This window comes from Gouania willdenowi, chromosome 16 (genome assembly GCF_900634775.1).
Source record: "Gouania willdenowi chromosome 16, fGouWil2.1, whole genome shotgun sequence".
NCBI lineage: Eukaryota > Metazoa > Chordata > Actinopteri > Blenniiformes > Gobiesocidae > Gouania > Gouania willdenowi.
This window is the reverse complement of record NC_041059.1, coordinates 7365291-7426238: the sequence shown is the minus strand read 5'-3', so window position 1 is coordinate 7426238 and position 60948 is coordinate 7365291. Positions and strand designations below refer to the sequence as shown.

Below are 60948 nucleotides of genomic sequence, written 5' to 3'. Positions count from 1 at the left end.
TTAAAGCCAGGAAAATCTTTCTGTGAAACATAAGAGCTCACCACAACACACATTCATATCAGGTCAGACATTCCACAGATCGGTCCTTGATAAATATTTGCAGAAAGTGGAATACCAAGAGAAACCCTACACCAATGTGAGAGTTTCAACCCATCGTCTCTTTCACAAAGAAACCTCAGAGCTTTCATCTGAAATGTATTAACACATTACCAAAAAGTTAAAGATTCATCAGAACTCTTAAACATTAAATTTAGGGTGGAAACAAACACCTTCCCATTGTCATTTCCTCTTCATCAGACCTTTAAACCCTATTTAACACCATCGATGGGCGATTTTTCACCCAAGCAACGTATTTACATTATTCTCATGAAGTTGTGTTTGTCAGAGTGTGTCTTGGTTATAAGGTGTGGATGTTCCTCTACTCCAAAGTCCTCTTTTTCCTAAAGGCACACGTTTGGGTGTTTTTCACCCGGAAAAAGTGATAGTGTCCCTTTATTACTACACTTTATGTACATCTAAAAAAAAATAAAGCAAGTAAAAGTGGTTCTGAAATGTCCATGTTATCTTTGTATAGTATAGTTGCAGTAGTTGTAAATAAATATAAAGCGGTGATTCTATGGTGATAAACATATTTTAGTCAGGTGAATCATTTTTACCCAATATGGAAAATGCCAATTATTCCCCTCTCTCCTGAAATGCCCCAGAAATGGGTGGAACAAAGACCAAGTTTCCAGGTTTCATTTTGTTTTCAATACATTTTTGTTCTTACATTCACAATTTTTCTGTAATTTTGTAAATTTTTAAAGAGTCCACCCGTGGTAGTTTATTTTTTTCCATTTTGCTAGACATGGCATAGTTGAAAATAAAATAAACTATACTTTGTGTTGTCATATTTAATATATTTTGATTAGAATTACACTTTATTGGGTATAATACATCTGGTATAAAAAAAAAAAAATCACCCAGCGATAGTAACAGCAGTGTTTTGGGATTAAGTCATTTGTGACCAATTTTAGCCACAAAGGCTCTCAATGTCTACAATACAGCGGAGTGCAATATGTTTAGCTTCTTTGTGTTGTTTTGATGATGTAGCTCTAAAAAAGTAATTTAATCTTTTGTCCTCAAATCACAATAACATTGGGGGGACTTGGATTATTCTATCAGAAGCTAAAGACCAAAAATTGGACTTTTTGTGTTTTTAACAGTGGTTAATTGTTAAAGAATGATATAAATTATATTACAACGAAGTAATAAAAAAAACAGTGTTAATATTTGGTTTTGTTTTTTAAAAAACACAAACATTTATGAATTAAATACAGTCAAGTGAAAACCTTACAAAAAGAGGCTGATTTGTTTTCACTTGAAAACTATGAAACATGAATTGGAATAGAACATAAATTAAATATAAACACTTTCAGAAACAACTTTAAAAACATGTATACATTCATTCAGAAACAGGGCGTCATCTTATACAACTGTAAGCGACTCTGACGGTGGGGGCAGGGGGGAGAATGAAGGCAAATCCATGGATCTCTCTGATGGGGCCTGAAAGCAAAAAGCACCGCAGGTTGGTTTATTATCAACAACTTAAACAAACTGGTTACCATGGTTACCATCAGTTCATGAACATCACCTGGTGTAATTTGTTGTAATCTGGTAAAAGACTTCACACCCCTGTTAGCAAATGATGGGGAGTTTTTTCAGGCTGGGTCGTTTTTTGCCTGTCGGATATAGATTATAGAAAAACAAGTTAAAGATATGACTTAAAACTAATATCACACCCAAGTCTGCATTCAGTATATATATATATTTTTGAAGTGTCTGATTATCCTTAATATTATAAATCATACAGATTGCATCAAACCTCATTAACTCTTGAGACTGGATATCTTGTCTGATGACCTACAAAAGAAATAATTATTTTCTTTATCCGATATCGTAGAAGAAAAAGGCAACAATGGCCACGTTTACATGAGAGCTTTAATTCCCCTTTAATTCAGAACAAAAGTTTAATCCCGAATGAAAACAACCATTCTGAATTAAACCTAAATCCAAAGTAAGTGGCTGGTTTATTCTGATTTTAATTCTGATTAGAATAATTCCACCATCTTGTAAACGTTTAATTATTAATTCCTAATTCCAGTAAATTCATTTTGTCTTCTCAAGTTCTTTCAGGATATTTTTTTCTCCTGACATGTATCAACTGTAAGTCTTCCTCAGTTTAAACTTGTCAGGAGATTAAATTAGCTGAAAAACCATGTTTGAATAAACAAAACCTTAACATATATTAAATTAATTACGATTGAAAGTGAACAAGCAAAGTACATTATTGTCCAGTTGCTGCTTCAAAACTAATCAAAATAAAAATTAAAATTGTTATTTTTATGTGGTCTTCTATGTTGTAGCAGAAATGAAAGGGTTTTTTCCTGGTAGACATGAATACATCACGTTCTTTCTCGTCCAATCAGAACCCTTCCCAACCCCAAGACCTAAAGCGGAATTGAAGAAAGCCGATTAACTGTGTTTTCCACGTAAACCTCATCTCAGAATTACTATGGTAACACTTTACTTGAAGTTTTGTACATAAGGCTGACATTACGCTCTAATTATCGGTCATTAGCATGAATAAGGTGTCATGAATGCTGTCATTAGGTGTTGTTTGCTAAATAATGACCTTTGGAGCTATGTTGGCATTTTTTGGGTTAGGATGAGGGATCTCGTGGGGTTAGTAGGGTTAAGGGTTAACAAACGACACTTAATGACAGCCTTCATGACACCTTATTCATGCTAATGACAGGTGTTATGTCATAATAATGATGGTGTAATGTCAGCCTTTACGTATAAGACTGTAAGTAAAGCGCTACCATTACTATGTAAACTAAACACGAAGGAGAACAGTTGAATACCGAATAATTTAATTCGGAATAATTCATTCTGAATTAAAAACTATCATGTAACCATGGCCAGTGTATTCATTAAATTGCTTTTGAGTATTGTTTGATGAGTTCACCTACTTCTTTTCTTGTTGAGGTGGATGCAGAGGAAGATGAGACCACCCAGCAGGAGTAGGAACAGGAGGCTACAGGGGATCCCAGCAGCGATCCCAGCGATGGCTGGACCACTCAGACCCTCCCCTGAAAACCAACACAAAACACTGTCATTCCTGGTTTTACAACAGCTGCCTCATTGACAAGGGTTGCAGTGCTTCCTCGCTAACCTGGGCCAATCCGGTGGACCTTAGATGGCTGTCCTGCTGTCAGACGAGCTTTGGGGACAATCCGAAACCTGTAGGTGGATTTTGGATCGAGGACGTAAACGTCCGCGCTGCGAGAAGTTCCAGGTTTCTGCTGAATTGTTCGGTAGGGGTTTGCCCTCGCGGTGTAGTCCTTTTCACTCAGCTCTGGTCCTTTCATTTGAATGTCAAACCCTTTGTAAAAAAAAAAAAAAAAAAAAAAAGCCCACATGACTCAGCATAATGACATGACATACAGATGCATGAGATTTTACAGTTTTCAGAGGTGAAAGCAATGGATTCCAGTTACTCACGTTACAGTAATTGAGTTTCTTTTATGGGTACTTTTACTGTTTTGAGTATATTTCTTAGTCAGTAATTGGTCATTTCAACCTTTTTCAACAATTTTCAACCTTTTTCACCCTTATTGCTAATGTTAAGCTATTTCTAGGTTAATGCTTAGCTAATGCTAGGTTTATGCTATTGCTTGGCTAATGCTAGGTTAGTACTAATGCAAGGTTAATGCTGTTGCTAGTTAATGTTAATGATAGGCAAATAGGCTAATTCTAGGTGAATGCTAATACTAGGTAAATGCTAATACTAGACTGATGTTAGGTTAATGCTACGCTAATGTTAATGCTAGCTAATGCTAAGCTAATGCAGTGCAATGCAGGCCAGCAGAAAATGCAAATATTCTGCTTTTACATGCTATTTTTTTTATCTCCATTTGTTCTAAAAAACCCCCAAAACATATTATTTGAGGTTTATTTTCCCAAACTCACCTGTTTTCCAGAGTTTTAGCCTCTGAAAAGTCACTTTCTGAGCCTTTGTGTCTATAGAAGGGACACTGACTTCCTCCTCCCCACACGGTGACGTAGGGCCAGAGGACGGCCAGCCCTCCTCCCACCCACTCCATAGCCGAGCTCATGCTCAATGCAAACATTTGTGGGCGTGTCTGTTTACATGTCAATCACAGCAGAGAGCTTCTGGAGGCGCGGCTTCTCCAGCTCAGTGCCGTGTCAAATTCGTCATCAAAGTGGGAACGCGTCATCAAATTGTAGCGAGGTGTTTGGGTTCACCTGCAGTAAGAAAGGAGCAAATCACCCTCTAACAATTGAGGGAATCATGAAAAAAAACACTTTGGGCATGTGTATGAAGCCCAAATAGCACTTTATGATGTTTAAAGCACAGAAAAGTTCACTTAGCGTAACATGGTCCTTTAAGTACATTTTAAAAGAAGTAAAGTAATTTGTTACATTTCTACAACCAACCGTTAGAGTAAATTATTATTTTTTGTTTTAAAATTATCAATAGACATTGTGAAACTACAAAAAATGAAACAACAATCCAATAATTCATATATTTTTAGCTGCACCATTGCTGATCAACTCCTAGCAACTTTCTTTGGTTCAGGTTGTGATTTCTATCTATAATGTTGTTAACTACATGGCAATGTTTTAGAGTTCATAAATGTAGCTCTACCCTGACAATTAGTTTTATTTTAAATAGAAATCATTGGTGTTATTTTTTTTATATAAAAAAGTAGCAGTACTTCTACTTGAGTAGGATATATCAGCACTCTTCACACCTCTGACACTTTTAGCTTGGTAATGTTTCCCATAAACAAAGCCTTACTCAGCGAGAGCATTCTCTAACACAATATTTACACCCCCATCAACTGTGCTGAGCCTTTGTTTCCAAAACGAAGATATTGTGCTTGGATAAATTCAAAACGTGAAAGTTTAGTTGGAGTGAGAACTCCATCAGAGACGTTGTATCGCTGCTTTCTGTGTGTGTGTTATTTAATCCTGTACCTGTAACAACAGACATGTCTGGGACCTCCCAAGTTAAAGTAATGATGGTTCCATCTGGGTTTGGAAACAAACTGGAATCAGAGATAGACGGTCCTGGGAAGAAATAGACAGTGAGCAAAGAGAGCTGAGGTTAGAGTGGAGCAGCAAGGCTGATCAAGTACCAGGACTGGAAGGAAGGCTTTTGTTTAAAGGGAAGTATCACTCTCAGGTATTACGTACTTGGCTCTCGTTCTGAGGGCCTTTTGTGTCCTTGATTCATTTTATACCGCAAGTTAAAAAAATTAAAAGCTGCAAACTACCAGACTTTAAATGTAATGGTAGCGCCAACATCATTACTGTCTCATGACAGTGTTTTTAACCACTCTGAGCTGGAATACAAGATAAAGTATAACAGCTACTACTTAGTACTTTGCATTAGTGCATTGAATAAATCCTCCACATTGTCTGTACGTGGCCCACTAAGGCTTCAGTGAAGTACTTTGAAAGTTGATTTGTGTGTTGTGGGACAATAATATTGATAAGTTGATCATTTTACTTCAGAGCAAAGGTTTTCAAAGTTTGGGAAAGTGAGCCTTCCCTTAGAGCAGGGGTTCTCAACCTTTGAGGTCACAAGACACTGGGAGGGGGTTGCCAGTTGCCATTAAAATAACAATTTGAGCCAATTTTTGCTCAATTTTTTTACCCTTTTCTGCAACTTCACCAAACTTGCCATATCTTAACCTATTTTCCTCACTTTTCCTTGCCATGTTTTTGCTCCTTTTAATGCATTTTTGCTACATTACTCTCATTTCTGCCACTTTTCCATCAAATTTCAATACCCTTTCTGCACATTTTTTCCACTTTCAAGACATTTTTTGCACTTATAAACCTTGCCAACTGCCAGTCCTCCTCAGAGGCGTTTGTTTGTTCCTTTGATTTGTCCAATTCTGTAACATGTCAGGAGATCAATATAAACAAAATTGTCTGAATAAATGAAACCTTAATATATTATTGTAGTGAATTCTAAAATACACCACAAATAGGCGTGGCTTGAAAGGCTTCCTCTGGAGTTGGTTTTGACCTTTCCTTTTTTATTAAAACTACTTTGAATCAGTTTTTACAACCAAAAAAAACCCCAACTACGTGCTAATTAGGATGACAATGGATGAATTACTGAAATAAAAGTTAAAAATCAAAGCTACCTTGTAGCTGAATGTCTCTTCTCCGACTACCCAATGGGTTGCGTGCGATACAGCTGTAGTCATGGAGGATAATCCTGCTGATGTTGTAATGTTGAACTGTGAGCTGCGTCGTGTCTGTGCTGATCTGGTACATCAGGTCCTCAGCGACAGCCTTGCCGTCTATGTACCATGAACCACAGCCTCTGTACAGCCTCACTAAAACAGCCAATGGTGACCATGATTTTCCCTTCAGAGTTGACAGTAGTTCTTAAAGAAGGAAGGAATCTCTGTGGATTACCTGGAAAAACGTACAGTCCACAGTATACAATCAATAAACACATATTTCTGACGAAGTCTATACTAAGGCTGGGCAATAAGGACCAAAACTCGAATCTCAATATTTTGTCAAAATGGCGATATATACGATATAAATCGCAATACTTTTTAACTCAAAGTCTGACCAGAAATAACATTCTTGTTAAATTTGCTGATAAAAAATGCCACACAGTCACATTTATTTACAAACAGCTGCACAATATGTGACACTTTTGACTTTTTCTTCTATACGAGACAGTACGTGTGAGTAACAAAAGCAGCAACTGCTAAAACTAATGTTTTAATGCAAAATAAGCTATAATATATATTTATCAGAAATATGGAAAAACTGTAAAGGACACTGTTTGACTGTACTCTGAATAATATTAAATACTTGTCTGATGCGATTTGTATTGTAATTGTTTAAATCAAAACAAGTTAAAAAAAAAAAAAAAAAGGCAATATTGTCATTTTCTATATCACCAAAATAGAAAACTTGATATATTTTGAATCTCGATTTATTGCCCAACCCTAGTCTGAACTAAAAAAAAACAAACAACTTACTCGCAGTAACGTTGCATGTATTCTGGATTAGGGGGGTGTTTAGCGATGCATGTGATGGTTTCTCCGTTCAGCGTATCAGATGAATTGAGTGAGATATTGAACATTTCCGCTTCGATGCGTTGGCTCAGAGCAGGAAATGAGAGCTGGGCCTGTGGCGTTCCTCCCGTCCACTCACAATGATACTGCAGCTCACCATCATGAGGAGACTTCACCCAACACAGTGGGCTGCCCAAAGGCTTCTCTGTCCCAAGATATAAGCTACGTGAAAATACTGATAATGGTCTGGTAAAGCACGGCAATTTAGTCTGGTTTCTATGGGGTGTCGAATGTAAAAACTCGGTCACTGTTTCATAGCCGACATATTTTGAACATTTAGCAAATTTTTCTTTATTTGAGACAGAAATTCATGTACAACACCATGTTCAATATGATAGTTTAAATGTGTACACATAGAAAATACATCAAAGCATAAATGCTAAACCTAATAGTAAATGCTAAATCTGAATCAAACTGTTAAATGTAAATTGAAATGGTAAATCTAAATGTTAAATCTAAATGTAAATGATAAATCTAAAAGTAAAAGGTAAATGTAAATATAAATGTAAAATCTGAATCTACCTGAATTATAAATATATAAATATATAGTTATTTTTTAAAGAAAACTGAACATACCATACACTTTTAGAGTCATGTTCTTTTGCCGTTTATGGCGAGTCTGTTCATTGAGGACGGTGCAGATGTAAACGCCTCCTTGACTGGTCGACAGGTTTGTTAGGCTTAAGATGCCTTCAGGAGCACCAGGAAGAACTTGTTCACCAAAGCTCCACTGAACATTAGGCAGTGGGAATCCTTCAGCACTGCAGGAAAGGTTCACAGAGTTGCCAGATACGTATTCAACCTGAGCTGGATGTGCTTCAAGTACTGGCTCATCTGGTCCATCTAAAACAGGCCCAAATAAGCAGAGATTTAAGTCATAGGACATTAGTTTAAAAAAAAAAAAAAAAACAGAAGAAAAGCACTTACAAAGAACAGCAACATGTGCATGAGTTGTCACACTACTGAAGGGGTTTCTAAGGGACACGGAGTACATTCCTGTGTGGCTGCGGTTTGGACTCAGGATGGTGAGTTTTTGTTCCATCACCAGGTGGTACGAGCTGTTTCTAATCTCCTCATTGTTGAAGAACCACATCTGTTGCTCCACCACACCTTGCAGTATAGTATACTGCAACGTGACCTGATCCGTTCCCTCAACGGCAAACTCCGACATTAGAGACAAAGTCACATTCTGAAAGGTTTCTGTGAAAGAACAGCATAAGATTAATATGTTTTTTTCTTCTTCTCTTGAACAAAAATGTGGGTTTTTTCATGGACGTAACCATTCCAGATCTACATTACAGAGTAAAAGCAACCGGGGTCATTCCATGTCATTTCAACAAATGGTCCACGCAAAACAATTGTTCCGTGATTATTCAATAGGCACAATGTACATTTTTAGTTTGATATGATTAATACTATTTGAGATATGGCCAATTTATTGAGCGTGGGTATGTTACTAGTGAAAAACTAACAAACAATAAAACAAAAACTATACAAAAATCAGAAAAAACATTTATTTTGAAAGTATAATATTAATCATGAACACATTTCTCATGTTCTACAATTTATTTATTTTTTACGTTACTAGTGAAAAACAAATACATATTAAATGATTATGAGACACAGAGGCAAGCTACAATGGCCTCATGTAAAGGATTTTCAATGAGTGGTGAAATAAAACCCCAAGTTGGGTTCCATATTAAAAATAAAGAAGTTGCATTAATAAAAATTGTTTATTTTGGCAAGAAAGACAAACCTTCATACTACAAATTAAAACAGAGATCAGATTTTTTCTTATATACCCACAGTTAGGGGCCAATTAAAATAATTTAAAAAAAGTATTTGTACAGATTTCAAGAGGCTGTCACCAAATAAACCAATGCGCTAATCATTAGTGATGTAAACAGTCTATGTACATACAGTAGCTCTTTGCTGATCAAATTACAGGGAGCTGAGACAAATGCAAAGCTGTTTACTGAAGGTCCAAACATTTTCCAGACCCAAACAAACTTATTTCTAATTTTGAGGGACTGGAATGAGTATTTGGAGTTTTATTTGCATACCAAATAACAGTTTCCTATGTGGTGTAATTTTTTTAGATATTGGAAGCTAAAAATGGAAGAAAATAAGGACGCACAAAAAATCGTCACATACCCCTCTTACTAAATTGTTCCAGAACCCAAAACTAATTCATCCGATCAAACTAAAAATGTACATTGTGCCTATTTAATCAAAGCATAATTTTTTATGACATGTTTTGGTTTGTTATCTTTGGTGCAACCTTTATACCAATGTTCAGATACCAGGAAAAAGCACATTATTCATTTTTATTAGGCTGGGCTACATCCTCAAAATGCCACTCTCACTTTTGTTATTGTTGTTGTTGTTATGTACGCTAGTTAAAAATCACTATTCCTCTGTTATTCGTGGACGGATTGGGCTGAAATTTGGTAGCTATAATCTATGAATGTGTACGCATCGATGCTCGGGAGCTTGATTTCAGATTTGGGCTCAGGGGGGGGCCCAAAGAGAAAAGAAAAAAAAAACACAAATTGATTCTTCTCAATTTATTTGCGAGTCATATTAAGAGGTTGGTGGAACCAATCATTGGCACATACCAATATATAAATGGGGCCATTAATCGTACGTGTCCACGGATTTTCAAATGACCACTCCTACGTTAGTTCTCGTTCGATCGGAATGCAATTAGGTATGAATACTTATGAATGAATATGATGAGATGGTGGAGCCCTTTTTAAATGGGGCCCGGGTCCCATCCCCTTTTTCCAGTAATTTCAAAATTTATGGGAACATAGTCATGTGATATATCGTTTCAAAGGTAATTCAACGTAGATTACGATTATGCCTCAGACAATTCGATTAGGGGCCCGAAAGAACTAACCTGCTTTTTTTTTTTTTTTTTTTTTTGCCAATTTCCATTAAAGTGGAACCAAGTCATTTAACTGAATTCTCGGGAACGAGGTACGTGCTATTCGGCGCAGAGACGTTCCGCGGGCCTGGCCGTAGTTCATCCGAATTTGCTAATAATTTAATTCCTTTACTTTTAGGCACAGAAAGGAACATTCTAACTAAATAACCATTTTCCCCCCTGAAATGACTTAATTTGAATAAAATTGAGTAACTTAAAATCAAACTTTCCCAACTTTTCAATTTTGACATGTTCACTACATATTCCAGTTTTTCCAAATATAATAATAATATACTCACCGAATATTCTTAGAGTAAAAGTGGTGAAGGCTTTTTCCAGTCCAGATTTTGTGAGTTCAATAGTATAGTTACTGTCATATGAGAGTGGCACGCTTAAAAATAACAGAGATCCGTTTTTATTAATTCTTAGCACATTCCTGCTGTTTTCGTCAATGTCTGGATTCTCACTGGAGTTAATGGTCCATGTGCCAACAGGTAGATTTCCCTTAAACCATGTGACCACAGGGTCAGGGGCTCCACTGAAGGACACAGGCAGAGTCACATTGGTGCCAGATAATGAATCCCTATACTGGGACCAACAGGGGAAAACCATCAGCTGACACTGGGCACCTGTGAAAAATGGAACAGGAGAAAATGCTAATCCTATGGCCATTTTGACAAGTTGTAAAGATCATATTTAATAACTAAAGAAGCTCATTGTCATTATGTGAATGATGATTTCCTCTTACCTCGAAAAGTGGAGCAGAGTAAAAGAGCCCAAAGTGTTGGTGCGAGAGATGCAAACTTCTCAGTCCAAGACATTTTGAAAACGAGTTTCAATAAAGTAACTTATATTTTGTTTTTGTAGTTTTTTTTTCCACAGACGTCCCCGTGCGTCCTTGGCGCCTCGAGCTTCACCTGTGAGGAGAGCGCGAGGACAGGACTGCCTGCTGACCTCACCTGTGACGAGTCAAAGCGCTGATTGTGCTGAGGCCACGCCTCCCTAACGAATAAGATCCAATCAGCAGGGATTCATCTCTGGTTCATTCATGACTCTTGTCTACATCAATATTTGATTATATATATATTTAAGAATCAAAATATATTGAACCTTCAGGAGGCGAGAATGATTCTTCACAAAATGACAAAATATCAACTATTAGTTGGGGAAAATACACTTTATACTGAAAGCTTCATATAGTTTTACTTAATTGCATTTTTACATCACTTTGGATTAAATTAAACAAAATCAGTGACAAATGTAGGTGATTTTTTTTTTTAGAAGTTATGATACAAATACGTTTTTAATCATCTTCAAAATTTCTCTCCCTTTTTGACATCACTTCATGAAATGAATGGATGGAAATAATATGAATCTATTGACATGCTGGTTTTAGGAACAAAGAGGTCCTAGGAGAACATTTCTCTTAAATTCAACAAATAAGTGTTTTCTCTATTTGAATGAAAATAAACGTTCGATCTTAATATTTTGTAGTACATTACATGGCATGTGCTGTAATTTTCCTTTTGATCTTATAACCCGCTCTTCTGAGTAGCATCACTAACAGCCACATCACAAAGATACCCTCAACAATGTTGTTGATAACTTTCCTCTCTTATACCACTTTTATTACATACAGGTTTGCAGGGACCAGATGATGCTCAACCAAGCACAAAACCTGAAATTTAGGCTGTAATATAATGTATATATTAAATCCATCAGTTATTCATATGTAGTGAATTTTATTATTTATGTATAGTGGTAATATACAAGACTACAAAAATATTTATTAGTAATTCTATTATTGTACTGAATCTGATGATGTATTTGGTGTAATTACACAGTATACTGTTTATTGGTGTAGTTGATCAGTTATGTAATAATGCATATTGTATATTAACACCATCACTATATATAGGAATTAACAACAATATTGCAAAGAATTTTAGGTTGACATGTGGGTGGGGCTTAATTCATACCTCTTCCAAATCTTTGTACATTTCACCCCTTTATATATATATATATATATATATCTTTTTAATTTTGTTCAAAACAAAAAAATAAAATTACTCCACACAAATAGTTTCGAGGTGTCCCATCTCACCTGTCGATCAAATCCAGATCTGAAGTCTTCAGCATGACTCAGCATTTTTAATCCTAATATCCTTTTAAAAAAAACTTGATTTTAAGAGAACATCTTAGAGGAAAAACAAGACATGTAAACTGTATTTTGTTTTTCAATCCTCCTACTTGAACTACTAGAGTTTGTGGATGATGGAGTCTGTCAAAAATCAATGACAAAACAAAGAGACGGTTTTAGATATGAAAAGACTGGCTTTTATTTAATGTTAATATTCTGTACAATCAGCAGATTGAGGCGCTTGCGGTATAATGCAGATTTAGGATCTTTTTGATCTCATGTTATTACTGAGAAACACTGCCTTGTTAGTCCCAAAATGCAGTTTCAAGTGTCACTATTATACACACAAATTACCATAAATCATGACAACTCTTAAAAATTTGACGAGTTTCAACATGGTGAGGCCCATATTTACATGTGTGACAGCAGATGTACCATTCAACCAGTGATAAAATAAAAATAAAATAAAGTTAAACAATGACCAGATGAAACACAGGCAAGGATAAAAACAACAATATGATGGTGACTGTACGACAGTGTTTCTCAGTTCTCCTCGCCTCCCATTGGTTCCTCTCAGCCAATCATCCAGCGCCGTGGTCTCATACAGAGGGATTAGATTAGACCAATCACATAATCCTGTCCTCTGGGTGTGTTTAAGTAACACACTGCTGTCATTCATAAGGGACACTGTGGAAAGAGAAGAATGCAGAAACATGAGCCACAGTATGTGCAGAAATCACCATTTTTAATTAGTTTGGCTTTTATTATAAAAAGAGGAGCATCAAGAGTCCTCTTTGTAACGGCCAATGATTGGATGAATTGTACAACTACAGCAGTGGTTCACTTCCCAACCTTTTTTTGATCGTGACCCCATTTTGATAACAAAAATTTCCTGAGGACCCTAAAAACAGAATTGTTTTTTGATCATGTCTGTTATATTGTAATAAAAAATACTGAGTAGCCAGAATTAGTGACGAGTTGAACACCACATTTTATTATTATTATGATTATTATTAATTCGATTTCTATTTGACAAAGTATTTTACAACTTATTCCACATTTTGTAAAAAGTCAGCTCCAAATGGGTAGGTTGGATTTTTCTCACGTTGTGACATCACATTATGGAAACTCCTCCTCCTGACAATCCTAGCTCCTCCTACCCTATAAGAATGTGAGCTCGTCCCTCTCAAACTACCTCACAGCAGTTTAATATAGAATATACTTTATACTTGATTGTCATAGATGTAAAGCTACAAACACGAAATGTGTTGTCAGCATTTAACCCCTCCCTCAGGAGCAAAAGGCAGCCACAGTGTAGCACCCAGGGCAGTTCCACGTTTAGTAGCCGTTATACCACCTCATATCATCGTGGACATGATCTGATGCGTTTGTGACCCAATGCGACGCAGCGGTTGGACAAAACAAATGATTATCATATTTAATGCACTATTCTGTAGTTAGGAGAGCTGAGGACAACAAAGTGACTTAGCACCTTAACACTCTGGTGAGTGTTTGAGACAGCTGAATGACTCCGCTGCTGCGCTAAACATAGACCCTGATGCACTGAGATGGACTCACAATCACAAAAGCCGCTTAAATAGCCATGCGTTTCACTGTAATGTGCAGTTTTTTGGCTGAAAACAATAACAAGAATGTGTGGATAGTAAAAAAAAAAATCCGCTATGGTAAAAAAAACTGTGGTGTGGAGTCTGCTTCTACAGACACGCCCACTCATGGATGTGCATGAAGGCCCCAAAACGGCCTGTTTTTAGAAGCATCATGAAATTGACTTTTCAGAGGGCTAAAACTCTGGAAACCAGACGAGTTTCAAAAATAAACCTCAAATACTATATTGTTGGGTTTCTTAGAACAAATGGAGATGTGTGAAGAATAGCATAATACTGGACCTTTAGGCGACCCCACATGGGGTCCCGACCCCAAGGTTGAAAAACACTGAACTACAGGATGTATTATGACTTATAAAGTGGTACCTGTGCATCTAAGCATTTAGGTCAAAGTTTTTTATTTGGATTGATTTTGAAAATGTAGGGAAAAGTTAACTTTTGTTCCTTTCAAACATTAAACGTTACTATCGTGGGTAGTTAGAGATTAACAGGATTTAACACATTTTAACCATCACGTTTACATGACCTCTAAAACATCAATGTATGAATGAAATGAAGTAATCAAAACTATGTAGAAAAAAATAAAAATAAAAATCACCACAGTGGAAATGTAAAAAAAAAAAAAAAACAGATAACTTAAGATATGTTATTGTGTGTTAAGGTAAGATAATAATATATTATGATGATTTGGAGGTGATAGGCATAACAATGAATAAGCAAATGAAGGTACGTAGTGTACCAAATAATATTTTAAGTTAATTTAAATGAAAGTGCACAAAAATCTGGCCCTTGAGCCTCCAATTTGGCCCGCAGGAGAAAGTAAAAATGACAGAGAAAACATGAATTATTCTGTATGTAAATTACCAAATAATTGTAAATATCTCAAATTTACCAACTCCACAATACTTTTAGGGACTTGCATTTTTCCTTTGTTTATATCACATGAATGCAGCCATTTTTAATGGCAAATTGTGGAAAGGACACTGATTTCTCCCACAAATCATCAAAATTCCTGTAAATTACAAAAAAAGAAATTGGTAACAAAATCTAAAATTTTTGAAGTAAATTGAACCGATATTGAAAACTAGGCCACCACTATGTTAAAATTGTTCTTTTTCCCCCCAACCTAAAATCTACAGCCCACATGAGGTCAACCTGGTCCATACTTGACCCCTGAACTAAAATGAGTTCGACACCTCTGCTGTAGAAACTCCATTTTTAACTACTTTACGACCCACTAGGGGGCGCTTATGTGCCACAATTTGAAAAGGGCTGTTGGACTACTTGACATAATCTTCAGATTTTAGGATTAAGTAAACAATAAAATATATAATAAGGCAGTATTCACAGTACAAAGGTCACTCACTGTGAGATCTTTTATACCAGTCCTGAATCCTTTAGTTTTCCAACCAGGTCCTGCACCGTCTCCACCTTCACTCCTGCCTCTCTCTGTGGGGGCTCGTCTACCCTCAGCACCTCCACTCGGGATGTGATGTCCACCCCCAGGTCTTCAGGCTTCATGATAGCGATCTTTTTCTTCTTTGCTTTCTGGGAAATGTAAAAAAAAAATCTTACTTTAAAGTGTGTTTCAATTAGAGACAAAAAGTGAAACATTAATGGTGTTGTCTTTGCACATCTGTGTGCTAACGACCATGATATTGGGTAAGGTGGCGTATCTGGGGGTGTTGAGTCGAAGGTCAGCCGTCACAACTGCTGGTGTGTTGATGGTAATCGTTTCAAGACCACCATCGATTTCCCTCACCACTTTCAGTTTGTCGCCTTCAAAAGACACTTCAGAGGCAAAGGTGCCCTGTGACAAAAAACAAACAAACAAAAACATATTGAAATATTAGCAAAGGTAGCTTTGTGCGGACCTCAAAGCAAACACAAAAAATGTCTCCAAAAACACAAGAAACAATACACAAAAAATAAGCCAAACAATGAAAATACACAAAACAAAAATCACATTTATATATTAGCAAAGGTAGCTGTTGATAATTTTGGACCCTGAGGAGACAAAAAGGAAACACACAAAATGACTCCAAAAACACAAAAAAGACAATAAGAATACACAAGATGACTACAACAATACACCAATAATAAAATAAAAATAATTTTATGCAGCCCCCAAAGCAAACACACAAAATGACACCAAAAACAACAACAGAACAATAATCCAAACAATGAAACTACACAAAAAAAAAAACTACATGACTCACAATACATTACAAAAATACACAGATTGATAAAACAACAAAAAAACACAGATTGATAAAACAACAAAATAGACACAAAAACAATACAAAAAATACTCCAAAAATAGACAAAACTAAATTTAAATATTAGCAAAGGTAGTTGTAGATCATTTTCAGTCCCGCAAAACACAAAAACTGTTGCCCCAAAGTAAATAAACAAAATGACACCAAAAAAAAAAAACAATAAACAAGACTACAAAAATACACCAAAATTACAGAAAAATAATCCAAACAAAAACAGTGAAAAAAAACAAAAACTACAAAAAACTTCATAATACATAAAAACAACAAAAATAAACAGAATGACAAAATGCTGCTGTGATGAAAGCTGCCCATCTCTGCTTTGGGCATTTGGAGGACAAAGTGCCCCATCTACTGGGTATTTGTTGCTACTACAACTCAATGTCTGATGCCAGGATTCCAGAGGAACCCTAATCTGGTGTGTGAAGGGTTTAATAACTTCAAATACCAGTAGAATCCAGATTAAACCACTGGTTTTGAGGTCGTACTCACCTGTGGCCAGTCCAGCAGGGCAGCCGTCATCTGACCAGTCTGATTACAGTCGTCATCGATGGCCTAAACGAGCAAAAACATAGATATCATAGCAGTGAGTGAACACATTCTTTAAAGTGCGTGAGCACTGCAGAAACCATGATTCTGAACCATTTCCATCGTTCACCTGTTTGCCCAGAATAACCAGTTGAGCCTCTTCTTTTTTGGCCAGTGCAGCCATGATCTTTGAGACCTGCAGCGGGCCCAGGTTTTCATAGTCCTTCCCTGCGACTTGTACGTGAATGCCTCGGTCGGCCCCCATAGCCAGGGCCGTACGGATGGTCTCCTGAGCAAAGAAGGGAAAAAGATAATTTTTAGGATTCCATTCGAATGCATACGATTTCTTCTCATATTTGTTTCTATTAATGCCCGTCCTCCATTATTTTTAAATCAAGTACAAAAAACTAGTTACATTTGGCCACATTTCCCATCACCAGACACTGCACTACATTGTTGTTCACTTCTGACATCCAAAATTGCATTATTGGCAGATGCCGATTTTGAGCCGATTCCATATCAGCATGAATCATACATACTTTTATTACTTATTTTGTAGTGTGGAATGTTAGAAAAGTATTGATCAAGTGGCATTAATCAAACAGAACAATAGTAATAAGAAAACTGACCAATTTATTATTAACCAATGGGTTAGCCTTAAACATGAGAATATTCGACAATTGAAGAAAACCCTGAAAAACAACCTCAATAAATAAAAAAATTATATATATATTTATATATATAGGGTGTAACAAAAAAATCAATCTGGCAATATGCTGCAATATTTCACCACGTAATTATCGTATTGATTCCAATAAATTAATTAATTGAGAAAAACATTTAATTGCACCAACATGTGCATAACACGTAAACGCTCGGTCACTAGGTGTCAGTGAACCACATCAAACCTTGTTAAACTAAATCACTCCTCAATGCATTTTAGCTTGAAAGTTGATTGCAGTTTATTTTCATAAAAATACTGGGCACTTTAATAGATGTATGTGGTTAATTTTTATTTTTTTTAAGAATTTAAGAAGTTAACAGAATCAGTTGTAGAAGCAAAAGTTCATAAACTTTAATGAAAGAGGTAGATTTTAATGCCATAGAAATGTTGAAGGTCAAACTAAAAAGGAACCCAGTTTTGAAGCTACCAAAATAAAGCTCCCACTGGTGGACATCCGTTACTAGGACAGAGGTTGCATAAAGGTGGTGCTACGACCCACCTGTGCCTGCTGAGGCCCACAGCTGACAGCCACCACCTCCTTAATGAGCTTCTTCTCCTTCAGCTTCACTGCCTCCTCCACAGCGATCTCACAGAAGGGGTTCATGGAGTGCTTAACGCCATCCGTCACCACACCGCTCTTGTCTGGCTTAACACGGATCTGTGTGAGGAAGAACAAGATGACAGCGGTGGGACAAAGTCAGGACGGAGCTGCCACAGACAGAGTGTAGCGACTGTCACACACGGTGACACAAAGACCCAAAACACACTGGCTGTTTAAAGAGGAATTCTCTCGCTGGCAGTCTATTTCCTCTATTGTTCTGCTCTACTTTCCTCCTGTTACATTAGAAAAACACTTCTGAAAGACAGAATCATTTTTGCACCTATATTCTAATCCAGAGGTCAATTAGTTCCGGGTCGCAAAGAAAGAATACATAATTTTCACTATTTCCGTTGTATTTATTATCTGAGCCTGAACTATGTTTATTTTGGAAAATTACCGAATTCTCTCTGCTACATCTGTCTATCCCTCACTCTTAAAGCATATCAAGGTGTCTGCCTCGGTCACCGTCCGGTAGGGGCGAGTATTGGCAAGGATGTTGCAATACGATACAATATTATCACGATATTCTACACAGTTAATATCAAAATTAAACGTAGAGATGAAAAATTAAGTTGCTATATATGTTCATCAGAAGATACTGATCATTCAGAGGACAAATTGAGTCAAAACTATTTGCTTCAAAACATCCTATTTATTATTATTATTATTATTATTATTATTATTATTATTATTATACTGCATCTACGGCGCCCTCTAAAGGAGAGGAGGTGCGGAAGTGGAATTTAAAATAGGTCCCCAAAAAATTGCGATAGATCGTGACATTATTATTATTTTTTTCTTTTTTCACACCCCTACTGGCCGAGGCATCCCCTTTAAGCACATCTTAAAGGGGATAAACTACCGCTAAAGCGAAACCTCCAAGATATCAAAATGAACATTAAACAATCATCTTTGTGCAGGGTAAAAGAGCCAGTCAGGAGACAGACGAAGAGGCTACGACTTCAAATAAAAATAAAAAAAACCGTTTAACAGACACTAGAAGTCCTACTTGAAATATGGATTTATTGTGACAGGTAGTTCCCACACACCAAGCCCGCTCTGCATAATATAAGGTGAACAGCTCTCTAATGAGGCAATGAAGCCTTCAAAAATGTTTTGCCACTTGGAGATCAAGCATTCTGCAATATAAGTGCGAACAAAACGGACAGAAGCAATGGTGACTTGTATTTATTCATACACTTTATATTTGTTCTTATGTTGAAGGCAGGTTTAACCTTGACGAGGCTGATAAAGTTGTATACACAGTGGATTCACGTTTATTATTATATTTAGAAAATGACCGTTTTTTTTGGCCGCATCTTAAAGCCCAGTCCGAGAAAATATTGTCCGACATTAAGTTGGACCGTGGGGCAAAAAAGGTTCGGGACCACTGCTCTAATCCACTGACTGTGGCTCAGAAAGAAAACATTTCAGGGTTGGAGTCAATTACGTTACATTTTTCAGTTACAATTCAATACAGTGACCAGTATTTTTTCAAATACAGTTGTTTTTATCCTTAAAGTCAATTACAATCATTTTTTTTCATGTATTTAAGCTTCCTAATCAATGAAAATATGTGGAAAAGCATGATATGAAACATATTTTTATAATTGTTAACTACAAATGTGCAGAACGGTACATAGAACTGGTTCCCCAGTTTAATGTTAAATTATAATTGACAATCATTATTAGAATTTTCATGGCAGTCACGAAGTGAATTATCTGAACTCAATTACAGTTACGACAGCAACAGATTCTTAAAATTATAAATATGCAGTAATTGTAATTAATTAACAATTATGCAAATACAATTGTAATTGACCCCAACCCTGAAACATTTATTATAATCGAGTAGGCCTGGGCGATAAAACGATGTATATATCGCGATAGAGATGTGATCAATATCAAAAGAAAATATAAACGATAGAACTTTGTTTGAAAAACCCAAAAACAATACATGATGCAGAACTGCAAATGAAAAAGAATAAGATCTAAAAATTAGTTTCAAATGACAATAACAGGTAAATATTAGCTGGTTTTACAGATAACATTGAATTTGTTATATCTGTTCTAAACACTGGCAGTGTGTAAGAGTCAACCCAGTGTCTCCAAAGTAAACACACAAAATGACAGCAAAATACACAAAAACATACTCCATAATTCTATACAAAAATTACCAAAAAACATACAAAATTACCAAAAACAAAAAAACAAGAAATACTAACACATTTAACAAAATTACAAAAAAAAAAAAACTTTAAAAAATAATTAAATAAATGAGACGCTTACAAATATACACATAAATATAGGGATGTCCCGATACAACTTTCTCACTTCCGATACGATACTGAAATTGCTGCCTTGAGTATTGGCCGATACCGCTATAATCCGATACAATATCAGCACGAATCATACATACTTGTATTACATATTTTGTCGTGTGGAATGTTAAAAAAGGCTTGATTATGTGATGTTACTCAAACAGAGAATAGTCAGCAACAATAGGTATGAGAAAAACTGACCCATTTATTATTAATCAATTGGTTATATACATGTAACCTTCAACATAATATCTACAGTATTCTACATTTAAATAAATACAACACAATAAATATCAGAGATTTTAGATGCAATCCGATAAAATCCAATATTTGTTTTCTGGCTGATATCGGACCGATATCAATATTGAATCGGGACACCCCTAATAAATATTAAAAAATAAATGAAAATGAAGAAAATAAAAATCAAAATATACAAAATCAAAATGAGAGAAAAATATACAAAACAGTAACAAAAAAAATCAGGCTAATCCCTTTGTTATCACTGTATTATAATTCATTCCAAATGCTGACATGAATTTTGACAATGTTTTTCTAGGGTGACACAAACTAAACACAGCTGTGATAAAAGTGTCCTAACCCTGGTGTAGATCCAGCTGAGGCCGGACAGCTCCTGATAACACCTGAACATTCTGATAGTTCCAATAACGGGTTGTTCACCTTTGATGAAGAACCATGTGGTAATTATTAATTTATTAGACAACATACCAAAGTTGTGTCGCTAAATTAATAAATCATATTTCAAATCTGCATTCATTATTAATGCAAGACCAAACCTGACACCTTGTAGTACCTGCTGAATGTTATAATACTAAACATGTTACACAACATCTCATTACTGCAGCCCAGGTGACTGTTAGTAACTAGCATCGGTATTTATTTGCTTCCATGTGTTAAGTTGCACTTTTGCTCTCGGATACTGCCATTGGTTTTCTGTATATGGTGCTTAACTGTAGTAAAAGCACATTTTTCAACACTTTAGCAAGCTAACATAAGCTAGCAAGTACGAGTAAGTCAGGCGGTTGATGATAAAGAAAAATGAGTTTTAAAACATGAACCAGTTGGCTGAGAAAGACACTGAAAGGTACCTTAACTGCGTAGTCAATGACCCGCTTTACACCGACGAGGACCCGACCCGACATTGTAGTGGTTGAGAGAAAGAGGACCGACTATCACCGCTGTGAACCTTCACCCAAAGAGGAGAGGTCGGAATTATTTTACAGTGACTCCAGATGGACCGCCTCCCACTTCAGCCAATGAGAACACGAGATGAGAAAAGATTCTGCTCACCGATTGGCTAAAACCGTGGGGACGTGTTGCTAAACTCAACGAGTTTAAACCCATTCAGCGCCGTTAAATATAACTAAATTACTTTTCACTTTAACTTTAAATTTTTTTTTAATAGCACGTCTAAATTTTCCTGAATTTAAGTTGGTTTATTTTTTTTTTTACTTCGCGGTATAAAAGAAGATATTACATTAAAGTCACCTTTGAACGATCCTGTGCTCCTTAAAACGTGTCCTAAACCACACTAACAAAAGGGAAAGAATAGTTCCGCTTTGGGGAAAAAGCATGAGATATAAGTCCAAGGAAAACCAAATTCATTGTAGGCGTTGTGAGTATTTAATGCGATGTGATAATCTAATAATTAAATTAAAGCTTGGTATGTAGTATGTTAAATTTATTTACATTTAAAATATTTATAGCATATCTAAAAATGCGAGAAACATTCTTTTTTTTAATTATTATTTAATCAATTTGCTTTCTTTATACAATTTGTATTGTGAAATACAGCTGGAAAAGACAATGAATGAGACAAAATGGAAACATAAATTAAACGGAACTAAGTTACATAATAGCTTTTATTTATTTATTTTACAAGTTTTCCAAAATGAACACCAAATAAGAAGCTAATAATATTAATATATGAACATTGAGGGGCACAAATTGGCTATTATTGACTGTAGTCTATATTCTTATAATCTGTGATGAATATGATCAAAACATATTATATCTGGTATTTGTTTTTCAAACTTTTCCAAAATGAACACCAAATACTAGGAAGCCCGTTTCCGGCATCAAAATAAATACATAAAAAAAAACCCGGCAAGTCATAGATAGAAAGTCATAATTATGAGATACAAACTGAGCATTTGCTGCAGTCTACCGACACTGACTTTGAATAATAATTCATTCAAAACACATATTTTGGCTGTTTATTCGATTCTTATAATTCAACGCGGTCGAAAATTGTGGAAGTACATAGATAAGTTATGTTAAGATAAGTTAACGTTATGATTTAATGATGTCATAGATTTTTTTTAGTGGCGGAAACGAACGGGCTATCATAAAACAAGAAGTTATTTAATAAAAGAACATTGGCTGGTAAATATATTTTTCATTATTAAATATTGTTTGATTATCAATAACTTTTCTATGGAAGCCCATTTTCGCCAGTAAAAATAAATAAAATAAAATAATAATTTATTTTTTTAATCGCATAGTTATGATAAAAAAAATTATTAGTATTATTTCACTGTTTTTTTTTTGTTGTTGTTTTTTTTACTGGCGGAAATGGGATTCCATACATTTCAGATGATCAAAACATAAAATACTTGTGTCATGAGCTGAAGTAAACGGAGGTGACATTTTTTTTTTTTTTTTTTAAATGAATGCAGTACGTTTTGAAAATCTTGAGAAGAAAAGAGTTCACTGAGGAGTCACCTCGGATCACCCACCATTACCTCCACTAGCACCACTAGCTCTACCAGGAGCAGCTACAGCCTCGTCGGTGACGGCCTCCATTTTAACTCCGACACCGAGTCGTACCTCACGTGTCCTGGGCTGTCTGTCTCACATGACCCGAGTGTTTGTTCCCGTGATCAGCACTTCCATCTCCATCTGCCACTGCGAAGATCACTTCGATCGTAAACCTCAATGGATATGCTCGAACAGAGTCTGGACACCGCCAGGTAACCCCGGACCCTGTCAAAATGGCTCACTCTCAAGCTAGCCACAGGAGGCTAACCCGAAACGCTACTTTACCACAGTAGTCCAAGTCTGACTCGAAATATAGATACATTTTACCCGAAGACTTTAGTTAGCAAGTAAGTAACACAGCTTAGGTGATTTTATTTCTCCCTCAAAGCCTTTAAATGCGTTAAACTGTAAAACGTCAAAACAACCAACACCAGTTTGACCAAAGCCGCTAAAATAGCTCAATCCAACTAGCTAGAAACAATAAATGTCATATTTCATCTGTTGTGGATGATATAAGATCGGTTTGTAAAGCATGTATCAATCATGTGTATTTAATGTCTTTTTGCACATCTTTGCCATCTATTGAAGCGTTTTAAAGCGTCACTATTTGTGATTTTTGTCAAATTTTCGTAGCATAACTGGTGTTATCGATCCAGTCGTTTCCCTCGTAAGTAGTGGTCGGCTTGTTGTTCACGGTAGGACACTCAGACATTAAAAACAATGACAAATGTGTGTTTATGCTCTTTGATTATTCAGTTTAAATACAATAATAATAATAATATTTTTTATCATTAGTACTTTCCCAAAAGTTCTGTATGCGCAAATGCACATAATGTCATCCTTAATAATAGAGATGGACAACTTTTATCACAGCGGGGGCCACAAAAATGGGATGTCTGATCCCAGGGCCACTTTGTCAACATTAAAATCTAATAATCACCAATCTGAACAAGCATACAGCAAATAACAATCGATTTTTATGTGGTTTTGTTGTCGTTTTGTGTATTTTTGTATATTATTTTTAATTTTGTGTTTTTGATGCTGTTTTGTATGTTTTTGTTTTTTTGTATGTTGTATATTTCTGTTGTCATTTTGCATGATTTTTGTTATTTTGTGTATTTTTTGTTGTTTCATATATTTTTCTGTTATTTTTGTGGTCATGTGTTTTGGTTTTTGGAGTAAATTTGATTATTCTTGTCATTTTGTGTAATTTTCTGTAACTTTGTATGTTTTTACAGTAGAGTCCACTTTGTGTGTTTTTGGAGTAATTTATTATTATTTATTTTGTTTGCGTTTATTTTGGTGGCCGCTCAAATCTACTTCAAGGATCGCATTTGGCCTCCGGGCCGCCTGTGGCCCATGTCTACTAAATCGACAGTCGTCATGGTAATGGTAAATTTATCCCTGAGGTGCTCATTAAAGGACCTTTTACTATTATTATCAGTCTCACAGACAGGATATTGGATGTCTGTCAGTGCTGCAATAAGACTCTTCTTTTTTTAACTCACTGTTTAAAACATTAAGTTTGTCTTTTATTTAAAAACCTCCTAAAAATTCATGGAACATATCTTTTCACGAGATAAAAGGTTGACATCTTTAGAGTTATATGAATAATATATATAATGTATTTATTATTATTTGGTTATTAAATACCACCCTTTATCCACATTAGACACTAACATATTACATGGCTTTTACTCAGTAGCTGCTGTAAGATGTGCCTCTATTAATAGATCAGATTGGTAAGTGGTTTATAGTAAGATGACACCTTATTTCAGATTCTTTGTACTGTAGATGAGCTTATCTATTCCCATTTTAAATGGATGAATCTCATGCATCACAGTGAATTATGGCTTTTTCCATCAGTATACAAATGTTTCCATCCATATTATTATTATTAGTCCTAGTATTAATAACATTTTAATAGTTTTTTTAGGTAATTAAAAATGTTCTTTATTTTTTTATTCAGGACTGCAGCTATCAAATCTTTTGTTAATTGAGTATTCTATCAATTATTCAATTTATTATTAATGGAGTGATTTAATAACTTTTGCTTTATTAATGCTTAATTTTAAATATCATATAATACCAACCAATTCGTTTCCTTTTAGTGATTAAATTCCATTTATTTATAACATATGTATTAGTGTCAGTGACGTGACACCCACTTTTAATATCCAAGTACTTTTCTTTCAGTTAAAAATAGGCTTTTTTGCATAAAAAATATACCATATACAGTATGATGTGCGTCTCTTATACCTGTGTATGCACTCACTGTATAAAACATAAATTATCTCCGTAGTCTATCATGGTTTTTAAAGTGTCAAAATCTCATGTGGTGTGAGTCATGCTTTTTCAAAAACATCCTTAAAATTACTCTAAATCCATTCAGATTTGTTTCCTGCCCTATTAGACTTGATTTTCAATGTATTGTAGTACTGTATATAATTAAAAAAAAAAAAAGTATTTATATTTTCACTTCCATCATAATATTTATGCAAACTGGCAGAGAAAATTCTTTAATCATTTTTAATTATAACAATATAATAATCTACTTGCATTTTGATACAGTATTGTTTTAAATATACACAATCTCAAATAAAAGGAAATAATCAAAATATTTGTGAGCCAAAATGTCTTGAAACCCCGAAGATTCCATTATATTTAATAGAACAAATCAGGTATGATAAATAATATCAATATTTGTTCAGTGTACTACTGTGATTATAGACAGTAAGATTAGAAGCTTTAATAAGTAAATTGTTTTTCATGAACAATGTTCACACATTGTCTGACTAAATAATGTCATGCAACTTTGTAGGGAACTAGTTAATAGATTCAGACGTTAGTTAACCAGGAAATAATCTGATAATGTGTGTCTCTCCTTTTTGCAGCCAAGAAAAAGAAGAAGAAGAGGTTGTCCAGATATCTGAAGGTAAGCATCCATCCATCCATCCATCCGTCCAAAAAAAAGCAACTCTAGTTTCAACCGAGTTAAAATAATTATAATGTCCTCTTCTTTCACACAAAAAAGTTGTGACAGTTTGCACAAAAAAAAAACCCAACCAATTCTACAACAAAAAATAATTTTCTGCACATGCAAATACCCTCAAATTCACACGCAAATGTCCTTTGATGTATACTTGGAGGATTTGTGTAGAACGTGCTGTATTTATTTGATAAGTACATGTCTTATTTGCAAAACAAAATGCATTGGTTTGTACCAGTAAAAGATGTTTTTGTATTTGCAAACCATGTTGAGTTTGTTTGTGAATTATTGGGCGCGAGTAAAACATGTTTTGTGTCCGTGTTAATATTGTTGACTAAAATGTAAGTTTTTTTTTTTAAAGTGACAAAACTCCACTTTGACTAAAAAAACAACAACAAATAAAACATCAAACTACATCAAAAAGACGTTTATGTTTTTGTCGACTAATATAAACTGAACTATAATTTTGTCGCGTGGGACCAAATCCAGTCAGAACTCATTATGATCTTATGTATTGATCACATCAAATCAGTCTTTGTGTATTTACAAACATTAATACCATCTAGGGCTGGGCAAAAAATAGATTTAATCGATTGATGGAATTTGTAGATAAAAACAATTTTTATTTTGCAAAGTTTCGAGTTAAAAAAGAATAAATAATAATAATTTTTAAAAATTTATTAATTTTTTCCCACCACATTTTTTGAACTTTTTGTGAGCCAGCCCCCTCTTTGTTTACATTTGTTTACCCTTTGAGTATATGTGTGCCACAGGCATGTTTCATTTTTGATTCGCACTATGCTGAGACTAAGGGATGAGTTAATTTTTAATTGTAATGTTATATGTTATAAAATATGTAGTTATCTGATTTCTTAATCAGAAAACTTAAGCTACTGTGAAGTTGCTGTTGCACTTTTGCTTAAACCTGCGTTAAAGCATGAAATTGTTGCATGACAGAGCCTCATTTACTTTTTATTTTGGGATTTTTCTATGCATTTTAACTCTTGAGGACAATCACAGCAATAAAGTTGCACTTTTGACAATATATCTGATATCTGCAGTCATTTTTAGGTACATTGAAAAAAAAATTTAATCGAATCTTAAATTTCTCTTGAAAAAAATCTGAGATTTTTTTTTCTTCGGCAAAATCTCCTGGTAATTGAATCTTTAATAATCTTAAAAGCCATTTAGTGGACTCAAACATTCTATAACTGGAACAATCCTGATGACTAAATTCTGGATAAAACTAAAAAGTTGCATTTGTTTTTGCATGCAGTACAGTAATCATCCCATTGTGTGGAAAAGGTCCTATTTGACAGTTTTAACAAGTAAAATAAATGAGACTACACTCGCACTATTATTAGCTGCACTTTGGGAAACAACATGTCACTTAAAGTGCTGCAGTTGTTTTTTTTTTATCATACACAGCAACATTCATCATTGCATTCTGCAGCTGCATCACATTCACTTATTGTTCTCCTGATTATTGCCCTGTCTGTCCTGCAGAGGGAGCAGGAGAGGAGTCGGCTGTTACAATCGCCAGCGTTCAACAGGCTGCCTTCAGTGACCACAACATCCAGTATCAGTTCCGCACAGAGGGCGGGCAGGTACGTACTACTAGGCGACCGTGGCTCAGGTGGTAGTGGGTCGTCTTCTGATCGAGAGGTTGGGGGTTCGATCCCAGTACCTGACTATGTGTCGAAGTGTCCTTGGGCAAGACACTGAACCCTAAGTTGCTTCCAGAGGTCGACTAGCGCCTTGCATGGCAGTCCTGTCCCACTGGTGTGTGAATGTGAGAGTGATTGGGTGAATGAGCTGATATGTAAAGCGCTTTGAGACTGCTTCAGTGTGGTGATACAGCGCTATATAAAATCAAGTCCATTTACTACTAATACATGTTATGGTGCCAATGACAGCTGCTTGTTTATCACACATTTTTCTAGAAGCTTCTATAGTTGCCCCCTAATGGCTTCCACGCAGGGTTGGGGTCAATTACATTTTTCAGTTACAATCATGTTTTTTTCAATTATCTATGTTCGATTACAATTAAATTATGTCTATAGTGACCATTTCCCAATTACAATGATTTTGTATCCTCAGAAAGTCAATTACAATCACGTTCTCAATTACCAAAGTTCAATTACTGAGCCTTAACGTTCCTCTTGTGTTAGCTTTCTGTTAGCATCTCTTATGATAACTGGTCCTAAATCAGCTGTAAAATACACTAAAAACAAATATCTATCATCTAATTTTTTTCCCTTCTATTGGTTACATTGTTAGGCTTCCTAATCAATGTAAATATAGGTTTTTAATATTTTTGGTGTGGGAATCTGAACCTTTTTTGTGTCAGTATGACCCTTGATTTTATTTTTTTTAAATGGCAAAATGTGGGAAAGCTTGACGTGAAACATATTTTAATAATTAACTACATTTGTGTCGAACTGTACATAGAACTGTGTTAAATGATAATTGATATTTTTAATTATTATATTTTATTTTTTAAAATGACTAAAATAATAATTTACTTACGATTACGACATCAACAGATTCTTAAAATTACAATTACGATTGTGATTACAACATAATTGTAATTAATTATCAATTACGCGGTTATAATTATATTTGACACCAACCCTGCTTCCAGGCCTGGGCCACTAGGGTGAGATTGCATAGGTTCTGCAAACACACAACAGAGATACATTAAAGGAGGAAGTTACTTTGCATTTGCTTTGCATTTTAGGGAAATAAATGTCTGTGAATACTTTGTGCAAGGAACCAATTATCAGTTTACAAATTTCCCTATTAATGAGTTATGAAAGTGCCTGAAACATGACAGACGGTGGAGACAATAGGAGTGTATTTCACACCACATGTACAGATGTACAGTATGTGTTCATTACTCTACACCAGTGTTTCTCAAATGGGAGTACGTGTGCCCCTAGGGGTACGCGATGGCACTACAGGGGGTGCTCGACAGCGAAAGTAAAATAAACAAATGAAAGCATTAACTTTTATAATGTTTATTTTTAGTTAAGAATGATGATCATACTAAATCTAACCAGCAACTCACACAATTAAAACAACAACAAAGAATGGTGAAATGTACAAAACAACATATGACACCAAAAACATGCACACTGAGATAGAATAATTTAAATAAGACCATCAACACACAAATAGACAGAAAATAAGAGAAAAATAAACTGAATAATACAAAGCACAGACAAACAACAACAAAATACACAAAATGATGATAGAAATGATCTTGATTAGAACATTAACTGAAAACGCAAAAGTTAGTCTTGGTCCCACATCAGGCAGGAGATGACCGTAAATGATTAAAAACTATAGAAATTAATCTAATCAAGAGGCACTAAATACTTTTTCATTCACTTACCGTATTTTTCGGACTATAAGGCACACCAGATTATAAGGCGCACTATCAATGAATGGGTCTGACCGGGTCTATTTTCATACATAAGGCGCACCGGACTATAAGGTGCACCGGTTTGTTGTTGTTGTTGTTATTATTATTAAGACGCATTAAGCGAAACAAAATAGTCAGATAAGTCAAACTTTATTCAACTCATTAACAATAATTCTCAACATTACACTCACTTTTTCAGTTCAGGATGTCGAAGCACAGTACTGTACATATCACTCCTCTGACTACGGTAGCCCTGAAGCGCCAAAAATCCATCAAGTGGTGCAGCTTCATAGTTTACCAAAGTTGTACTAAAACATTTTGGCATATTAATTTCATACATAAGGCGCACCTGATTATAAGGCGCACTGTCGATTTTTGAGAAAATTAAAGGATTTTAAGTGCGCCTTATAGAGATTCTTTAAAATGTGTTATCACTCTTTTATTCCATCACTATGCTCTATAGTTGTTTTTTCACAAAATTCTGAGCAAAATGTTGTAGTTGGAGAAATGGGGAATTTGCATTCAAAAGTAAGAGAAAAGGGTACTTGAGCCAAAAATGTATGAGAACCACTGATCTACGCAGTTCAGTGGCTAACCAATTGATAATCGGGTAATGTATGTCATTTCAACAACTGGCCCATGCACTTTGGTCTCAAAAATTCTGAAATTCTTACCAATTGTTCTATGATTATTTAATATGCACACTGTAAATTTTTAGTTTGATTGGATGAATCATTTTTAAAATATGGCCAATTTAGTGAGGGGGTGTTGTGTATCGATATTTGCTCATTCTTATCATCTTCCATTTTCAGCTTTAAATATTTCAGGAACTACATCACGTAGGAAACTGAATTTTTGTATTGTAATACAGTTCCATCTACTCTCTATATAGAATATAGAAAAATATTCAAGTGAAAAACTAATAAACAATAAATGATTATAAGACACAGAGGCAAGCTACAATGTTACTTTTTAAATAATTCTAATTATTGTTATTATTCTTTTCTTGTTTTGTTCTTTGTTTCAAATGTGTTTGTTGTTGTTTGCATGCCATCCAGTGTGGACAGCAAAGTAAGAATTTACTTGTACAGGGAAACATGTTTCCTTACTGTGCACATGACAATAAACATTTTGAATCTCTTGAATCAATGGCCTCAAGTATAGGTTTTTCAAAATCCACGAGTGGTGAAATAACCCAAAGTTGGGGTCCAAAATAAAAACGAAGAAGTCGCATAAAGAAAATTTTTTTTATATCCCAACAAAAAGTAACCAGATTTGAAGAGACCGATGCGTGTGAACAGTCTATGTACATAGCTGGAAGCTGATCACATTACAGTTAACTGAGGCATATGCTAAGTTGTTTTCTGAAGGCACACAAACATGTTCAAGCCCCAAACTTTTATCCCAAATTTTATCGGCTGGCATATGATAGGATGTATAGCAGATATTTTATATATTCTGAGAGAGTAGGTGTAGCTATATTACTATAGCAAATTTCAGTTTCCCATATGATATAGATCCTGAGATATTGGAAGCTGAAAATGGATGAAAAATAAGGACGAGAAAAAATCGAAACATACACCCCCTCACAAAATTATCCATATCAAAAAGTATTAATTCGATCAAATAAAAGATTTACAGTGTTACAACTGAGTAATAATTATAATAATACATCAATTTTATATCACTCCACACTTAGTGGTGGTAAGCTGCTATTGTAGCCACAGCTGCCCTGGGGCAGACTGACGGAAGCAAGGCTGCCATAGTGTGCCATCGCCCCCTCCGACCACCACCAACTACATTCATACTAGGCAATGTGGGTGAAGTGCCTTGCCCAAAAACACAATGACAGATACGACTGTCCCCCACTGTGGCACCTGGAATTCTCAGTGGTCTCCCATCCATCTACTAACCAGGCCCAGACCTGCCCAGCTTCTGAGATCTAACGAGATCGCCCAATGACAGGCTGTTATGGTCACAATCATGAAACAATTGGTAAAAATGTCAGAATTTTTTAGGACTGAAGTGTGTGGGATGTCCTAAAAATGTGTTGGAATGACCAATAGGCAGATTTATCCTGTCATCTCACAGTGAGAAAAGTTCTTCTTAAAAGCAGCTGTTTTTGTGTATAGTTGTTTTTTGTGTCTGTGGTTGCTTCATTTCCTTCCCCTACTGAAAAGTCAGGAGGTTTGCTGTGGGTAAATTGCCTAATCTTCTGAATTTGTGGTGATATTTGCTTTGTTGCTCGTCTCATGATTGGTTGTGTGTGTGTGTGTGTGTGTGTGTGTTGACCACTGGTGGTCAGTCACTGGTCAACCACTGATGGATGGGAGTAAAACAAAGAACTAGGAGCAGAGGTCTGACTTTGAACTGGGTTTATCTTTGTTTGGGTGACTTATGCTGTAGGGAATGAAGTCAGTGAGCCATGTGGCTCGATCCTTGGCGTAAACAGGACTAATGCGAGCGATCATGTGATTCGGGTCTGCACCCGGATTGGCACGGGGCTGCTGTCACATGTCAGTCAGGAGGGGCGTCACATGATAAAGACGTACAAATGTAGATTCTTGGAGCAAACAAGCTCATTTTCTGCACTTGTGTTAAAAAAAAAAAAAAAGAAAAAAACGAATAAGCCACATTCTCATGCCGAAGCGTGTTTCGTGGGATGGGAAGATCTATGAACGCCTGAGGTTGTCAGACACTGAGCTCGGTTGAATAGTAGCAGCAGAAATGATAAACAAATCTACAAGTCAGGTAAGGTCCATGATGCACACATGGCACAGAGTAAACAAAAGCAGGTGGGTGCTGTTTGTCTTCTCATGAGGCTTTAACACCTGTGTTTGTTTTCCCACTCTGCAGGTGACTTATCGTGTAGTTCAGGTGACTGATCCGCAGCTCGATGGGAGAGATGAGGCGGCGGGAGCAGTGAGCGTTGTCTCTACAGCTGCTTTCACTGGAGCACCGCAGGCTGTGGCTCAGGTACCAAAACACAAAAAAAGATAGACTGTTTTGATTGTTTTTTTTTTTTGTTTAGAAATGTGTGTAAGACTTATTCATTATTTAGATATTTCTTCCATTTCACGATAGAACTGAACTTTAGCTTGTCTTTTTGTTGTGCACATAGATGGTAATTGATACATATGACTTAAAAATCCACAAAGGTTTTTACTAGACCAGAGGTTCTCAACCTTATGGTCACGAGAAGAAATTTTTTTTTAGCAATTTGAACCCATTTTTGCTTTTTTTTAACCCTTTTTCTACAACTACGCCAAACTTGCAGTGTTTTAATCTATTTTCATAACTTTTTCTTGCCATATTTTTTACTCCTTTAATGCATTTTTGCTATATTACTTCTATTTCTGACACTTTTAAAACATGTGTGGTATTTATTTATAAACCCTTTCCACCACTTTTCCCACCTAATGTTGCATATGCTGACCCATTATTGTCACTTTTAACATCTTTTCAACATATTTAATTTTCAATGTAACCACATTCACAATTTGTCATAACTCATATTTACCACTTTAAACTAATTGTTCACTTATAAGCCAATATTGATAATTTGAACCCTTTTTACCACTTTTTCTGTCCGTTTTTGGCAACTAATTTGCATCTTTTAACTAATTTCTGTCATTTTAAAAATTTTCCACCATTTTTGTACAACTTCACCAAACTTGCCATCTTTTAACTTATTTACATCACTTTTTATTGTCATTATTTTGCTCTTTTTGATGCATTTTTGCTACATTACTCCCATTTCTGCCACTTTCAAGACTTTTGTGGCATTTATAAAGCCTTTCCACCACTTTTCCCACCTAATGTTGCATAAATTAACTCATTATTGTCACATTTAACTTCTTTTCACCGTAATTCCTGCTTTTTTTTTTGGCAATTTAACCACATTCACGATTTGTCAAGCCCATTATTTGCCAGTTTAAGATAATTGTTCCTACTTTTTTCTGCCACTTTTAAGCCAATATTGACACTTTGAGCTTTTTTTTTTTTTACCACTTTTTCTGTTCGTTTTTGGCCACTTTTAACCATTTTCTGTGGTTTTTAAAATCCCATTTCACAACCCTTTCCACCATTTTTTTTTTATCACTTTCGACCCACTTATTTCTGATTAAAACAAGGATTTACATCTTTAAGATGACTATATACTATGGCCCAAATAATAATAAACTTCCTGGATAACAGTGGATAATGTTCAGATGAATAAATAAATGTGGTTATCACAGATTCATAGAACAATGGACCATCATTTTTGCTGACCCAAAAAGCTCTCCCCTTTATTCCCCCTTATAGATGGCTGAGGTTGAGAATCACTGTAGTAGACAATAATGCAATTCTAGCTGCGATGTGTTCCCTTTACCTCAAAATGTGTTCATATCATCCAGTTATATGCGTGGGCAAGTACAATCAATGAATATTAAATCAAAACACAATAGCACCGAACGTCACCTGTTGGGAAACCTTTCCCCAAACTTTCATCATGAAGTTAATGAAAGATTGTGAAGCAGAGGACGACAGCAGAATAGCAATGGATTTATTTACTTATCTGATTAATTTATCATTCAAGAAGCTTCTTGTCTTGTGAACGGAAGGTGAAATGAACAATTGACATTACTTGTCATTTAAAAAACAAGAAGTCGCCTTGCTACTTAATAAATCTTAGAGATGATGAAGTGTTTCTGAGGGTCTGATGTTATTATAGAAAGAAAAAAAAAAAGCTATTTCATAAAATTGTTCTTGCTTGTCCACATCAAATTATGAAGTAATTATTGGATCCACTTGACTGTCCTAAACGTGCGTTTTGGTTCGTCACTGCCTTATTATTTAGGCTGCAGGTGTAATTAATCAATTTCAACTTGTCAAAATGGTTTAATAGTAATGTTGGTCGCTAAGTTTGACGTCTAAGGGAAGTTTAAAACAATGTCCACAGTTCTTTGTAAGGGTATAGGAAAAAATAGATATAGTTCACAGCGCGATTATCGTATCGATCCAAAATATGTCCAAATCGATTTTTTAAATAATGTTTTTTAATGAAAAAAAAAACATTTAATTGCGCTAACATACAGTATGCATAGCACGTAAACGCCTGGTCACTAAGTGTCAGTGAACCACATCAGATCTTTATAAACTTTCAGATTTGAAGTTGATTGCACTGTATTTACTTTTATAGATGTATGTGGTTACTTTAAAAAAAAAAAAAAAGATAATTTAAGAATTTATCAGAATCTTTTGTAGAAGCAAAAGTTTAACTAAAAGTCAATGTAATTTGATAAACACATTACTTGTTTTTAATATTTATATTTGAATTGCTGTTAGTTACATTTACTTGTTCTCGTAAGAAATAAATTGTATTTCATACCATTTTGCACTTGTAAAGGTAAAATTTGTAATTATTGATATTGCGATATACTGTATCGTATTGTTCAGTGTCGGGACATGCAAATCGTGAATCGTATCGTCATGTTAATAGCAATGCACACCCCTATTAAATATAGTTGCATCATCTAAAATTTCAGCATCATTTATTTAAAATTACTCCCAATTTCTGGTTAATTCCAATTAGTAATTCTAATAAAAAGTTTATGTTTTTGAATATTCCCAAAATTCTTGAGCTAAAGTTCCCCTGAAAATTTACCAGAAATATTCCACTAATTTGCAAGTTCAATATTTGTTCACTAGTTGCAATGTTTAATCACCAAAGGGAATCTCCCATCTTTCTTTATTTACCGTAATTCTTTCATTGTCGTTTTAATACAATTATATTCAAATGTGTTTTAGATTAGGTTAAAAAAATATTTTAATAACCTTCAATATCAGGACATTTATCCTCATTATGTCCCGTAATCTTAAGTCACGTGGTAAATTAGAAGGAATTCGCAGAGTTATAAAGCTAAGCTTAGGGCTGCACAATTAATCTAATTTTAATCGTAATCACGATTGTGGGGGCCATGATTAAATAAACCAGATCGTCGGCATTATTTACATTCATAATACGGGCTCTACATCTTTAATAGTGTATTCATTCAGTTAGCCTTTGGTACATTTTTAATTCTTGGGTAAATTAGAAAAAAATTAAATTATATTTTTTATAATAAACTGTACACATGTTGTTTAAAAGTAGTGTAATAAATACAGTCTTCTAAACTTTGTTTTTATTTGCAATTTATAACATACGACATAAAAAATAAAATAAAAAAACATAATTTAACAAGGGTAAACATAAAAACAGTTTTTTACCAAATATGATGAATAATTGTGATTATAATCGGGATTGCAATATTGATCAAAAATCATCGTGATTATCATTTTGGCCATAATCGTACAGCCCAAGCTAAGCTTTAAAAAAAATAAAGAAAAAGAATGAAATAAATTGTATTAATACCATTTTGTACTTGTAAGATCAATAACTACAAATTTAACCTGTACAATATATCGCAATGCATATCGTATTGTTTAGTATCAAATCGTGAAATTGTTTTGTCAGATTCATGGCAATGCACACCCCTAGATCTTTGTAACAATATGCTTTGCACATAAAATCCCATTTCTTAGTCATTCTAGCAGCTTTTCTACCAAATATGTTTCCATTTTCTGCCCAGTGGTGCGTTCACTGACAGTTAGCAGGGCTAACACAAAGGTCAGCTCACCCCCGCTGTCGGAGTGAACCAGGTTTTCCTCGGGACTTTAGCGTGTTTGACAGACAGGACGGCGTGCGTTTTACCTGCTGTGATTGCTCCATTGCCACTTGTTCATCCTCTCCCATCCATCACAGGCTGTGATCCAGAACCCTTTCAGTAATGGAGGGAGCCCAGCAGGAGAGTCGGTGGGAGGCGAGACCCGCTTTGCTTACTTCCCCGCGACCGCAGTGAGCGACGGCACCGTGTCGGTGCAGGCGGCCGCAGACCCCACCCTCACACAAGCAGGGGGTGAGTCAGCTTCAGGGCTAATTTGTGGCCCACGCAGTTCAGTTTCAAAAAATTCAGAATTTTTTTTTACCAATTGTTCTGTGATTATTCAATAGCCACACTCATCAACAACATCACATAGGAAACTGAAATTTGCTATAGCAATACTGCTACACATACTCTCTCAGAATATACAAAAATATCCAAGTGAAAAACTAATAAACCACAAATTATTGTAAGACACAGAGACCTACAATGACCTCATGTTAAGGTTTTTCAATATTTACGAGTGGTGAAATAACCCAAAGTTTGGTTCCAAAATAAAGAAGAAAAATTGTTTAATATCCCAAGAAAAATTAACCTTTATACTATTAATTAAAACAGAGATTAGATTTTTTCTTACAATCCTACGTGCATATTCATGAAACCGTAACATATTATTCAAGAAGAAGACCAAATGAACTTGCTGGAAATATTACGCGGACGTCATGGCATTACTGTTTTCAGGCGATCAGCAGATGCCTCTGAAGAAGACTGGCAGTTGATTATCAAAACATGTCAGGAGTGTGGGAAGTGACTAATGCACATGTGTATGTTCTAATTACATGTAATGTAATTAGAACTTAGAGCAAAATCATCCTGTGGGCCGAAGCAGGTGCCCGCCGGCCTTGATTTTGAAACCCCTGATCAGAACAAAAGAGCTTTTCATCAGGTGATATTTCTGCTGTTTTAATAAGCTAGTCAGAAAAACACAATACTTTGAATAAATAACATTTTGGCAACTCTCTGTCCTACTTTAGTGTTTCAGCAGATTTAGTTATTAGCCTATCACATGGTTCAAGCTGTGAGTTCTGCCAAGAAGTGGCTGATATGAAATTGCACAAAAGGTGACTGAGTTGTTTAAGGTGTGAATTTGAGACGGAGTCCAGATGTCGGTGTTGGCAGGTGCAAAAGGATGAAGAATCAAGCAAATAAACAACAGGTGGTGGTGCGATACTGGAGTCACTGGTATGAGGGAATGTTTGTGTTTAACTGTCATGGTGGGAGGGGTGTTGTGGAGAATAGCGTGGCGCCCTCGTAGATTTACATTTAACAGATGCAAACAAAAGCAGAAAGGTTCATTTCACCTAAACAGGAAGAAGCATTGTTTGAACATTATATCTGCATGTGATGCATTTATGGTAATTTGTGAAAACCAAACCAATGTAGGTGGTGAAGGGTGATGAAATGTTGTGTGCACAAATAAGAAGCACATGTTAGTGCTGACGTATCACAGGAATAAATCACTATTGTATTATTTGCATCCCAGTCTCACTCCAATTGTCTGCCCTGTGTTTTCTATGAGGCATGAATCAGGTCACGTGACCACCTGTCCGATACATTTGAGAAAAGGGAAAAAACATGGTTAATGTTTGTAAAATTTTCACTGGAATTTTCTTTACAGTATATTAAGAGCACTTGTGGCTTTAGCTTCGTTTGAATAACCATTCCGTTTATGTATACGATCTAGGGGTGAACATTGCCATGAATCTGACGATACGATTCACGATTTGCATGTCACAATACGATATAACCCAATACTAAACAATACAATATACATCACGACATATTGCAATATAAATAATTACAAATTTCACCTTTACAAGCACACAATGGTATGAAATGCAATTTATTTCATTTTTTTCTAAACTTGCAAGAACAAGTAAATGGTAACTAATTGTAATATCAAAAACAAATGGTATGTTTATCAAACTGTCAAATACACTTTTCTAAAAAGTTTAACTTTGTCTTCTGCAGCAGATTCTGATTCTGTTGAATTATTTTAATAAAAAAAGTAATGATACTGTATGCATCTATAAAAGTGCGCAGTATGTTTTATGAAAATAAAGTGCAGTCAACTTCCAAGTTATAATGCAATGAGGAGTGAGGTAGTTTGATAAGGTCTTACGTGGTTGTTTCCTTAATAAAAAAAAACGTGATTTGAAAAAATTGGTTTGGATATTTTATTTTTTGGATCGATACGATAATTGCGTGGTGAAATATCAAGATATATATCGCCTAATCGATTTTTTCTTACACCCTTAATACGCTCCGTAGTTTATTCGTTTCGACGAATGCTTTATCTTGTTGCTATGGTGTTGCTAACGGCGCTTAGAACGTACCTGACAGGAAGTTGAATCACATGTTAAGTTTAGTATTTAAAATGATACTTTTTAATGGTTTTATTTATCATTACTATTATTCATATCCATTTACATTTGAATATATTTGCACACCTCGAGGCCAAAGTGTAGTTTAAAGGTGCAATATGTCGAATTTTCAACTTTTAAATATGTCTTAAATACCTAAAGTAATTTTTTTTTTTTTTTTAGACTACATAGTTATATATACATTAATAAATATTGACGTATAAGCTTATTTACAGCAGTGCAGTCCCTGAACTAAGCCATCTCTGGTAACAAACATCCATCAAACAAGCGTTACCTGTGAGGTTTACAACAAACAAACAACTGCTTAAACATTGACTCATGAACGCATCACACATGTAAAGCCGCATGAGCCTGCCGAAGACATTTGCGGGGTGTAGCAGAGAATATTGTCACCTGTACATTCAGTGTGCAGGACCGGATTTGGCAGAAATGTGGGTTTTACTCAGTAATATGTCACCTGGTTGTGGCAGAAATTGCTTGCAAATCTCCTGATATTGCACGTCTAAGTGTTTGAAAACTTGTGACGATGTAAAGAAAGTTTTTTTTTTTTTTTTTTTCTTTAAAAAAAGAAAGGTGACGTGCGTCATTATAAATTATATATTTTTTTTTCTTGCATAATCATTGTTTAAAAAAAAAAAAAAGTGGACAGGCACTAAACACAATTTTTAGATTTTTAAAGATATTTTATCTATTTCTGGTTAAAAAAAAATATTCAGACAAGATATTTGTGTTTGCCGATTGCTCCAAAGGCTAAAGAAAATAATTTGAAATGTTGAATAATATCTACCCGTGTAATGATTACATTTTTTTTGTTATAATTGCACAGTGGACAAGCATAGTCGAGTCATTCTATGCTTTGGAGTGAGACTGGGTTGTTTATTGCTGTTCAGTTCATTTTGCAGCCCGAGACGCTAAGTTGAATTCCTGTAAAGTTGAGACATAATCCTTGGTTAGAGGAGGTCAGCATTCTGCTCCAGTGAGGGAGGATTTCTTGCAACATTTGGCTGCTTTGATGCATTTCATCCTCAGTGATTATGACAACACTCGCCCAAGTCATGCACACTATCCACCTATTTCTATTAAACCCTGTGTGTGAATTAAAAAAAAAAAAAGAGTGCATAAGGGAGAGAGGGTGTGAAAGCAAAGCAGCAGCACTTTGATGGCGATGCAGCTTTCCTTTCATCTTTTTTTTCATTTAGTCAGACCAGGGGAGTGTAAAGCTGCTGCCTATTCTGAAATCAACTCCCAACAAGTAAACCCGCTGAACACTCACTGACTTCATGCACTTGTGTTTTTTTTTTTTTTTTTTTTTTTTTTTTTTTCCCAGGTCAGTTTTACGTGATGATGACCCCCCCTGATGTCATTCAGGCCGGTACACAGAGAACCATCGCTCCTCGCACACAGCCCTACCCCGCGTAAGTATCTGCTCCGTCTTTTTCTGTTTGGAACAAAGCTACACCCAGAGCCCCTTTTATTTCTCTGAACTAGTTGTCAAACACTCGATCAGTTCGTGGAAATCTCACACACAATCAAAAGGAGTCACTTGAGCATTCATCTTCTGAATTATCCAGAGCCAGCAATAAAAGAGGATTTTAAATGGTTGAACACAAAGAAAAAAACAAGACGTATTCAAGCTTGGGTAAATGTTGCCATTGAACTGTGTGAAGATTAAAAATGGGTCATTGTTCTGCTTGGTGTGACAGAGGTTAGTAACATTACCTGACCAGTTTTTACACTGTGTAAATTGTCGATTCGTGCACTGAACCAGTGTTAATTTTGTTAAATAAAATTTAAACAAAAACTTTTCATCAACAATCTTTTCAATTCAGACTAATTTGTGACGGGAACATTTATTTAAGACGTATTGACAACAAGAATTAAAACCAAATCTTTGTTCTTTATCAACTGAACAGCTATTCTCGATAAATAGTAATAATAATGCATCAATTTTATATAGGGCTTTATCATAGACACTCAAAGTCGCTTTACAGAATTAAGGCATTATTCTTTTACCTAACAAACACCGCAACAATTAAATATCACAATTAAATTAATACATATCGTAACAATTATCATAACATAATTACCTTAACAATCAAATACCATAACAATTAAATATTCTAACAATTGAATATTGTAATGATCAAATATCGTAACAATTAAATACTGTAACAATAAATATTGTTACACAATTAATTATCGGAACAATTAAATACTTTAATAATTAAATATCGTAACAACTAAATATTGTAACGATTAAATACTGTAACAAATAAAAATCGTAACGATTGACTATCATGGCAATTATCGTATCAACTAAATATCGTAACGATTAGAATATCATAACAATTTAATACTGTAATTGTTGCGTCAATACCGCTTCTTTTTTGCAGGTTGTAAGTCGTTATTTCAAATAAACAGAAAATGAACAAGAACTTGTGAAGAACATGATTATGTATTGCGTTTCTTCTAACAGTCTTTTTTTTTTTTTCATTATACAAGATTCATAAGGTTCATTGTTTATTTAAATGACTATAGACGCATAGTCAAAGGTATGCTTACAATAGAGCTTTTACTACCATAAGAAACATCATTTTGTTAAATCTATTGTGGTATAACAAAACTCTCAAATAACATAAAGATAAAAAATGAAACTAAAAATGATTTCCATGAACTAAATTTAATGTAAATCAAAACTCAACTATTAAAATGTGGCTTCAACTAAATTCAGTCGGTGGTGAGTGACCAAGACTAAAACGAAATAAAAAATGTTCCTTTGAGTCTCTTTCAATCTGTGGTGGACCGGTAACGTGTAGAGGGTGTGCTCAGACAGTTCAACATTGTTGCTGCTTTCTTAAAGAACAGCCAAACCTCTTACATTGACTTTGTTATAAAATACCTAATCTGGTAATAAGACGACCACATGCATCCAAACCATTTCTCTAATCCTCCTGCTGCTTTTTGTTTGAATTGTTGTGTTTTTTTCCACAACATGTGCTCAAAACAGTTTTTCTGCCCAGGGAACGTCTCGTGTGTCTCACCACAGTTTGCAAGAAGCTATTTTTCTCTTTTCAAAGATGCATAATTTTCTATTCTTTTCTACCTTTTTTTTCTTCTTCACACCTTCAACGCTTATATATCCACTTTTTTATCTGAGAATCACCACATGCATCTTTCTAATCATGCATTAAGAGGGAGCTGTCTGAGAGATGCTCTCCAACTGTTCGCCCCACGCTGGTGATTGGTGTTATTAAGAGCATCAGCAGGCTCACCCGATATATGGAGTTTGTCTTTTTTAATTACTTCATATCAGACGAGTGGGCACCCACCGCTGCTCTCACACAACAAATACATTCAGTCGTGTAGAGACATGAGCATATAAACCCCCAGAGATGCTGCGTTGGTGAGTGTCACGCAAACTGCTATCACCCCTCTCGTGTTCGGCACAAGCCACGCCGCAGTAATTTACCCGTACGGTCACTATAAGCAAGCACATGACTCATTATGCAATTGAGTTATTGCTGACGTGAGGAGGGGAATGTTGGAGCGTTTTGCTTTAAGTGGATAATGGTCACATGTTTCAGATGGACAGACGAGCAGTTGTAGTTTGATGGTTTCACACAAGCATCCCATCCAACCTACTGGTACTTGTTATAAAACACAAAACAACAACTATTTGTTTCCTCAGATCAGCTGTGCATTGTGATCGCCTGCCCACTGTTATATACAGCATTTAAACGACAAACTCTCATTGAAAAATAATATGTTATTCAGACAACAGTTGTATGAATAAATGAAACCTTAACACATTATTCAAAATTTAGACAAAAAGAATCTTGGTGGAATTCTCATCTAAAAACATAAAATATTCCAACCAATCAGGGAGCTGGATTTGGTTATTATCCCTTCTACTTCATTTGCATTAGGTCTACTAGTACAACTAGTGAGATTTTGAGTGCACTACTAATACTAGTCAACAAAAATATTGTTTTGTTAGTAATACACTAGTGCACGAGTAGACCTTACGAGTGTACCAAAATCCTCTACAAGTACACAATTAGTAAAAACCCAAAGTTTTGCTAGTACCACTATTAACACAAATCGACTATTAGTGGATTAGAGGATTTTGTTCCTTTACTAGTAAGGACTACTTGTGCAGTAGTGCACCAAAAACCTAGTAAAACGCGAAAAGATTCACAATTAGTACTAGTAGACTGTTTTTAGTCTACTAGTTGTACTAGTAAAGCCAAAAGATTCACTGATATGTTAAGGTTTTCCTTTATTCAGACAACTTTTTTTAATTCCATGAGATTTCCTTTTTTTTTTTTTGGTCTAAAAATAACTCCTCAGGACATATTAAAACAATCAAGAGACGCCACCGAGGAAGACTGACGGTAGACAGTCAAAGCATGTCAGGAGTCAAAAAAAGTTAATCTCCTGGGGAAAAGTTGTCTGAATAAACAAAAACCATAAATATATCATTTCAAAATAACACAAGATGAACTTGCTGAAAGCTGAACGAGTAAACCTAAATCGAGTACGTTAACTTCAAATTTGAGTATAATTCACTTGAGTAGAGCTTATATCTCTAGCTGTGTTTCCATTACCTTTGGAAATATGGAGAACCTAAATAGCGTAATAAAAACTGGTGATGGAAACACCCGGATTTTGAAAAAACACTCAAATATCTTTCAGACGTTTCGATACTGAAATGTATCCCAAAAGTGCAATGGACGCGTGTTTTGTGACGTGTAATTGCAGGAACAGTGACTTACATGGTCACGTGACCACTTCTCTCTGAGAAAACATGGTGCGGAATGTGTAAACAGATGAGGAGACCAAGACATTTCTTAGCATTATACTTTAAAATGATCACTGCTACATTACACAGCAAACAACAAAGGAATACGGTTACTGTTATAAGGAGGTTTAGCGCATCCATCTTCCTGTAGTGAAGTCTCGCGGGATGAGATTTCAATGGAAACACGTTCAAACCGCTATTATACTTTGTCAAAACTTTGGAAATATCGCTTTTATTTTATAAAAAAACTACTGGAAACACAGCTACTGATATCTACTTTATGCTTTTATGGCTCTCCATAGCTCCCTGTTTTTTCTGCCCTCACTGACAGTTTCTGATTAGAGAGAGGAAACCTCCCACTGGAGCTGCACTTTCTTTTATAGATGCTCTGATTCAGTCATCTCATTGGCACAATTGGCCCCCTCGTCAAAGTCGATCCACGACATCCGCTAACGTAACAAAGAGACAATCAGTGTCGTTCACTTTAGCTTGCCAGAGAGTGGTCATAATAATCTGGCTGATTGATGTGTTCCGTTTGCCTTTTGGCCGTTTCTGCCGTAGATAATTATTAAATCAACGGCTTCTGTGTCTGTGATTTCCAAGAACTAGGATTTTTCATTACTGCAGAGCAGCTTTTAGTGCAACTGCAGATCTGTCTTAAATCTGGCAGCATCTTGGCGTCCACGCCGCCAACAGACAGCTCTCAAGCGGATAGTGGAGCGCGAGCTTTGTTTTGGCGTCTGTCTGCATTTCAATGGAAACACAAAGTAAACTTTTGTCATCTCTCCGAATCCCCACACTGCAATATGTTTGTTTCTATTTATGTACTCGCATGAATAATTTATGCCTGATCACTGCTTGAGTTACGTTGACATTTTTAAGGAATATACAGTGACATTAATGCTGATATGTGAACAGTGAATGAAACCCACCCCCCACCCATCCCCCACCCTATTTGCTGTTTGCAGAGATGAAAGCGAGCTGCTGCAGCACGAAGGTTTAAACTGGTGAGGACAGTTTCCACACTCTTTTTCTTTTTTCTTTTCGTCTTACAGCCAATGAACTGATCGAATTAGATCACAGGAAGTGAAGAGAGACACAAACCCCCTATCCACCCCCACCCCCTCTTGCCCTCCTCTGTGCTCCTCCTTTTCCCATAAGTCCCCAGTGAGTGCACCCGCTCTGGTTGTGTGAGACACAGATGTAGCATTTCTTCACTGGTGACCCTGATCCATTGTTGTTAGCGCTGCTTGTGGCAAATGTATTTTTCCTCCCATCAGGACCTAGAAATTAGGACATAGTTCTCCATCTGGAAACAGACGGCATGCTCCTTCTCCTCCTTTTATTTTAGAGGGAATCTCACTGTGTCCTCGGGTGTAGTATGAGTTATGTTGCCATTTAGCCTAGTTTTTAAGTTTGGGGATGAAACTTTGAGGCTTTTGGTGTGTGTGCCCTTGAAAATGTGATTAACATTAACCATGATGTTTGTTTTTTCCCTACTTAGCTGGGTGACCCCATTTAGTTTGGAGTCATCCATTCAGAGCATTTTGTACAAACTGCCAACGCTCATGTCATAATGTATCGTTGAATAATGCACCACTAGTCGTCATATGGTGTAACTCTGTTTCCACCCCTATAGTTTTGCTGTTGGTCCATAATTAAACAGTGAGACCCTGATTTGATAACAGTATCATAAGAAATTAAAATCTATACGTGAATATCAAATTAGAGGACAGAATACTGTTTAACGACTTTTATAATTTAAACCTGGAACTGAAAAACAGGACATTTTCCCTTCCCTAACTGGCTCGACATTTGATTCCTCACTAGGGATGTTTGATATTAGCTTTTTCCTGATATCCAATATTGTCCAACACTAAATTTGTAGATTTGTAGACCCTCTCCCCCTACACCTAATTTTAGGTTACAAAATATATCTCTCCATGAAAATAACAGGTTCGTGCTACTTCTAATGTGAAGCCCCACTGGATGTATTCACATTTAAACATCATCTGTACAAAATAACAACACTCATTCAACTTCAATAATGAAAAAAGTGCTTTATTTGTTTTTTTAATATATATATGTTTTTTCATTATCGGTGAAAAAAAATCTGATACAGATGTCAAATGTTTATGGCTATCGTTAGCCGATATTATCGCCCATCTCTAGTCCTGACCCATAATTTCTTTAAAGAATTATAAACAAAATTTCGTAAATAGTTTTTTTTAATTTTTTTTTAAATAATTTCTACTGTCAAGAATCTAATCTTAACTTAGTTTTAACTATAACTAGATCTCATATGATTACGTCTCCTCTAAGCTAGAGGTTTCAAACTCATTTTATTTCTGGCCAACATACAGTGAAATTTAATGTTATGTGGGCCGGAATAATGATAAATAATAAGAACTCTAATTATATGTCTTTGTTTGGATGTTAATGTGTTGGTAATTATTGATATATCCTTTTATGGAAAAAAAAAAACAAAAAAAAAACCCAACAAATTCTAATCAAATAATTGCCATTTCAACAATTTGATGTTTATTTTACACATGTGCATTCCAGCTGAGACCACAAATAATTTTACTTTATTATTCATCAACCAGGCAAGAAACATTAAACATTGCAGTTGCTATTCGGTGTCAAATAAAAATATTACACTTAATTTTATTACTTTCATAGCTGCCACTTTCACTTGGCGGTTTGGTTCTGGCCCGCAAGCCGCATGCTTGACACTCGGTGCTCTCAGGGTGCAACGTTTTCCTCTTCACCATATATCAAATTATTCATGCAGTCAAACGTATTTTTAATTGCCCGAGTGCTGAATTATTGTTCAGCTGGAATCCCGTTCAAATGTGTTGGGCTGCAAGAGAAAAAGCAAAGATAATTTTCTGTTTTTTGGACAATTTTTTTCTTCTTCTGTTTTTCAGAGTGATTTTTTTTCTGTTATTCGGGCTAATTTTTCCCTGTTTTTCAGAGTAATCGTTTTTTGTTTTTAGTGCAATTTTTTATTCCGAATTTTCAAGATACTGGGAAAACAGGAAAAAAATTACTCCGAAAAGCGAAACAAAAAATTTGTCTGAAAAAAAGAAAAAAATTAGCATGAAAAGCAGAAAAAAATTACTCCTTAAAACAGAAGAAAAAAAAAAGTGTCCAAAAAACATGAAGAAAACAGCCCGAAAAGCAAACAAATAAATTATTCAGAAAAACCCAATTTCTTTTTTCTTCTTCAAGTGCAATAAGCTGCCGTAACAAAGCAACGTTTTTTTAAGCCAAATAAATAAAAGAATAAAATGGGTTCTCTGCTCATTTTTCAAACCTGTTCCTGCTAAATCTTATAAATACTAATGATTATTTATAATGTCATCTGGGTGACTTGTGTAAAATGGCTCACCTGTGATTACACGAGCTGCCTTATTGGTCTCTTCGTGCCTCCGAAGAGCGTCATCGAGAACCTCCTTGTCACGTCTCGGAGCGTAATTAACAAAGTCCTAGAGGGAGATGAGGACAAGAGGCAGTTTAGTGTCATTAGGCTGACAAGCAAAACTCTAGCAGACAACATCTGGGTTTCCACACAGTCTTAGTTTCACAGCATCATAAGGCAGCGTTCTCACACTGAAACAATGTCTTAGTTCAGCTGCTTTCTTAGGTGTTCTCTGCCACTCTTTATTTTTTAATTCTCCTGCCAAAGGCGGCACACACTTTGAATAGCTTGAATAGAGCGATAACGGTAATGAGTTGTTTTAATCAGGACAGGATTAGTTGAATTTGGAGGCTTGGACTGGATTTGGGCCTGATTGTATGGCACTCAGAGATTGGAGATACCGTAGGGAATAAAAAGTGTTTTCGCTCTCATTCTTTTTGTGCAGGAAAATGGACGGACCCCGAACGCCCAGAGATGAAAGAAGAAGAGCGCAACATAATGAAGGTGAGTAATTGGTTATGATAGCAGCTATTGATTTGATTAAACACAATATGGCATCTTGCCCAATCAGAGCTGTATTTTTGGCTGGAAAAACTGTGAAATATTCTATTAATCAAAAACGCCAGTTGGACATGGACGTCTCTCTGGATTAATCACTAGAGGTCAGTGTTGAGCTGGCAGCCAAAAAAACATTGACGTTAATGTCTGTAATATTTCATTATGCAGAGCTGTAAAGAGTACTGATATATCCTACTCAAGTAGAAGTACTGTTAGTTGATTAAAATTGTCCTCAAGCACAAGTACAAGTAAGTCATACATAAAATACTCAAGTACAAGCAAAAAAGTAGCTTAATTAAATAGTTCTCAGAGTAAAAGTTAATAGTTACTTTCACCCCCCACGTTTATTTTTGGTAATAAATCTTGTCATGGTTCCCTTGCATACAGTAAAGGCAAAATCTTGAACAATTGGAACTTATTTAATTTTATTTTCCACAAAGGCATTTGTATAAAATAAAAAGTTTGTCAAAATGTATAATTAATTTTTTTATTTTTTATTTTTTTAATGACACCAATGAATTCAATTAAAAAAATAATAATAAAAAAATGATCAGGCTCTACATATAGATACAATTATGAACTCTAAAACTGAGAGGATAAAAAGAAAAATGACCAAAAAGAAAAGAGTAAAGAGAGGAAATAAAAATAAATTAATTTCATTTGAATTAAAAAAATAAATAAATAAATAAAAAAAAAAAAAATATATATATATATATATATATATATATATATATATATATATATATATATATATATATATAAAATAACTGAGAAAATAACCGGCATTGTTGTCTGGTCATTTCATTTTCTTGTAGATTCACAATGTCTGTTGATCATTTTAAAACAAAAAAGAACAATTAACTCATTAATTACTAAAATTACTGGTTTAGAAATATACTGAAAAAAGTACAAGTACCCATAAAAGCAACTTCATTACAGTAACGTGAGTACTTGCAGCTGTATAATCTGTCATTATGTAAAAAACAACACAAAAACCAATTGAATGCATGAATCATTTTTTAACACATTTGCCTGATGTGTTGTTTGGTAGTTGAAAGGCGACGACGGGACAAGATCAACAACTGGATCGTCACACTTTCCAAGATCATTCCAGACTGCAACATGGACAGCACCAAGACTGGAGCTGTAAGGCCACTTTAATTTTATCAACTTCTGATCAATTCCAACTTCTGTGATTGAGCCTGTTGTTAATATTAACCTTTTCGCCTTGTGACCGAGTCGATGTCCTTGCAGAGCAAGGGAGGGATCCTTTCCAAAGCCTGCGACTACATCCGCGAGCTGAGGCAGAGCAACCAGCGGCTGCAGGAGAGCCTGAAGGACGTGGAGCGGATACAAGTGGACAACGAGCTGTGCAGGCAGCAGGTACGAACGCCGCGCTTAGCCAAAACCAATCGTCTTGTGAAGTTTTTCAAGCCTAAACAGAGAAGATCCTTGAATGAGAATGCAAATTTGTCTCCATGCTTGGTTGGAGTGTCACAGATAAATAAACTTGGCGCTTTAGGAGACACGTGTGTGGCTCTGAAGATTGCAGCTTGCTTTGAATACGATTTATTTATTTTTTGCTGCTTTACAGGACTTTGAACCTGTAAAGAATTAAATCCACCTAGTTACATACACATCTTCAGAGCTCAGACACCAGAGGCTGTAGAGCCAGTGATCGCAACCTGACCAAAAAGGCATCAACAGGGTTTTTACTACAATAATGAGAAGTGTTACCTGGAATCAGTGCTTTGAAAAACTGTGGGAATATTATACACAGGGGTCATGCGTGTGAAGTAAGTGTGCGATAATGCCCGCAAAGTATTGAGAAATCTTGCCTTTCTGAGGCGGCCCACGTTTTTCCTCTTCAAACCTGCGCCTGCCAAGCACCAGGCGGTGTATTCTTATTCTGATGCTCAAAGCTCAATATCCTGCTTTCAGTAACCCCGCAGGGAGCTGGTGAATTCAGCGTGTACCCACAGGAAAGTGAGACGGCAAACCCTCAGAATGTAGTAATCCAGTTGGCCGTGGACAGGACTGTCTTTGAACAACATCCATTATACTTTCCTTTACAATCAGCCTTCCTCAGACTGCAAGTGGGAAGTTGGGAGTGCAAACTTTAACCCTGCTATTTCTAACACATTTTACCCATTGGGTCAATCTGACCCCAGGGATACTTGCCTTCAGAAAATTATTTTCAGAAAGTTGAACAAGTTTTTGTCTTTTTTTTAATTGATAAACATTAAATGGAGTCAAATTGACCCCAAGTATATTACTAACACATTTTACCCATGGGGTCAATCAGACCCCAGAGATATTTGCCGTCAGAAAATTGTTTACCAAGTTTTTGTGTCAAGCACTTTGTTTAATTGTTGAATAAATAAATAATCTTAACCCTCCTATTATCCTAAAGTTATTACTAACACATTCCACCCTTGGGGTCAATCTGACCCCAGGGATATTTGCCTTCAGATAATTGTTGACCAAGTTTGTGTGTCGGGCACTTTGTTTATTTGTGGAATATATAGATAACCTCTTCATAATGAAACCTTGGCCTGTTCTCTAGCGCCACCATCAGGCCAAACTTTTAATTTAGAATTCATTTATCTTGGAATAGTTTTCATCCAAATCTTCTCAAATTTACTGACATTAATGACCATAACAGCATGAACCCTATTGGTTTTGGAGGTCATGATATGTTTATGCTCAATTAATTGTACCTATCAAATCATGAAAAGTCATGAAATATGAAGCAAAAAAAGAAGTCTATTATTTTTTGAATGACAAACATTGAATGGGGTCAAATTGACCCCAAGTTTTCATCCGAATCTTCTCAAATTTACTGACAACACTAATGACCTCAAGAGTATGAGCCCTATTAGTTTTGGAGGTCATGATAATGTTATGTTTAATTGTTTTTCAAATGATAAACATTGAATGGGGTCAAGTTGACCTCATTCAAGTTTTTGTGTCAGAGTTAAACGCATTCTGCCCTTGGGGTCAATCTGACCTCAGGGATATTTGCTTCCAGAATAGGATTTTCAGAAAATGATAGTTTTTGTGTCAGACACTTTGCTTATTTGTTGAATACATAAATAACCCTTTGATAATGAAACCTTTTTGAGGTACTTCAACATTGAAAGGGGTCAAATTAACCCCACTGATAATAGGAAGGTTAAACCACGTTTTTGCTACAGTGATGTTGATTTTTGAAATTTTTTTTGTCATTGTTCTTTTGCTTTCTGCAGGTTGAGGAGCTAAAAAACGAGAATGCATTGCTCCGAGCGCAGCTCCAGCAGCACGGCATCGAGATGGTCGGAGAGACACCGCCGCAGTGAAAAGGGATGGAAAGAGTCGGGGAAAGTACTACCATTCGGACACGAAGCTACACAGCAGAAAATACAGAGAGCCTTGTGGAAGAAGAAGAAGAAGAAGAAGGAGGACTTGCGGCGACTCACTTTCTCCCTCGGCCCTCAGGCTGTGAACTCGTCACCGGAGCCAGCGCGGCTGCACCACTGACTGAATCCTGTTGAGAAAAAGCTCCCTTCAGTAATAACACTCACACTGAACTCCATCAGAACGCTTCTCAAGCAACGGAAAAAAGTCCCTCTGCTGAACTCCTGCTGTGTTTTGTGTTTATGTAGCCTCACTCAAAAAAGGACTATGGCATTTCTTTCCCCCCTCCCTTCCCTTTCGAATAGTGGTTTTCCCCTTAGTTGATGCTTTTATTTTGTTGATTGTTTTGTAGTTCTGTACTGAAATGTTTTTAGGATTCCTTAATTTATTAGTCTGCTTGCTTGCAGAAGCTTCAATGGAAACCAGTTACTCTAAAAAGCCATGCATCCTCCTAAAAGATCTCAAACTTCACGAAAACATCAAAGTATACAAAGCATGATGTTACAGCTAAAATTAATGTGACACACACAACACTGACCTGCACCACGAGACAACCGGGTTACACCCACGGCATGTCGTGGTTTCTTACAAATATTACAGAAAGTTGGAGTCGAAAGTCGTACGTACAGCAGAACCCATTGTGAACATTGGTAATGAACCTGTGAATGAATGTCCATGATGTATTTTTTTGTACTGGTTTGAGTTCTGGGGTTGAAAGTGAAGATGGAAAATTAATGCTTGCCCCCATTTGCCCCCCCACCGTCCCTCCTCGCCAGCAGCTCAGGATCCAGCAAAGCAAAACTGTCCCCCCTGCAACCCCCCCAAACACTTTGTGCAGTCCAGCACAGACACATTTCAGACTGGGAGTCTCCTACATGTGCTTTGGAATCAAGACTCAACCCATACAAGCACGGTGCAGCTGCCTGATCTATGGAACAACAAGGCTACTATCAGAGTTTAATGATAGATATGTTCCAGTCCTTCTTTAATATGTTGCAGTGAGAGAGAGAATAAAGAATGTGACAGAACTATTAACCCTTTGAAAGACAGTTTGAAAATGAAAGGTTGTGTTGACTAACTAGACTTTTTTTTTTTTTTTTTGGCGTTTTGCATATCATTTTTGAAGTGGTAAAAACTTAGAAAGTAATTAAGTTGGTGTAGCAGTTTCACAGTTCTCAGGTTAGAAGCATCCAAGCAAAAACAATGGAAATAAAACATACTTCACTAGCTACTTCAGTCTCCATTCATTCATAAAAATTATTAGTAATTATTATTAATAATGTAACAAGACGCTACACCCAGTACATCAACTTTTTGCCATAATAGTGTCGTTATTACGTTATCAAGCAGGCAAAAATACTTTTCATGAGATAATTAATTGACTATGATGTATTACATTATTACACTAATGAAAAGTTTTTACGTTTGAAAGCGCCAAATATTGAGAGGCAAGGCTATAGTAAGGCATATAAAAGGTCAAAGAGAATTGAAACGCCAAAAATGGAGGCAAGTTTAAAGTAAGGCATAAAAAAGGTGAAAAACGCCTCAAAACAAAGGTAAGGCTACAGTAAGAAATGTAAAAGGGGGAACAAAATTCAGAAGCCAAAAAAAGAAAAAATCTTAAACAGGCAAAAAAAAAATTTAAACACCAAAAAAGAGAGGTAAGGCATAAAAAAACAGAAAAAATATTAATACGCCTGAAAAAAATAGGTAAGGCATAAAAAAAATCAAAACGCTAAAAAACTGGAGGTAAGGAATGAAACAGGGCCAAAAAACTGAAAATGCCAAAAAATGGAGGTAAGGCTAAAGCAAGGCATTAACACTGGCAAAAATAAGTTTCAAACACCAATAATGGAGGTAAGGCATAAAAACGGGAAAAATAAAATAAAAAAATTTTGAGTGCCAAAAAATTTATGTAGGCATGAAAAAAGGCAAAAGAATTTAAAACGGCAAAAAAATGAAGGTAAGGCTAAAGTAAGGCATAAAAACTGGGGAAAAAAAATTTAAATGCCAAAAAATGGAGGTAAGGCAATAGTAAGGCATTAAAACGGGCAAAAAATTCAAAAAATTTAAATTGCTAAAAAATGGAGGTAAGGCTATAGTAAGGCATAAAAAGGTAAAAAAAACAAATTCAAAAAATTTCAAACAACCAAAAAATGGAGGTCAGGCTATGGTAAGGCATAAAAATGATCATAAAGATGTCAAAAAAATTGAAGAAAGATAGGATAAAGCGAAGAAAAAAAAAATGAAATGCCAAAAAATGGAGGTAATGCTATAGTAAGGAATGAAAAATGGGTAAAAAAATTTCAAAAAAATTAAATTGCCAAAAAATGGAGGTAAGGCATGAAAACGGGCAAAAAAATTTCAAACACCAAAAGATAGAGGTAAGGTTGTAGTAAGGCATAAAAAGGGCAAAAAATTTAGGTAAGGCATGAAAAAGGGAAAAACAATTTATAATGCCTAAAATTGGAGGTACAGCTATAGTAAGGCATAAAAAGGGGAAAAAAAACTTTAAAAATTGAAAATGCCAAAAAAAAAAAGGAGGTAAGGCTATAGTAAAGCATATAAAAGGGAAAATATAATTCAAACGCCAAAAAAATGAGGTAAGGCACAAAAAAGAGCAAAAAAATTTCAAACACCAAAAAACAGAGGTAAGGTTATAGTTAGGCATAAAAACGGGCAAAATATATTCTTAAAATTTCAAAAAATCAAAAAATGGAGGTAAGGTTGTAGTAAGGCATAAAAAGGGCAAAAAATGCCAAAAAATTCAGGTAAAGCATGAAAAAGGGCAAAACAATTTAAAACGCAAAAAAATGGAGGTTCGGCTAGAGTAAGGCATACAAAGGAGCAAAAAAAAAAAAAAAAAAATATCAAAATAATTGAAAACGCCAAAAAATGGAAATAAGGCTATAGTAAGGCTTAAAAATGGGTAAAAAAAATTCAAAAAATTTAAATTGCCAAAAAATGGAGGTAGGGCTATAGTAAAGCATAAAAACGGGCAGAAAATTTCAAACGCCAAAAAATAGAGGTAAGGTTATAATAAGGCATAAAAACGGGCAAAATAAATTCTTAAAATTTCAAAAGTCAACAAATGGAGGTAAGGCTATAGTAAGGCATAAAAAAGAGGAAAAACTAATTCAAAACATTTTAAATGCCAAAAAATTGATGTAAGGCATGAAAACAGGCAAAAAAATTTCAAACAACAAAAGATAGAGGTAAGGTTGTAGTAAGGCATAAAGAGGGCAAAAAACGCCAAAAAATGTAGGTAAGGCATGAAAAAGGGCAAAACAATTTATAATGCCTAAAATTGGAGGTACAGCTATAGTAAGGCATACAAAGGGGCAAAAAAAAAAAAAAAAAATCAAATAATTGAAAACACCAAACAATTGAGGTAAGGCTATAGTAAGGCATAAAAATGGTCATAAAGATGTCAAAAAAATTGAAAACGCAAAAAAATGGAAGAAAGATAGGATAAAGGGAAAAAAAAGAAATGCCAAAAAATGTAGGTATTGCTATAGTAAGGCATAAAAATGGGCAAAAAAATTAAAATGCCAAAAATGGAAGTAAGGCTATAGTAAGGCATAAAAATGGGTAAAAAAAATTCAAAAAATTTAAATTGCCAAAAAATGGAGGAAAGGCTATAGTAAGGCATAAAAAGGAAAAAAAAAAAAAAACTTTAAAATTGAAAATGCCAAAAAATGGAGGAAAGGCATGAAAAAGGGTAAAACAATTTAAAACGTCAAAAAATGGAGGAAAAGCTAAAGTAAGGCATAAAAACTGGGGGAAAAAAAATTACAAAAATTTTAAATGCCAAAAAATGTAGGTAAGGCTACAGTAAGGCATTAAAACGGGCAAAAAATTCAAAAAATTTAAATTGCCAAAAAATGAAGGTAAGGCTACAGTAAGGCATAAAAAAGAAAAGAAAAAAAACTTTAAAATTGAAAATGCCAAAAAAATGGAGGTAAGGCTATAGTAAGGCATAAAAAGGAAAAAAAAAAAAGCTTTAAAAATTGAAAATGCCAAAAAATGGAAGTAAGGCTATAGTAAGGCATAAAAATGGGTAAAAAAAAATTCAAAAAAATTTAAAACGCAGAAAAATGGAGGTAAGGCATAAAAACTGGGGAAAAAAAAAAAATTAAAAAATTAAATGCCAAAAAATGAAGGTAAGGCTATAGTAAGGCTTTAAAACGGGCAAAAAAAATAAAAAAATTAAAATTGTCAAAAAAATTGAGGTAAGGCATAAAAAGGAAAAAAAAAAAACTTTAAAAACTGAAAATGCCAAAAAATTTAGCTAAAGCATGAAAAAGGGCACAACAATTTAAAACGCAGAAAAATGGAGGTAAGGCATAAAAACTGGGGGAAAAAAATAAAAATTAAATTAAATGCCAAAAAATGAAGGTAAGGCTATAGTAAGGCATAAAAACGGGCAAAAACAAATTCAACAAATTTTAAACGCCAAAAGATATAGGGAAGGCTATAGTAGGGCATTAAAACGCGCAAAAAATTCAAAAAATTTAAATGCCAAAAAATGGAGGTAAGGCAATAGTAAGGCATTAAAACGTGCAAAAAATTCAAAAAATTTAAATTGCTAAAAAATGGAGGTCAGGCTAAAGTAAGGCATAAAAACTGGGGAAAAAAAATTTAAATGCCAAAAAAAGGAGGTAAGGCTATAGAAAGGCATTAAAATGGGAAAAAACATTGAAGAAATTTAAATTGCCAAAAAATGGAGGTAAGGCTATAGTAAAGCATAAAATCGGGCAAAAACAAATTCAAAAAATTTAAATTGCCAAAAAATCGAGGTAAGGCTATAGTAAGGCATAAAAAGGAAAAAAAAAAAAATTAAAAAATTGAAAATGCCAAAAAATGGAGGAAAGGCATGAAAACTGGCAAAAAAAAATTCTATCAATTTAAAACGGCAAAAAAATGGAGGTAAGGCTAAAGTAAGGCATAAAAACTGGGGGAAAAAAAATTACAAAAATTTTAAATGCCAAAAAATGTAGGTAAGGCTACAGTAAGGCATTAAAACGGGCAAAAAATTCAAAAAATTTAAATTGCCAAAAAATGAAGGTAAGGCTACAGTAAGGCATAAAAAAGAAAAGAAAAAAAACTTTAAAAATTGAAAATGCCAAAAAAATGGAGGTAAGGCTATAGTAAGGCATAAAAAGGAAAAAAAAAAAGCTTTAAAAATTGAAAATGCCAAAAAAATGAAGGTAAGGCTATAGTAAGGCATAAAAAGGAAAAAAAAAAAAATTAAAAAATTGAAAATGCCAAAAAATGGAGGAAAGGCATGAAAACTGGCAAAAAAAATTCTATCAATTTAAAACGGCAAAAAAATGGAGGTAAGGCTAAAGTAAGGCATAAAAACTGGGGAAAAAAAATTTAAATGCCAAAAAAAGGAGGTAAGGCTATAGAAAGGCATTAAAATGGGCAAAAACATTGAAGATAATTTAAATTGCCAAAAAATGGAGGTAAGGCTATAGTAAAGCATAAAATCGGGCAAAAACAAATTCAAAAAATTTCAAATTCCAAAAAATGGAGGTAAGGCATGAAAAAGGGCAAAAAAAATTTCAAACACCAAAAAATAGAGGTAAGGTTATAGTAAGGCATAAAAAGGGCAAAAAACACCAAAAAATTTAGCTAAAGCATGAAAAAAGGCACAACAATTTAAAATGCAGAAAAATGGAGGTAAGGCATAAAAAACTGGGAAAAAAAAAAAAAAAAAAAATTAAATGCCAAAAAATGAAGGTAAGGCTATAGTAAGGCATTAAAACGGGCAAAAAATTTTTTAAAAATTTAAATTGTCAAAAAAATAGAGGTAAGGCTATAGTAAGGCATAAAAATGGGCAAAAACAAATTAAAAAAATTTAAATTGCCAACAAATCGAGGTAAGGCTATAGTAAGGCATAAAAAGGAAAAAAAAAAAAATTAAAAAATTGAAAATGCCAAAAAATGGAGGAAAGGCATGAAAAAGGGTAAAACAATTTAAAACGTCAAAAAATGAAGGTATGGCTAAAGTAAGGCATAAAAACTGGGGGAAAAAAAAATAAAAAATTTAAATGCCAAAAAATGGAGGTAAGGCAATAGTAAGGCATTAAAACGTGCAAAAAATTCAAAAAATTTAAATTGCTAAAAAATGGAGGTCAGGCTAAAGTAAGGCATAAAAACTGGGGAAAAAAAATTTAAATGCCAAAAAAAGGAGGTAAGGCTATAGAAAGGCATTAAAATGGGCAAAAACATTGAATAAATTTGAATTGCCAAAAAATGGAGGTAAGGCTATAGTAAAGCATAAAAACTGGGGGAAAATAAAATAAAAAAATTTTGAATGCCAAAAAATCGAGGTAAGGCATAAAAAGGAAAAAAAAAAAATTAAAAAATTGAAAATGCCAAAAAATGGAGGAAAGGCATGAAAAAGGGTAAAACAATTTAAAACGTCAAAAAATGGAGGGAAGGCTAAAGTAAGGCATTAAAACGGGCAAAAAATTCAAAAAATTTAAATTGCCAAAAAATGAAGGTAAGGCTATAGTAAGGCATAAAAAGGAAAAAAAAAAACTTTAAAAATTGAAAATGCCAAAAAAAATGAAGGTAAGGCTAAAGTAAGGCATAAAAACTGGGGAAAAAAATCAAAAAAAATATTTAAATGCCAAAAAATGGAGGTAAGGCTATAGTAAGGCATTAAAACGTGCAAAAAAAATTCAAAAAATTTGAATTGTCAAAAAGTAGAGGTAAGGCTATATTAAGGCATAAAAACGGGCAAAAACAAATTCAAAAAATTTTAAACACCAAAAAATGGAGGTAAGGCATGAAAAAGGGTAAAACAATTTAAAACGTCAAAAAATGAAGGTAAGGCTAAAGTAAGGCATAAAAACTGGGGGAAAATAAAATAAAAAAATTTTGAATGCCAAAAAATGTATGTCGGCATGAACAAAGGCAAAACAATTTAAAACGGCAAAAAATGAAGGTAAGGCTAAAGTAAGGCATAAAAACTGGGGGGAAAAAAAATAAAAAATTTAAATGCCAAAAATGGAGGTAAGGCATGAAAAAGGGCAAAATAATTTCAAACACGAAAAAATGGAGGTAAGGCTATGGTAAGGCATAAAAATTATCATAAAGATGTCAAAAAAATTGAAAACGCAAAAAAATGGAATAAAGATAGGATAAAGGGAAAAAAAAAATGAAATGCCAAAAAATGGAGGTAATGCTATAGTAAGGCATAAAATGGAAAAAAAAAAAAAACTTTAAAAATTGAAAATGCCAAAAAAAGGAGGTAAGGCTATAGTAAAGCATATAAAAGGGCAAATATAATTCAAACGCCAAAAAAATGAGGTAAGGCACGAAAAAGAGCAAAAAAATTTCAAACACCAAAAAACAGAGTTAAGGTTATAGTTAGGCATAAAAACGGGCAAAATATATTCTTAAAATTTCAAAAAATCAAAAAATGGAGGTAAGGTTGTAGTAAGGCATAAAAAGGGCAAAAAACGCCAAAAAATTCAGGTATAGCATGAAAAAGGGCAAAACAATTTAAAACGCAAAAAAATGGAGGTAAGGCTATATAGTAAGGCATAAAAAGGGCAAAAAACACCAAAAAAGGGAGGTAAAGCATGAAAAAGGGCAAAAAAAAAATTCAAACACCAAAAAATAGATATTTATTGCCATGATAAGGCGATAAAAATGGCAAAAAAATTCTTAAAATTTCAAACGCCAAAAAATGGAAGTAAGGCTATAGTAAGGCATAAAAATGAGTAAAAAAAATTCAAAAAATTAAAATTGCCAAAAAATGGAGGTAAGGTCATAATAAAGCATAAAAACGGGCAAAAAATTTCAAACGCCAAAAAAATGAGGTAAGGCATGAAAAAGGGCAAAATAAATTCCTAAAATTTCAAAAGTCAAAAAATGGAGGTAAGGCTATAGTAAGGCATAAAAAAGGTGAAAAACGATTTCAAAACATTTTAAATGCCAAAAAATTGATGTAAGGCATGAAAACACAAAATAATTTCAAACACCAAAAGATAGAGGTAAGGTTGTAGTATGGCATAAAAAGGGCAAAAAAACGCCAAAAAATGTAGGTAAGGCATGAAAAAGGGCAAAACAATTTATAATGCCTAAAATTGGAGGTACGGCTATAGTAAGGCATACAAAGGGACAAAAAAAGAAAAAAAAAAAATCAAATAATTGAAATTGCCAAAAAATTGAGGTAAGGCTATAGTAAGGCATAAAAATGGGTAAAATTTTTTTAAAAAATTTAAATTGCCAAAAAATAGAGGTAATGCTATAGTAAGGCATAAAAATGTGCAAAAAAATTTAAAACGCCAAAAAATGAAAGTAAGGCTATAGTAAGGCATAAAAATGGGTAAAATTTTTTTTTTTAAATTTAAATTGCCAAAAAATGGAGGAAAGGCTATAGTAAGGCATAAAAAGGAAAAAAAAAAACTTTAAAAAATTTCAAACGCCAAAAAATTGAGCTAAGGCATGAAAAAGGGCAAAAAAATTTCAAACACCAAAAAATAGAAGTAAAGTTATAGTAAGGCATAAAAAGGGCAAAAAACTCCAAAAAATGTAGGTAAGGCATGAAAAAGGGCAAAACAATTTAAAACGCAGAAAAATGGAGGTAAGGCATAAAAACTGGGACAAAAAAAAAAAAATTTAAATGCCAAAAAATAGAGGTAAGGTTCTAGTAAGGCATAAAAAGGGCAAAAAAACGCCAAAACATGTAGGTAAGGCATGAAAAAGGGCAAAACAATTTGAAACGCCAAAAAATGGAGTTCCGGCTATAGTAAGGCATACAAACGGGCGAAAAAAAAAAAAATCAAATAATTGAAAACGCCAAAAAATGGAGGTAATGCTGTCTGTTTCAATGGTTGTATGTTTTTGTTTTCTAAAGTCTCAAAAGTGATACAAATTAAAAATCATACGTGCAAATTATTGTTTTTTTAATTTTTTTTTCAAAAGTCAGGAGGTCCAAAAAAAGATCACAATTTCCTGGCAATATTTTCACGGTTCAGGCTTTACAGGATTAAGATAATTAAAAACCCATCACACAAAAAATAACAAGATTTTACTTCAAATTAGTATTTCATTTCAAAGCATGTTTAATTACATATTTTCCATTAGCTTCAGTCAGGTCTGACTGCCTGACCTGGAGAATTTAAAAAAGCCTTTAAAAACTCTGTTTTTAAAGGCTTTGGGACTCACACTAATGGACTTTCATATAGTAGCAAGGATGGAGTCTTGCTGAGGCCATTTCTCACACAGAGGTGGTAAAGAAAACAGATGTTTTACTTCTTCCATGTGGCGTATAACCTTGAGACCTTCTATTGTGAATGCGTTCAAAAGAGAATTTATTTCAACAAAAAGACACACACACACAAAAAAACCCGATGCAAGACACCTTATTAAAACTGAATAAATGATTTTAAATAACTGTAGCAGAGGTTAATGGTTTGGACCAGAGGTTGGAATTTCACAGTCTATATGACAACATAGTTTTCCACTTTAAAAAAACAACACTAAAAACAACTTCAAATACATATAAAATAACGTACATACAGTACATATAATCTACTAATGGGGAAATTATTTGTGAGCAAATTTTGATTTAGTTTTAGTCATAATCTTTTGACTAATATTACAGAAGCCCTAAAGCGCCATACTTTCATACATTTTTTTTTCCTCTGTTAAAAATCATCAAAGTGTTTTTCCTCTCTAAAATAATAATAATCAATAAAAAATACATGTAATCAAAAATATACAAAAGGGTATTTTAGCTAAATAAGAGTTGTAGTATGACCAAATGAAGACCATCAACGTTCGCAGTAAATTTGGTCACATTGCTATGCATGATCACAGAGATATTGAATATTCAATATTTATTGCGTCGTGGTTGCACTTTGTTGACGATCCCTAAGCAACGTCTCAGCGTCAGCTGCTCATAGGAAACAATGGGATATTTCCTGCTGAATAGATCAATAATTGTATTGAAGATCAGCTCGTTGCAGCTTGTAGCTCATCGGCTATCTCATAACGGTTAGAATGAGACATTATTTGGATCTTTATAACTTTACTGAAGTCCTGATGTGATGATCTATATGCTCCTGGTCCTCTGACCCACACTGAATGATGTTTCCTG

General features: G+C 34.7%; 3 protein-coding genes across 8 annotated transcripts; 1 reads left to right on the top strand and 2 right to left on the bottom strand.

Moving 5' to 3' along the window:
• Positions 1-1253: 1253 nt before the first annotated feature.
• On the bottom strand, positions 1254-11043 carry vsig10l (V-set and immunoglobulin domain containing 10 like). The gene is given in 14 exon segments (XM_028469857.1): positions 1254-1545; positions 1634-1721; positions 1865-1902; positions 3015-3134; positions 3218-3427; positions 5047-5139; positions 6228-6412; positions 6414-6504; positions 7086-7119; positions 7121-7326; positions 7758-8024; positions 8109-8381; positions 10410-10739; positions 10859-11043. Coding segments are annotated over 13 exon segments (1941 nt in total). The 5' UTR covers positions 10932-11043; the 3' UTR covers positions 1254-1545; positions 1634-1700.
• Positions 11044-12424: 1381 nt separating this feature from the next.
• etfb (electron transfer flavoprotein subunit beta) lies at positions 12425-23222 on the bottom strand. 2 transcript variants are annotated; one of them, XM_028469886.1, is made up of 7 exons: positions 23088-23222; positions 17903-18061; positions 16810-16968; positions 16644-16706; positions 15527-15685; positions 15242-15423; positions 12425-12937 (listed from the first exon to the last, which is right to left on the bottom strand). In XM_028469886.1, exons 2-6 carry the CDS (start codon positions 18005-18007, stop codon positions 15253-15255), a joined length of 657 nt encoding a protein of 218 aa, XP_028325687.1. In that variant the 5' UTR covers positions 18008-18061; positions 23088-23222; the 3' UTR covers positions 12425-12937; positions 15242-15252. The 2 variants fall into 2 exon arrangements, with proteins under 2 accessions (XP_028325687.1, XP_028325686.1); XM_028469885.1 differs by lacking the exon at positions 23088-23222 and adding an exon at positions 21432-21585.
• Positions 23177-51908, top strand: usf2l (upstream transcription factor 2, c-fos interacting-like). 5 transcript variants are annotated; one of them, XM_028469879.1, is made up of 11 exons: positions 23177-23315; positions 25998-26038; positions 27599-27699; positions 32376-32495; positions 36304-36457; positions 39974-40061; positions 44416-44454; positions 47317-47375; positions 48481-48575; positions 48684-48812; positions 50678-51908. In XM_028469879.1, the coding sequence occupies exons 1-11, from the start codon at positions 23281-23283 to the stop codon at positions 50765-50767; spliced, it is 951 nt and encodes a 316-aa protein (XP_028325680.1). In that variant the 5' UTR covers positions 23177-23280; the 3' UTR covers positions 50768-51908. The 5 variants fall into 5 exon arrangements, with proteins under 5 accessions (XP_028325680.1, XP_028325679.1, XP_028325678.1 ...); XM_028469878.1 differs by having other exon boundaries at positions 48672-48812; XM_028469877.1 differs by having other exon boundaries at positions 48669-48812.
• The last annotated feature ends 9040 nt before the right edge of the window (positions 51909-60948 follow it).

Excerpts from the sequence above, each read along its gene's own strand:
- etfb (XM_028469885.1), bottom strand. The coding sequence starts at position 21,485 with ATGTCGGGTCGGGTCCTCGTCGGTGTAAAGCGGGTCATTGACTACGCA. Across the intron at positions 16,707-16,809 it reads TGGTTATTCTGGGCAAACAG|GCCATCGATGACGACTGTAA; the intron begins GTGAACGATGGA and ends TTGCTCGTTTAG. Across the intron at positions 15,424-15,526 it reads CCACCTTACCCAATATCATG|AAAGCAAAGAAGAAAAAGAT; the intron begins GTCGTTAGCACA and ends TACATTTCCCAG.
- usf2l (XM_028469877.1), top strand. The coding sequence starts at position 23,281 with ATGGATATGCTCGAACAGAGTCTGGACACCGCCAG. Across the intron at positions 36,458-39,973 it reads CACCCTCACACAAGCAGGGG|GTCAGTTTTACGTGATGATG; the intron begins GTGAGTCAGCTT and ends TTTTTTTCCCAG. Across the intron at positions 44,455-47,316 it reads CAGCACGAAGGTTTAAACTG|GAAAATGGACGGACCCCGAA; the intron begins GTGAGGACAGTT and ends CTTTTTGTGCAG.